Genomic DNA, 72,089 nt, shown 5'->3' with positions numbered 1-72,089 from the left:
CGAGAAAGTTTATGTGTTTTATAAAATATATGTTCTTGAAACGACTGACATACAGTCCATACTCAAAATATAATCATATAATAATAATAATAATAATCCGGGATTGAACGACTATAGACCTGTCGCTCTGACGTCTGTGGTCATGAAGTCCTTTGAACGCCTCGTGCTGAACCACCTAAAGAACATCACCGGACCTCTGCTAGATCCTCTTCAGTTTGCCTACCGGGCAAACAGGTCTGTGGAGGATGCAGTCAACATCGGACTGCACCACATCCTCGACCACCTTGACAACACAGGAACCTACGCAAGGATCCTGTTTGTGGACTACAGCTCTGCGTTCAATACCATCATCCCAGAACTCCTCATCCCCAAACTTCTCCAGCTTGGTGTGTCCCCCACGATCTGCCAGTGGACCCTCAGCTTCCTGACAGGACGGACACAACAGGTCAGACTGGGAAATATATCATCCACAACACGAACCACGAGCACTGGAGCCCCGCAGGGATGCGTCCTCTCTCCATTGCTCTTCTCTCTCTACACGAACGACTGCACCTCAACGCACCCAGCTGTCAAATTCATAAAGTTCGCAGACGACACCACGGTCATCGGTCTCATCAAAGACGGCGACGAGTCTGCGTACCGACAACAAGTGGAGCAGCTGGAGCTCTGGTGCAGCCGTCACAACCTGGAGCTGAACACGCTCAAGACAGTTGAGATGATCGTGGACTTCAGGAAACATCCATCACCACAGCTACCCCTCACACTATCCAACTGCCTGGTGTCAACCGTTGAGACCTTCAAGTTCCTGGGAATCACAGTCTCCCAGGACATGAAGTGGGAGGTCATCACCAACTCTATCCTGAAAAAGGCCCAACAGAGAATGTACTTCCTGAGGCTGCTAAAGAAGCATGGCCTGCCACAGGAGGTGCTGCAACATTTCTACACGGCTGTCATCGAATCCATCCTGTGTTCTTCCATCACCGTTTGGTTCGGGGCCGCCACAAAAATGGACAAAATCCGACTTCAACGGACAGTTAGGACGGCGGAAAAAATCATTGGCACCGCCCTACCCACTCTCGAGGACTTGCACACTGCAAGAATCCAAACTAGGGCGCGGAAAATTCTACTGGACCCTCCGCACCCTGCCCACCACCTTTTCCAGCTACTCCCCTCAGGCAGGCGCTACCGATCCATGCGCACCAAATCCAGCAGACATTTAAATAGCTTCTTCCCCAAAGCCATTAACTCTTTGAACTCTTTCAACAGTAGCCAAAATGGAACTGTATAGTGCCACTTAGCAGTTTTTTTGACAACGATACTAGTGCAGCGTGTTCTACCGGAAACAAATTCCTTGTGTGTTCCACATACTTGGCAATAAAGATGATTCTGATTCTGATTCTGATTCTGATTCTGATTCTGATTCTGATAATAATAATAATAATAATAATAACATCCATTACAAATAGTTGCACATTCTTTGTATATTAAGGCTCATGTAGTGCAAAAATGGCAATTGGTGTAAGATACACGTTTTCCCCTCTAGATTCGATAAGTAAACTACAAAACGTGTTTGGAATTTGGCCTCTGGAAAGACAACAAGCTTGTCTTTCCAGACACTGAATTGCTGGAAAGACTCGTGTATTTTTTTTCATGCATTTGAATTTATTCTCAGAATTCTGACTTCATTCTCAGAATTCTGACTTTGAAGTCAGAATTCTGAGATTAAAGTCATAATTCTGACTGTGACGTCACGGAAGAGGATTAGGGCCACTGAAGAAAAAAATATGGTTGGCAAAATTCTGACTTTATTCTCAGAATTCTGACTTTAAAGTCAGAATTCTTTTAGTTGTGCCTTTAAAATCAGAATTCTGACTTTATTCTCAGAATTCTGACTTTATTCTCAGAATTCTGACTTTATTCTCAGAATTCTGACTTTAAAGTCACAATTCTGGGATTAAAATCATAATTCTGACTTTGTGACGTTCGTGGAGCTATTCAGTTTTGGCCCCGTCAGCGTGTACAGTACGTAAATGTGGCTCGGAAGAAAGGACATACAATAATGTCGTAACCTATCGACTTTTTGCGTGGCCGAGGAGTGTCGGAAGACATGCTTTCTCTTTTGGAGGAGCAGAGGGTGAGTAAACAGTGCGTTCTGTTTGTTTCGTTTAATGGCAGTTGTGTCCATAGTTAACGTGCCCCGCGGAGCTGATAGCTCCGTTGCTAGTCTGAATACTGTATAATGAATGGATGCGGTTTGCCTTTGCGAATAAATAGAAATGAACCCTTTATGAATGCCAGTGGCCGGTTGGAGAATCACTGCAGTTAAAATCATTGTGAATTGAACACACTGTGAATTGAACACACTGTGATCATACATGTGTATACATCGTTTTAAGTACAAACTACGGCCCGCGGGCCACATACGCATGTGGCTTTTTAAACCGGCCCACCGAACTTGTCCAAATTATAGTAAAAACAGTGTCTGAAACTCATGACAAAAAGGTAGAGGACGAAAGGGCTGACAACTCAGAAAAGCTGACTGCCCCACTTTTCACAACATGAAACACAATAAGACCAGCAATCACAAAAAGAAAAAACAAACTCACAAAGTATTAACTTTTTTTTATATTAATTAAGGCTGTATCTACCACTAATGTTACCTTGTTTAATTTACGGTAAACGTACAAGGCGCAGCAGTAGTCATTTGTCACCATGGTCCACAATGCAATGTTTGCATTCCTTGCTACGAGCCACTAAGCCCCTTTCATAACTCTCACGTACACTTTACAGTCACGGTTTGATATAAATTTACGTTTTGTAGCGTCACGTATGTTGTTAGCTTCTTTTGAATCTTTCTTCTGGCCTGAGGTTCTGTGCATCTATTTTGGAAAATGAGATGCAAATGCACAACCTTAGAACGCTTGCGAAAGTCCGGAAGAAAGAAGCAGACTTCTGATTGGCTGCCGTGCCGAGTATGCAAATTTCAACTGCAGGTAGCCTATGTCTGTGTGCTTGGGAACGGTACACGTGTACTGTTTGCGCGTGAAGGCGAGGGCGTCCGTGGAGAGTTTGTAGAGGCGCGGTCAGGACAATACATCCATGATTTTGCGGAATTTAACACAAGTAGGTATTATTGAGCTTGAATAGTTCGTTGTGTAATAATATGTTTTGAATGTTGAAAGTGATTCCATTTTTCAATAAATGTTGATTTCTTAACTTTGCCCCTTCGATTGAAATGTATTAAAAACAGACGCAATCTTGATAAATCACAGTGCATATGTTATTTTAATCTATTTCCATTTCATCCTCCCAGTATCTGCGAAATAGTCTGTAAATGCCATATCTTGCATATTCCTTGAGACAAATTTATTAATTGATCAGGGATATTTTTCACATTTGAAAGACAGTTAATAAATTGGGTTGTAGTGTTCTTACTGTGCTATGAGGTTTGAACACACTATGTTTAAAGGACACCCGGCACCATTTTTTTCGTTTCCTCCTGACATCAGAAAAAAGTTTTATAGCATCTATAATACCAAAAACACGCAGGCTGATATTTTTAGTCAAATGAAAAACACCAATAAAAATGACTTCAAAATGAATCCGGAAATGGCCAGTTTCAGAAGGTCCCACCCCCTTGTTCGTGACGTCAAGCCAAGATGTCTTGCCTCGCTCGAGAATCAAAACAATGTCTTCAGATTTGGAGAAGATGCTTTCTTGTTACTCATCCAGTTATGAATATGATTCAAATAGTTCTGAAGAGGAAAGTATAAATGTTTGCAATTGATTCAAGGAGTCCTCCCATTTCAATTCGAGCCGTCAATGACAGCAATGTAGCACCCAGAAAATGCAGAAGATGGCACCCAAGCTCCGTTGGAAATGGGCTGATTTGTGTCAACTAGTATCAAATAGTAGTCTTGGTGCAACACACAACGATTCACCATCGCATTATTCATGTGTTTTCCTTCTAATTTTGCCATCAACACGGATCAACACGAAGTTTTCAGACCAAACAAAGTACCGCAAAATGCATTGTGTGTCGCTTTCTCGGTCAGGGGCGGTCCAAACATGACGTCACATGGGGATCGTCATCAACTCGAAAAGAAGACTTCATGAATATTCAGCGCAAGTCTTAAAACGTAAACTATAGCTATATGCGGTGGAATCTTATTAAAATACGCTCAGTCGAAGTCATTTGAAGTGATTTTACAAATTATGGACATAACTTGTCCGGAGGCGTCGGTTGTCCTTTAATGCTTTAGGTTTAGTATTTCCGGCCCAAACACACTCCATCAAAATGCTCCTGGCCCGGCCCCTCTGTCAAATTTTAGAACCCATTGCAGCCCGCGAGTCAAAAAGTTTGCCCACCCCTGATTTTGGCAGACACACGCATCAACGAAGTCAAAAGTTGATGAACTGCTGTCTGAATAGGGACTTTATTTTGATACTAGTGCAGCGTGTTCTACCGGAAACAAATTTCTTGTGTGTCCTACATACTTGGCAATAAAGATGATTCTGATTCTGATTCTGATTCTGATTCTGATAGTTGCATGTTGTAAGGCAGGGGTGTCAAAGTCATTTTTTGCCGCAGGCCACATTGTAGTTATGGTTTCCTCTCGAGGGCCGTTATGAATTTGGGGAACCCATTAGAATGTTTAAATCCCTTCAAATATTAAATATTGAGCACATAGTAAATTAATGAATAACTCATTTTCAAATCTGAAGTCAAGAATAATGACTTTTATTGTGGTTGACATCCAAAAATATGAAATTTTGGCCTAGATTTTAGCAATCATCATGGAATTTAACAAGTTTAATTTGCTTTCGCGGGCCGAAAATAATAATGTGGCGGGCTGGATTTGGCCCCCGGGCCTTGACATTGACACCTGTGTTGTAAGGCAGGGGTGCTCACACTTTTTCAGCATTAGAGCTACTTATAAAGACTACCAAGTCAAAATGATCTACCCACGACAAAAATCCAAAACATAATTATTTTCAAATGTTTTAAGGATTCTTTGTATGTACAATGTATGTTGATGTACCTTGCATAACTTGCATAAGAATGGAGACGAAGTGTACTCGTGCCCGTTTTTAATCAGAATCAGAATCAGAATCATCTTTATTGCCAAGTATGTAGAACACACAAGGAATTTGTTTCCGGTAGAACACGCTGCACTAGTATCGTTGTCAAAAAAACTGCTAAGTGGCACTATACAGTTCCATTTTGGCTACTGTTGAAAGAGTTCAAAGAGTTAATGGCTTGGGGGAAGAAGCTGTTTAAATGTCTGCTGGATTTGGTGCGCATGGTTCGGTAGCGCCTGCCTGAGGGGAGTAGCTGGAAAAGGTGGTGGGCAGGGTGCGGATGGTCCAGTCTTGTTTGGTAGTGAGCGTAGATTAGCGAGGTGGATCGATGGGAGCGGCGTTCGAAATCCACGCTGCCGAAGCTTGACGAGAACGCCGGCTCGCTTCCCCCTCCTACGGCGGCGTCTCAAAGCTCCGTACAGAGCTGCTACGCCGCTCGCGAGCAGCCCCGAAAAACCTTGTAGATTTTGGTGTGTCGGTGAAAATAGTCCAAGAGTGGATTCCCCAATGCTCAGTAACTCTTCCCTCGTGTAACTGAGTCGCGTAGGATCGCAAAAAACAAATGAAAATGACAAAACCAGGAACAATACTAGGGAGCGTGTCACCGAGGCTGCCATCCGCGGCGCCATCTTGGATCTAAGATCAAAGGAGATGTGCAGAGTTGTCCTAACTACAGAGGGATAAAGTTGATGAGCCATACAATGAAACTCTGGGAAAGAGTCGTTGAAGCGAGACTAAGAGCAGAAGTGAACATTTGTGAGCAGCAGTATGGCTTCATGTCAAAAAAGAGTACGACTGATGCAGTGTTTGCTTCTACAGGGAGAAGAGATAAAGAAGGTGGAGGATGGCTGGAGCGGCTGGAGAAAAATGTCAGGTCTATTTCTAGTAGAGATGAAGATGTTGAGGTTTTCTTTGGTAGTGACCAGGTTGGATAGGATCAGGAATGAGTACATTAGAGCATGGGCCTCCAAACTATGCAGTCCATTTTTAATTGGCCCGCAAGAAATTTTATAAACAGAATGGAATATGGCCCGCACTTCTAAGTTTTTACACCAGGGGAGCTACTGTTGATCAAGGCAGTTGCTCCACCAAAAAGCCACAGAAGAAATTTACACGTTACTAAACATATTTCAGACACGGTGGGAGAGTGAATATTTCATCAAAGAATTCAAGGGGAAGTGTGTCTGTTTGATCTGCACTGAAACTGTCACGGTGACATAGTACAAACTTAAATGGTTACTTTCTATTTATTCACGAATGTAAACCGGGTGCATCCATTCATTATACAGTATTCAGACTATACGTCTGTGTAAGCTCTCAGTCGTACAGGAGTGGTCCATCGATGAGAAGGTTTCTTCAGCCGTCATCTGTACAAAAGTGAAGGTTTCGGACGTTTCGCCTCCTATCCAAGAGGCTTCGTCAGCGAACTAAAGTCTGACTGGTCGTATCGGCCCCATTTATATATCCCTAATGTCCAGACCTGGTGGCGCCGGACACAGCTATGATAGGTCCCTACTCTCAGGTTGGGGGGGGCGCGGGACCCCCCCCTGTGGCCCCACTGATTGTTCCTACATTCCTGACTAACGATTGGCCTATTACACCCACTCCCCCCGGTATCACCTCATCAGCATAACGACCCTCATCAGCATTGCGAAAGTTGCCTAACCTGTTTTGCCTGAGCAGGCTATTGTATGAACGATCCAAATTGAACCTCACACCACCAGACCGGTTTAATGAAGGATTTTGTTGTTTTATAAGAATCGCCTCTTTTACCCCCCTTTCAAACCATCTATGTTCTTTCGCTAAGATTTTAACCTCATTGTCGTCAAATGAGTGGTTGCTAGCTTTTAGGTGCAAATGTACTGCCGATTGAGGCCCACTAGTATTATCCCTGCGATGTTGATAAAGTCTTTTTTTGAGAATTTGTTGAGTCTCCCCAATGTACTGCTCTTTACAATTTTCATTCTTACAATGTATGGAATAAACTACATTACTTTGTTTTTCATTTGGTAGCCTATCTTTTGGATGCACTAATTTTTGCCTTAACGTGTTTATCGGTTTGAAATAAGTAGGAATTTTATGTTGCCAAAGGACTCTTTGTAATTTTTCAGAAACTCCTGCAATGTACGGTACTGCTACTCCTCTCCTTTTAGAATCTTGAGAATTATTGGTTTCGTTCGCTATTCTTTCTTTCTGACATTTGTTGAATGACCACTGAGGGTACCCACAGTTAGTGAGTGCTCTCCTGATATGTTTTGACTCCTTTTCTCTACCTTCAGTGCTAGTTGGTATTAGTTTAGCCCTATGCTGGAGGGTTCTGATAACTCCTAGTTTATGTTGTAAAGGGTGGTTAGAGTCAAAAAGTAAGTATTGGTCAGTGTGCGTAGCCTTCCTAAAGACTTCTGTTTTTAGCGCTCTGTCCTCTTTTATAATTACTTTACAATCCAAGAAGGCTAGTTGGTTCTCTTGAATGTCCTCACGAGTAAATTTAATGTTGAAGTCTACAGAGTTGAGATGATCTGTGAAGGATTGAATTTCTTGTTTCTTAATTATGACAAAAGTATCGTCCACATATCTAAACCAGTGTCTAGGTTTTGTCCCTGGGAAGGATGTGAGGGCCTGTTTCTCCATCTCTTCCATGTACTCCTAAAACTATACCTACAATAGATTATATCACAGCTACTGAATCGGCTATTAAAAATAACAAACTTTCGTATGCAGAGGCAGATGATCTACGCATTAAAATATCAGCTCGTCTCAGTAGTGCCAAACTTCCTCCGTCCAACATAACATTAGAAGAGAGAAAGGCGTTAACTACTCTACAAAAAGACAAAAATATTACTATTTTGCCAGCAGACAAGGGCAGATGCACAGTGCTGCTCAACACATTGGATTATGAAGACAAAATAAATAGGTTAATCAGTGATTCTAACACGTATGAGCAACTAAAAAGGGACCCTTCCAATAGATACAAGAAAGAAATGATTGACTGTCTCCAAAAGCTAGAGAAAGGAAAACATATAGACAAACAGATGTATTTTAGATTATACCCGGTAGAGGCCACGCCATGTATCTATGGCCTGCCAAAAATACATAAAGAAGGGTTCCCCCTCCGACCCATTGTTTGTAGCATTGACTCCTCTACATACAATGTAGCCAAATATTTAAAAATAGTAATATTTTTGTCTTTTTGTAGAGTAGTTAACGCCTTTCTCTCTTCTAATGTTATGTTGGACGGAGGAAGTTTGGCACTACTGAGAAGAGCTGATATTTTAATGCGTAGATCATCTGCCTCTGCATACGAAAGTTTGTTATTTTTAATAGCCGATTCAGTAGCTGTGATATAATCTATTGTAGGTATAGTTTTAGGAGTACATGGAAGAGATGGAGAAACAGGCCCTCACATCCTTCCCAGGGACAAAACCTAGACACTGGTTTAGATATGTGGACGATACTTTTGTCATAATTAAGAAACAAGAAATTCAATCCTTCACAGATCATCTCAACTCTGTAGACTTCAACATTAAATTTACTCGTGAGGACATTCAAGAGAACCAACTAGCCTTCTTGGATTGTAAAGTAATTATAAAAGAGGACAGAGCGCTAAAAACAGAAGTCTTTAGGAAGGCTACGCACACTGACCAATACTTACTTTTTGACTCTAACCACCCTTTACAACATAAACTAGGAGTTATCAGAACCCTCCAGCATAGGGCTAAACTAATACCAACTAGCACTGAAGGTAGAGAAAAGGAGTCAAAACATATCAGGAGAGCACTCACTAACTGTGGGTACCCTCAGTGGTCATTCAACAAATGTCAGAAAGAAAGAATAGCGAACGAAACCAATAATTCTCAAGATTCTAAAAGGAGAGGAGTAGCAGTACCGTACATTGCAGGAGTTTCTGAAAAATTACAAAGAGTCCTTTGGCAACATAAAATTCCTACTTATTTCAAACCGATAAACACGTTAAGGCAAAAATTAGTGCATCCAAAAGATAGGCTACCAAATGAAAAACAAAGTAATGTAGTTTATTCCATACATTGTAAGAATGAAAATTGTAAAGAGCAGTACATTGGGGAGACTCAACAAATTCTCAAAAAAATACTTTATCAACATCGCAGGGATAATACTAGTGGGCCTCAATCGGCAGTACATTTGCACCTAAAAGCTAGCAACCACTCATTTGACGACAATGAGGTTAAAATCTTAGCGAAAGAACATAGATGGTTTGAAAGGGGGGTAAAAGAGGCGATTCTTATAAAACAACAAAATCCTTCATTAAACCGGTCTGGTGGTGTGAGGTTCAATTTGGATCGTTCATACAATAGCCTGCTCAGGCAAAACAGGTTAGGCAACTTTCGCAATGCTGATGAGGTGATACCGGGGGGAGTGGGTGTAATAGGCCAATCGTTAGTCAGGAATGTAGGAACAATCAGTGGGGCCACAGGGGGGGGTCCCGCGCCCCCCCCAACCTGAGAGTAGGGACCTATCATAGCTGTGTCCGGCGCCACCAGGTCTGGACATTAGGGATATATAAATGGGGCCGATACGACCAGTCAGACTTTAGTTCGCTGACGAAGCCTCTTGGATAGGAGGCGAAACGTCCGAAACCTTCACTTTTGTACAGATGACGGCTGAAGAAACCTTCTCATCGATGGACCACTCCTGTACGACTGAGAGCTTACACAGACGTATTGCTGCCAACTTTGGGAGAGACATCCTTCTGCTGGTACGTAACTTAGAAAAGGCCACCTTTAAATTAGCTGATTTAAAGAACCACCTCAGATTCAATCTTAGATGTAGACAGAGCCGGTTAATTCCTAAATGCTTGAAGCAAGCACCCCTGGAACCCGGATACTTAGCCGATAAAATGCAACAAAATTATACTAGGAAAATTCTAAATTTGCGAATTAGGAGACTTAACATAGAGATAAAAAACAAACAGTCAGAAATAGAAACTTATTATCAGCGATTACAAACTAATCTTACCCACAAAATCTATCAGGAAGTGTGTGAATTTACTAAATTCGGTTATATGAGGCACCACAGCAAAACCAAAGAGAGACAAAAGGGTAAATTTCAAAAATTACTTTTACTGAAACAATCTCAGCTACTGGTAAACACGCGTAAAATTAGGTATGAACAGTTTGCAAGGGAGAATTGGATCAAAAATTTGTCAGACAGAGATCTCTCAGAGACAGAAAAGGCGGTACTTACCAAAGGTTTAAATTTCTCAGTGACTCCTAAAACTATACCTACAATAGATTATATCACAGCTACTGAATCGGCTATTAAAAATAACAAACTTTCGTATGCAGAGGCAGATGATCTACGCATTAAAATATCAGCTCTTCTCAGTAGTGCCAAACTTCCTCCGTCCAACATAACATTAGAAGAGAGAAAGGCGTTAACTACTCTACAAAAAGACAAAAATATTACTATTTTGCCAGCAGACAAGGGCAGATGCACAGTGCTCCTCAACACATTGGATTATGAAGACAAAATAAATAGGTTAATCAGTGATTCTAACACGTATGAGCAACTAAAAAGGGACCCTTCCAATAGATACAAGAAAGAAATGATTGACTGTCTCCAAAAGCTAGAGAAAGGAAAACATATAGACAAACAGATGTATTTTAGATTATACCCGGGAGAGGCCACGCCATGTATCTATGGCCTGCCAAAAATACATAAAGAAGGGTTCCCCCTCCGACCCATTGTTTGTAGCATTGACTCCTCTACATACAATGTAGCCAAATATTTAAAAACTATTTTAGCTCCGTTGGTTGGTAACACAGAATACCACGTAGAGAACACCACAGGGTTTGTAGAGAGGATCAAAGACCTCATATTGGAACCTGAGGAAACTTTGGCATCATACGATGTGACTTCTCTCTTTACATCTGTCCCAACCCCAGCAGCAGTCTCAGTGGTGAGGACGAGGCTGCTGGCGGATGTTTCTCTGCATGAAAGAACCAAACTGAAACCGGATCACATCTGCCAATTATTAGAAATCTGCCTTAATACTACGTATTTTCAATTTCGGGAAAAATTTTATAAACAAATCCATGGTTGTGCTATGGGCTCACCAGTTTCACCCATAGTGGCTAATCTTTACATGGAAGAGATGGAGAAACAGGCCCTCACATCCTTCCCAGGGACAAAACCTAGACACTGGTTTAGATATGTGGACGATACTTTTGTCATAATTAAGAAACAAGAAATTCAATCCTTCACAGATCATCTCAACTCTGTAGACTTCAACATTAAATTTACTCGTGAGGACATTCAAGAGAACCAACTAGCCTTCTTGGATTGTAAAGTAATTATAAAAGAGGACAGAGCGCTAAAAACAGAAGTCTTTAGGAAGGCTACGCACACTGACCAATACTTACTTTTTGACTCTAACCACCCTTTACAACATAAACTAGGAGTTATCAGAACCCTCCAGCATAGGGCTAAACTAATACCAACTAGCACTGAAGGTAGAGAAAAGGAGTCAAAACATATCAGGAGAGCACTCACTAACTGTGGGTACCCTCAGTGGTCATTCAACAAATGTCAGAAAGAAAGAATAGCGAACGAAACCAATAATTCTCAAGATTCTAAAAGGAGAGGAGTAGCAGTACCGTACATTGCAGGAGTTTCTGAAAAATTACAAAGAGTCCTTTGGCAACATAAAATTCCTACTTATTTCAAACCGATAAACACGTTAAGGCAAAAATTAGTGCATCCAAAAGATAGGCTACCAAATGAAAAACAAAGTAATGTAGTTTATTCCATACATTGTAAGAATGAAAATTGTAAAGAGCAGTACATTGGGGAGACTCAACAAATTCTCAAAAAAATACTTTATCAACATCGCAGGGATAATACTAGTGGGCCTCAATCGGCAGTACATTTGCACCTAAAAGCTAGCAACCACTCATTTGACGACAATGAGGTTAAAATCTTAGCGAAAGAACATAGATGGTTTGAAAGGGGGGTAAAAGAGGCGATTCTTATAAAACAACAAAATCCTTCATTAAACCGGTCTGGTGGTGTGAGGTTCGATACGACCAGTCAGACTTTAGTTCGCTGACGAAGCCTCTTGGATAGGAGGCGAAACGTCCGAAACCTTCACTTTTGTACAGATGACGCAACGGAGCTATCAGCTTCGCGGAGCACGTTAACTATGGACACAACGGCCATTAAACGAAACAAACAGAACGCACTGTTTACTCACCCTCTGCTCCTCCAAAAGAGAAAGGATGTCTTCCGACACTCCTCGGCCACGCAAAAAGTCGATAGGTGACGACATTACTGTATGTCCTTTCTTCCGAGCCACATTTACGTACTGTACACGCTGACGGGGCCAAAACTGAATAGCTCCACGACCGTCACAAAGTCAGAATTCTGACTTTAATCTCAGAATTTAAAGTCAGAATTCTCAGAATAAAGTCAGCATTTTGCCAACCATATTTATTTTCTTCAGTGGCCCTAATCCTCTTCAGTACATTTGAGTCTAAGGACAGAAACAATGCAAAGTATTAAGTATCTAATAATCAGTGGCGGTCCGTGCATTTCACACCTAGGCCTTCAGTGAAGTCCTGCTTAGTCCGATTTGAACAAATACCCCTCGTAATACCATAATTTATGACACAACGGCTGGAGATATCATTTACAAAAGCACACGCACGCAGTACTGGGCGTGGCATCACCTTAATTGTCTCCAACACAGGCTATTTTATGGAGCAATTACACATCAATAAATCTGCATCAGCAAGTAGAACTTGTCACTATACGTGATACTGCAAACACTTAAAAATAAAAGGAAATTTAAAATCATTTGTCCACAAAGTTTTATGGAGTCCACCAAGAATATGCAATCTTTAACAAGATTTTACGCTAAATTACAAAATGTCAGTTTAATATAAGAACAACAACAAGACGTTCACAAAACGAACAATTATTTGAAAATAAAAGTAAACAAATCTTTTTCATTTGTTCTTGAGAATAGGCTTACCTACATGCGACAGCGAGTTGTCCTCTCCTTCAGCCATTGTGGGTTAAAAAAGCGAGTAGATATACTTGGTTTTTCTGCTAAAGTTTCCGGGTCGTATCTGCTGTCAGCTTGGTTGATTTGCATAGCGCTGCCTCCGCTGAGGGCTGAGGTAAAGTGAGTATCCAATCACAGAACGCGTACGTCATGTTCAACGCGAGGCCCTCTAGCTGGCCTTACTGTGCCAACTCGTGATCTGATTGGCTATCGCAACTGTATATCAACTACATGTGCCCGTTCATGTACAGCGCACAGACGCCCTCACTGTTGATTCTGAAGGCGTCGGTCAGATTTCATACAGCCTGGCGACACAAACTAGCTGAATTCTGATTGGATTAAAAACTCTGACCTAAAACTACAACACTGAAAGGAGCATAACCAAATGGATATAATATAACATCAAGAAAACAGTATGTAGAATAAAAAAAAAACGGATATATATAATGTGTCCTTGAGCTGGTGGCAAGTAAGAAAGCTGAAGATACAATATGCTTGTGGAGGGAATTTGAAGAATTGAGATGATTTTGTATGTGGGAGGTGACAGGAGATTCAAGGAGAACAACAATGGGGCAATATGGTCTATGTACAAAAAACGGAATACCGGTACAGTGAGACCTCAATTTACAAACTTAATTGGTTCCCAGACAGAGTGTGTAAGGCGAAAAGTGTGTATCTCAAAAAAACATCACATAGGAAACCATTAAAATGGGAATAATCCGTTCCCGGGTTTCCATAAAATATACTTTTCAACTAAATAAGCCTTAAAACTACACACAACCTTCCTTATCTTATGTATAATAAATGTGCTATTGTATTGTAATGAAATAAATACACTGCACTGTATAATAAAGTCACTTTATTTACATTTGTGATGGTCATTGATGGCTCTTAATTGACACTTGTTGCTTTCTGACTTGTAAGGTCTTACGAAACTGAGGCATCACATTATCATTCATCATGTTGATGATTCGGGCGGCCCGGTAGTCGAGTGGTTAGCACACCGGCTGCACAGACCCGGACCCGCGTGGGTTTTCTCCGGGTCCTCCGGTTTCCTCCCACACTCCAAAAACATGCATGGCAGGCAGATTGACCACTCCAAATTGTCCCTAGGTGTGAGAGTGACTGTTGTATGTCTTTGTGTGCCCTGCGATTGGCTGGCAACCAATTCAGGGTGTCCCCCGCCTCGTGCCCGAAGGCAGCTGAGATAGGCTCCAGCAACCCCCGCGACCCTAATGAGGAATAAGCGGTACGGAAAATGAGATGAGAGATGAGATGTTGATGATTCTTATAGCCTGTTCTGAATGGAACTGTTCAATAAAAGCCTGCACATCAACTGTTGAGTGGCCTGCTTCTGCTTGTCCTCTTGAAGGCAAATCAAATTATCTGTGTTGATGACCTCATTATGGTCAGCAACAAGCTCCTCATGTCACCTGCATTCACTTCGAGTCCCGTAGGTGCTGGCAGAGATTTTATGACGACAAACGGCGCGAGTCCGAAGATTCCACGGACGCGGAATGAAACGCGACAAAAGAAGGCGGGCGGGGCGAATAAAATGGCACACTCGCATCTAACAATCACCTCGTGCAAAGCAAACTTTTGGAGCACAAGCAAACTTTTGGAGCACAAGACATAGCGATGTACTTTCGTCGTAATCATGCCACTGGTGAGGTGACAGTGACTCGTTGAAATGAAATGAAATTGCAGTGTCGCAAGCGGCAGCCACGCCCGAGCTACCAACACGCATGTGACAATTTACCGTGACTATTGACACGCTGTTCCGGTGTGTGTGAAAACACTAGCTCTGATTGGCTTACCATGACACATGACTCTACCCTTTAGCCAATCTCAATCACTTCTATCGCATCTTGACAGGTGGGTGTGTTACGTCACACGCGTGTATGATTTTGAAGTGCGTTTTTCAACCCTTTCATGTCTTTCAAGTCCTTGATCTCCTTGATGTGCGTATCACCCTGACGCATAGCACACGCTTGCAAATTGTATAAAAAGAGCTGTCGCGGGGCAGAGAGATGGGGCGAACCACGGGGCAGACTCATCTCGGACTCACGCCGGGCGTCGGACGGATATCACGGCACGACTTGCTCGACTCCACGCCGCGATCAAGCTCTGCGCGTCACCTGCCTGGGAGATCTGACAACGAACCTACTTACAAATAAAGAGAACCATCAAACTCTTTAGGTGCGTTCAAGTGTAGCAACACAAAAACGTTGGCAAGTGTTTGTCACCGCTCATTCAGTTAGACAGTGCATTCCAAACAGCCTAGAGTCATAAGAAGTTGTGCGCTATTCTCGAACCTGAACGCACCCCAAGTCTTGGATGACAAATAAACAGAGCAGAGTAGACGTATACGGCTGGTAGTTTCTTTCATTTATTCATAGTAACGCACCACATTTGAACTGCGGCTGAACACGAGCCTGTGGTGTTTATTTTCCGGTCCCATAATAGTAAAATTATCAGCAAAAAGCTCCAAGTAGGCGATCGACGTGTGCATTCAATGAGAAAGGGTATGGAAAGTAGCGCCGGCTGGAGCGCGGTGCGGTCGTATGCTTCCGCCGAAGATCACTTTCGCCAGATCCGATGGTCGTGTGCTTGATGAACCGGCCTTGGTGGGTGTGTATTATGAAAATAGTGCTTAATTTTCATAAATTTGACGTTCGTATGATGAAAAGTTCGTACTATAAGGCGTTCGTAAGTTGAGGTCTCACTGTACTTGAAATGCAACTGCCCTATTATTTTTATGTTTAAAATGCTTTTTATCTGGTCAAATGACTTTGTTTCAGTAGCCATCCTTGGCAAGGAATAGCCAAAATAAGAAGGAACATGGGTCAATACATTGGCAGGACACAAATGGCAATTTGTAATAACACCAACATTGACATTTAAACATATTAACTGAAAACATGAAAAAATATTTACAACTGAAGTGAACTGAGCTGAAAAAAAAATATATATATATATATGATAAGAGGTTTTTCATCTGTAAACCCACATCTATGCAGGACTCAAATTATTCAGTAATTTATAGAATATTTTCAGAATCTTACAAACTATTCTACAATGAATTTGGGAGCAAGTGAAAATCTTTAGAACTGGAGTAATTTGTTCTGATCTATTCGTTCTTTATCAGAACCCGAGCTGCAGTGTTGTGAATGAGCTGCAGCTGTTTGATGCTCATTTGAGGGAGTCCAGGAAGAAGATTATTACTATAATCACGTCTACTGGAGATAAAAGCATGCACATGTTTCTTTTAGTATGCTTGGAACATGAAAACCCTTTGTGCCTTCTGAGAAGTGGGCCCTTGGAGAAACCCCCTGATCGTTTGTATGTCCCAGCCAATCGCTGAGCTCTACAGTGAGTTCATCTAAAAAATATGATACAATGATACAATGATTCAAAGGGTTTGAAGCCTCCTGTTGAGATATTTAAGAATGAAAAACATCTGATATTCACGATGCTTCCTTGGACCTAAAATATGGTTTGAGCAGATGAAAATTTGCATCGGACGTGTAAGCTCTCAGTCATACAGGAGTGGTCCATTGATGAAAAGGTTTCTTCAGCCGTCATCTGTACTTCTTTGAAGGTGTCGGATATGTTGCTTGTTATCCAAGAGGCTTCGTCAGCTAACTAAAATGTTGCTGGTAGCTGTGGCCCTATAGATATATATCCCTACTATCCAGAGGTGGCAGTGCCAGACCTCTTCTACGATAGATCCCTGCTTTAAGGTTGACGCGAGCAGAGGACTATTTCCTGAGGCTACACTGATTACTTCTATTGTCCTGACTGATTATAGTCTACGACTGGCCTGGTTGCCCCATTTGCTCTGGTTTCACCTCATCAGCATAACTAAGCCTATGTGGAAACAATCTCAGAAGTCTGTTGTACGCACGATCCAAATTAAACCTCAAATCACCGTGTTGATTTATTGAAGGATTTTGCTGTTTTAGAAAAATTGCTTCGTTTACTCCCCTTTCAAACCATCTATTTTCATTCGCTAAGATTTTAACTTCATGGTTGTCAAATGAGTGGTTGCTAGCTTTTAGGTGCATATATACTGCAGATTGAGGCTAACTAGCATTATCTCTTCGATGTTGATAAAATATTTTTGGAGAATCTCCCCAATCTATCGCTCTTTACTATCTTCATTTTTACAATGTATTGAGTAAACTACATTACTTTGTTTTTCATTTGGCAGCCTATCTTTTGGATTGTTACATCAGACAGGTTAAATCGAAACGTAAACAGTACAAATGCAAATGCCCAGCTAATATTCAGATTATAATGTTATAAGCTAAATATTTACACAGCATATTTATACAAACATTTACGGCATATTATTGGCTCACAATAAATGTATAGCATTCAATTAACTTGCCATCTGTGTTTTGAAATGTGAGAGGATAATGGAGTACCCAGAGAAAACCCACACGGCGAGAACATACAAACTCCACTTATTTTTTAATTAATAGCATAAATACCTCTTCAATGCCCAATAACGTAATGAAATTGATAAGCAGCATATTTTCGAAATTAGAGCAAATCATTTTATATTTTTCAAACAGTTGCTTTCATGAGCTTGTACACAAAAGTGAATGAACAGCAAAATGTGTTAATCCCTCGACAAGGAATTACTGCACACACAATTTTTTTGGGGTGGGTGTGGGGGGTTACAACAGGGGGCTCCCATTGCAGATTGTCTTTAAGCAGCAGCCTGAGCACTGATCCAAATCAGTCACCTACGCTGTTGCTCACGTGTGCATGCAACCTCATTCATTGCTTTACAATGACCACCTCCTCCATCCCAAATCCTACTCCAGCTCGTGAGTGCAGTCATTTCTAGTGCAGAGAAATGTCCCTGGTGACACTGACGCAGGCGCTTTCCTCCATTTGGTGTCTCACCAGTCCACCTCCCAACACCATCTTTTACCTCTTCCTTCCTGTTCCCCCAGTTTTCGATTCCCTCTTCCTGCCTGTTTCTCCTCCACTCATATTGTTGGTTCTGCCTATTACTCTCCCTCTCTCTCCCTCCCTCTCTCTCTCTCTCTCTCTCTCTCTCTCTCTCTCTCTCTCTCTCTCTCTCTCTCTCTCTCTCTCTCTCTCTCTCTCTCTCTCTCTCTCTCTCTCTCTCTCTCTCTCTCTCTCTCTCTATCTCTCTGCTCTGGCACTGCAGTGCTGATTGTGATTGCACACACACATACACATACACACACACGCACGCACACACGTGCCCCCACACAGAGCGTTACTGAGAGGCGAGGACTGCACCAGCATGCGGCAACCGCGCCTGAGCTGCTCGTGAGCATCAGAAAGGCGAACGGAGGCGAGAATGTTGTGCGCTGTCTCACGTCAGCATGCATCATTGCAGCGGTGTCAATGATGCATTTCAAGAGCAGATAGCTTATGTTATTCGGGCTCCTCTGCACTGCCTCTGCATCCTGTTCGCCCTGCTCCTCCCACTCTAACTCTTTCTCCTCCTCATTCTCCTCCCGTCTACTGCTTCACTAGACAGGACTATAGATTGACCGGTACAAGCGAATGCTGGATGATCAGGTTTGCGCCGGCTGAAAGATTTCTCTGTAGCAATGCTACACTTACATCTTCACCGATTAATGGATTTTAACTGACACGTGAGGCAAGAAGATAACTCGCCACCTGCCGGATATCTTGGATGTGTGTGTCACTCCTAGCCATTGGCTCATCTCCTTGTTTTTGCTAGGTGTTTTTGCCTTTCCTGGCTAGCAGGCACTGCAGCATCAGGACCGCAAGACCAATGAAGTAGTAGGGCATGTGGACCCAAGGCAATCCAAACGAAGGGGTTGAGTGCTTCCATTGCAACCACTGCTGATGTGCTTATCTTGATTGGTGTCCGGGCCCCTGCAGAGGCGAGTAGAGCAGGGTGGCTCGTGCGTCGAAGAAGCAAGCAGGACGTCCTGTGGGAAAGGGGCGGCTCAAGCATTGGCCTCCTGATGGTGGCTATTTTTGTCTCCGCTAGCTGAGTGACTGGGACAGCAGGTAGAAGAGAAGATGCTTATGGCCCGAGACACGGCGCGAGATGAGGCTCAAAAGCTACACAGGAAGTGGCTGAAGCACCAGGCCTTTATGGCAGAACTGGCCCGTAACAAGGAATGGCTGGCCAAGATAGAACAGGTGAGTCGATTTGATCAGGGCATGATGCAGGATGGAGAGGTCATGAAGAGCAGGTAAGTCAGACAGAGGTGGGAGTGGGGTGCCACGTTGACAAGATGGCATTTGTGAGTTGTTGTTTGTAGCTAGTAGAAATCGCGAGAGGTGTCATAACTCATTGAGGACATCTTGAATAACGTTCTCAAGGTTATGAATGTTGACAGTGCTTTTCACATTCATAGGTGACATGATCGCTTTGGCCTCTCTTCGCAACAATGTAAAAGAACACAATTGCTTCAGTCTTCCATTTAGCTTGCGGTTGATTGTTGATTCACTCAAAGACGTTCTCAGAAACCGGAATGAGTGCAGAGAATGTGCATTTATTCAATGGCCTCTCTTATTCGATAGTCAACACGAAAGGAAGGTTTAATTTCAGACAAAAATCCAACTTTGCTATTGTGCTATGCTATCTACATATCCTTGGCCTCTGTGAAGCTAAATTGGGTTTACGGCATGTAAATTAACCCCCATTAGTATTCCACATATTCCGCGTTGCAGGTATGTTACACTTTTATTCAGGAATAACATTCACAGTGAAACATGTTCCAGTTTGAGAGTACAGGTAATGATGATTATAACTTCATTGTGTGTTTTGTCAATGCAAACTTTTCGGGATCTTTCTTCAATACAATTAAAATGAGAACATTATTTCTGTCAAAAATCAGATAGGATATATTGTATTCTTTGAATGTTTCAGTTAAATCAATATAAACTGAAGTACAAATACAATTTTGTGATATAAAAATGTTCTTTAGAGACTGATTTACTGTTGTCTTCATGATTAAATATGCACAACATAGCTGTTTAACTATGTATATCAATGGTCTTTGAAGACAAGTTCTGTAGTGTATTAAATTCACCATTTGTCCTGTCTACTGTTAATGTAAATTGTAATTTGAGTTTATGGTAAACTCCCTCAACATATGTTTTCAAAACAAGGATCGCGGACTGCATTTACACCACATAATTTTATGTATGCCACTAAAATTATAAAATTGTATAGTTGCCTTATAATAAGGCTTTACTAGACGTATTGTCAATACTCTTTAAATTAAAACATGTCCAATTTAAACTGGTACTTTCATCCTTTTTAAATGGGGCATGCTGGTTGCACACATGGTGAAAGCACTTCAGTGCTGTAAAGCGGGCACCTGGAGACCAAACCTCCACCTCTGATTGTTCTTGTTACTGTGCTGCCAGGTGTGATGGTTTAAGAAATATAATAAAAAGATTAAGAGGGTTTGATGCCTGCTGTGAACAAATTGAGGATTGTTATACATTCTATTATACCAGCTGTTTGCTTATGGGCCAGTGTTAGATATGCTCTGAGTAGCTATAAGCTTCAGATCAAATTTCTGCCACTGAATTGTCACAACACCTGATGCTTCTCCAAGACAGACCTTCTGCTGGGATGCCCATCCAAGCTCAGCTGAGACCAGTCTGTCGATTTGGCAAATGTGCATCGAGCCTTGCAGTCGTCCAAAAATCAGGATCAACCTTACGGCATTGGTTGACAGAGTTTAAAGACTGTAAGATGCTAAAAGTATACTTCAGTCAATCCATGACCTACTCTGATGGGAATCATAGTGTCCTGCTAAATTTGCATACAACAGCACACAATTTTAAATACTAGTTCAAATGAGGCAACGTTATTATAACATCATCAGGAGTGTGCACTTGGAGGACTGAATATTGCAATGCCAATGTGGCAATGTTGTACATGCATTTGTACGTGTCATGGGTTTAATCGGCCTTCAATTACAAATTTAAGCAACTAAAAAAATAAGGAATAAGCAGTAGATATTTCAGTATTTTCCAAGTTATGAATCGCTCCATAGTTTAGGTTGCATAATAAAGAAGAAAAAAGCAGAAGTCACGCTGGAATATAAATCGCATTTTGCGGGATAATGTATTTGATCAACTCAAAGACGAAGAAGACATCTTGAAAGGCAATTTCAAGTAAAAATAAAACCAAGAACAACTAATTGTTCGATATGCTAACGCTATCTGACACATAAACAAAGAACTGGGATTGTAACTGCTATTGTCAGGATCGTATTAAAGGTTATTCAGATAACTACAGCAAGTTTACCACACCATCAGTGTCAATCCAAATCACTAAATCTAATTCATGCATCCATTTTCCAGACCGCTGTATCCTCAATTAGCGTCGTGGTGGCTGCTTGAGCCTATCACAGCTGTCTTTGTGCACTATGCGGGGGCGCACTGAAACGAACAACCATGTGCACGCACAGTCACATCTCGGGACAATTTAAAGTGTTCAATCAGCCTGTTTTTGGAATGTGGGAAGAAACTGGAGGACCCAGAGAAACCCCAAGCGCTCCCGGGGAGAACACGCAAACTCCACACAGGGATGCCGGAATGGGACTCGAACTCGCGACCTCTGCACTGTGAAGCCGGCGTACTACCGGGCCGCCCACTAATTTTAATGAAATCTTTATTTTGTGTGTCGGTTTTCAGCAACTCAGTCAACTCCCAAGCTACAACATGTGGCACTTCCTCGTGCACGTCGCTTACGTCAGACTCAATGTCAATTTATCAGCACAGACCACCCTCTTGCGGTTAAATGTGAAAATAATGTGATATAATGTACAAATGTGCAGTCATTTCCCACATAAATCGCAGAGTATAAGTCACATAACTGGCCAAACTATGACAAAAAAACTGTCCAGAAAAGACTCTGTTTGTATACTTCTCAAATTATACAGCCATGTGATTGTTTTTTCGTACAATGTGTTGAATGTCATATCATCTCTGTATTGCACGTTGGTTGTCCATGCCAACATATCTCAACAAGATTACATCAACCTGCAATTCCCAGCCTTAGCACACAGTTCGACGAACTTGACTGGAATTGAAATAATTCAGTGTCATAAATTAAGTCATTCAGAATCAGAATCAGAATCATCTTTATTGCCAAGTATGTAGGACACACAAGGAATTTGTTTCCGGTAGAACACGCTGCACTAGTATCGTTGTCACTGACATTCACAAATTTATTCGAGAATTGAAAATATGACGTAGAGCGCTGTTCCCAAACTTGTTCGGGCTTTGTCTTTTCATGCATGGGTGCAGATAAAGCGTTGGCCATGGCAATGTTTTTTCTTTTCCACATGGGGCAGCGTTTCCCTTTTTTCAAATTAAGTTAGCGCTTTGTTTCAGCTTCAGCTGATGGTAAAGCGTTAAATAAAACAATATGTCGGTATTGCATTGTATTTTGTACAGCATCCCTCATTTCAAGCTCATATAACTCCAGACACATATAATTTCGGAAGTAACATTTTTTTTTCTGATGAAAGAAGATAGTCTAAGGTTTCCTACACTGTGTCATGCAGTCCTAAAACTCCATACTCCGTGGGTCCTGGAATTCAAGCGACAATGACAAAAACCCTGGCACTGGAGCGGACAAATTTTTGCACAAGTCTCGCAGTGAATGAGTTAAGATTATTTTATACGGATTTCTTAAAGGTGTTACTTTACAGACTGAAGTTGTCTACAGAAGTGCGAGTGGAAAAAATAAGAATATGGCCTGTGTGTGCGTGGGTGTGTGTGTGTGTGTGTGTGTGTGTGTGTGTGTGTGTGTGTGTGTGTGTGTGTGTGTGTGTGTGTGTGTGTGTGTGTGTGTGTGTGTGTGTGTGTGTGTGTGTGTGTGTGTGTGTGTTTGTTTGTATGACCAGTCTTGTGAGGACCACTAACATTTTATACCATACGTAGTGAGGACATTTTGTTGTTGGCCGGTCCTCACATGTTTTTCATTCTAAAGGCTTCTAGAGGGTCTATATATGCATCTGTTAACGTTTCAGACAGGTCCTCACATATTCACCCAAAATGATTTGTTTGATGTGTATTTTCACTTCACTTGGATACACACACTTTTTACTCACTGTGTGTGTTTATGTTTGTGTATGTGTGGTTAATGAGAGGAAAAAAAAGTCATACCACAAAAAAGTAAAACGATATTGCAACCAAATTTAATACAGGGGTGAGGACTTTGAATATACCCATTCAGAAACCTCACTCCTGCTGTTATTTCAGTTTCAAGTCCACTTTTTATTTCTTTGTTTTTTAAAGATGTTGAAGTGGGAAAATGGGGTGACATTTAGTGTTCAAATGTTATACTAGTTCTCTAAACTTATCAGCTTCGGTGGTCCTTACTCCTTATCTGGAGTTATCCAGACCTCACAAAACCATTGAAACAGGAATGTATTTGTGCGTGTGTGTGTGTATTTTTGCGTGTACCAATTCATCGAGAAGAACATTTGTGAGATAATGTTTGATGACGGACACAAGTTCATTCAAAAGTTGGCTGTGAGCGAGCCCCCGAGTTCTTTTTACGCCAAACTAGATGGATGGTTTATGTTGTGGGCTGCATCATGCTTAAAGCAAAAAGAGTCGTTCTCAAAACTGTTCTCGTGGAGATTAATTATTGAGGAGATCCATCAATCTATCCATCTATTTTCGACACTCAATGCATGTTAGGAACAATGAGGCCTGGATCCCAGCAGATTCTGAGGGTGTGAGGGAGTGTAAATCGTCAGTTAGTTGATTGTCGATACCAGGGCGCATGCAGATAAAAAGTCAAATACAATTGTACACGAATTGCCAATTTATAAGACAACCGACGCCTACCGACAAGTTGTGTCCAAAATTTGTAAAATCACTTCCACTGAGCTTATTTTACAAATATTCCACAGCATATAGCTATATTTTACTTTTTAAGACTCGCACTGAATATTCAGGAAGTCTTGTTTTTGAGTTGGTGACGATACCTACCGTGACGTCACGGTAGGTATCGTCACTGACCGAGAAAGCAACATACAATGCATTTTGGGTACTTTGTTTGGTCTGAAAACTTCGTGATGATCCGTGTTGATGGCGAAATTAGAAGGAAAACACATAAATAACGTGATGGTGAATCGTTGTGTGTTGCACCAAAACTACTATTTGATACTAGCTTACACAAATTCCCAGCAGACAAATCCGCCCATTTCCAATGGAGCTTAGGCGCCATCATGTGCATTTTCTGGGACCCTATATTGCAGTCCAGACACCTCAAAATGACACAGAAGGACTTCTTTAATCTATTTCAAACATGTATGCTTTCCTCTTCACAATTATTTGCATCTTCTCCAAATCTGAAGCCATTGCTTTGATTCTCGAGCCATGCAAGACGTCTTGGCGTGACGTCACAAACAAGGGGGCGGGACCTCCTGAACCTGGCCATTTCCGGTTTCATTTTGAAGTCGTTTTTTGGACACTTTAAGTCATTTTTATTGGTGTTTTTAATTTGACTAAAAATATCAGCCTGCGTGTTTTGGGTATTTTAGATGTATAAAACGCTTTTCTGATGTCAGTTTGGAAACAAAAAAATGTGTTGGTTGTCCTTTAAGTTTCTTAATTAACCTATCACGTATATTTTTGGGAAAATTCGCAGATCGATGCAAACTACACCAAAAGGCTAAAGAAAAATAACGCTCAACTGGCACCAAAAATGATGAGCGCTACTCCATGCTCCTAATTCAGTCATTCATTTTCTGATCCGCTTAATCCTCACTACGGTGGTGGTGGGGTGAAAGAGCCTATCCCAGCCATGATCCGGCAATCGGCGGGCGACACCCTGAGCCGGTTGTCAGCCAATCGCAGGGCACACAGAGACGAACAACCACTTGCCCCTTAACTCAAACGTAGGGACAATTAAGAGAATTCAATCAGTCCCCCATGCATGTCTGGATTATGGGAGGAAACCGGAACACCCAGAGAAAATCAAGGCAGGCCCGGGGAGAACCAGCAAATTCCACACAGGGAAGCTGGAGCAAGGACCGCACTGCACTGTAAGGTCGACTCGCGAACCACTGGACACCATGCCGCCCTTATGCTCCTAATATGTTTGGTAAATTGTTTGAAATGTCATTCGGAAAATAATTATTGGGAGATCAACACTTTGAGTGACAGAGGTTACTCCACTGGACAGCTTACCGTGTTATCAGTTAGTTCACACGTCAAACAAAACATGTTCTCCAGGGGCTTAACCACAATCGAAGAAAGCTTTGGGAAGCTCCGCTATAGTAAAAATGTTTTCTTTTTGGTTTGTTTTTGAATGGCCATTGATTTAGCAAATTACTGAATGTGAGATCACCACTTCAGAATGATGGTGTATGTCATGTGACGTATGTCTACATGTCCTAGGATACTGCAATATAGTATAACCCCTTGTTGTCATTGACACCTTTTGTTGTTGTTAAGATGCTCTATATATATATTTTTTACGTGCGTAGTGTAACAGGTCCTGGTGAGGATATTTGGTGGACATTTGATAAAGTAAAGATCGATTGATCAGTTTAGATTTTGGAAACTGAGCTTTTAAAGTGATGATTGAGTGTCGCCTTTCTCTGGTTTTGCTTTGTATTTTCACAGTACTTGCTTGGGCGACTGATTATCCCAATGGTATCAAACTATTTTTTTTTTCCCACGGGCCACATTGTCGTTACAATTTCCTCTCGAGGGCCGCAAGGAATTTAGGGAAGCCAGTAGAATGTTTCATTCCCTCCAGATATTACATACACAAAAAAATTGATGAATGACTAGCTTTCAAATTTGATGTAAAAATAATGACTGTTATTGTGGTTTGCATGGGACAATTAGGAAATTTGGTTCAGACTTTAAGAACCATCATGGAATTTCACAGGTTTGATTTGCTTTCACGGGCGGCATAATGGGATGTGGTGGGTCAGATTTTGTTGTCCCGATTGGTGATTGTGAGCACAAATGTTTGTTCGTCAATGTCTGCCCTGTGATTGAATTGGCTGGCAAGCAGTTCGAGGTGTCGACTGCCCAAAGATGGGATGGGCTTCAGAACACCTGCAACCTTTGAGAGCATAGGGGGATCGGAAATTGGATGGATGGATGGTTAAATGGATAGATATATGGATGGATATATGGATGGATGGATGGATGTTTGGACATGGAAACAATGCTATTCCTTTTCAATGCATAAAGTTGAAGCAATATTTGGGGAAGAAAACATTCCTGTGCACTTGTAAAGAAGTTTTATTTCATTAATTGTAAAATTGATATTTGAATGTCACTCAGTAGAACACACAATGCAACGCCAAGATCCCAACAAAAATGCAAAAACAATTGTGACGCATAACATTTAGGTTTGTTTTTTCTCGTTTGGTGAGGTGGTCATCTTGGCTGTTTCCATCACCCACTGCTGATTAAGTCTCAATTGTTTAAATGACGATGAGCTCACCCACAACATCTTGTTCTAAAATATGGATGGTTATTTAAGGCAACATCGAATCACAATTCCAGCCACTGGAAATGTGATACTATTGGCAATATGAAGTGGTTATTGGTCATTCTGAATGATACCACGGTCATCGGTCTCATCAAAGACGGCGACGAGTCTGCGTACCGACAACAAGTGGAGCAGCTGGAGCTCTGGTGCAGCCGTCATAACCTGGAGCTGAACACGCTCAAGACAGTTGAGATGATGGTGGACTTCAGGAAACATCCATCACCACAGCTACCCCTCACACTATCCAACTGCCTGGTGTCAACCGTTGAGACCTTCAAGTTCCTGGGAATCACAGTCTCCCAGGACATGAAGTGGGAGGTCAACACCAACTCTATCCTGAAAAAGGCCCAACAGAGAATGTACTTCCTGAGGCTGCTAAAGAAGCATGGCCTGCCACAGGAGGTGCTGCAACATTTCTACACGGCTGTCATCGAATCCATCCTGTGTTCTTCCATCACCGTTTGGTTCGGGGCCGCCACAAAAATGGACAAAATCCGACTTCAACGGACAGTTAGGACGGCGGAAAAAATCATTGGCACCGCCCTACCCACTCTCGAGGACTTGCACACTGCAAGAATCCAAACTAGGGCGCGGAAAATCCTACTGGACCCTCCGCACCCTGCCCACCACCTTTTCCAGCTACTCCCCTCAGGCAGGCGCTACCGATCCATGCGCACCAAATCCAGCAGACATTTAAACAGCTTCTTCCCCCAAGCCATTAACTCTTTGAACTCTTTCAACAGTAGCCAAAATGGAACTGTATAGTGCCACTTAGCAGTTTTTTTTGACAACGATACTAGTGCAGCGTGTTCTACCGGAAACAAATTCCTTGTGTGTCCTACATACTTGGCAATAAAGATGATTCTGATTCTGATTCTGATAAGGTTGCACCAAGCTGTTTCAAACCAGACAGTGCTAGTTAAAAAGCATAAGATTGTTTTGAAAAGGCCAAGGATGTTCTCATAGTAATTACAAGATTGACGTATTTGTCTGTCATTGTGCATGTCAGTAATCTATATTTCTTGTGTTAACGTACACTGCACTCTAGTCATCCTGTATGTCTCATTTTTACAAATTAGTATTAAAAAAAACAAAGCAGAAAATCTTTAACTTGCAATGGTGCGTGACCTACGTCACCGGAAGTGTTTCGCGCTCAGCAGTCTGCAATTGCAGCTTGTGATCAGAGCTGTTGCACTATAACTTTCATTGTTATCATTATTATTTTTCAGAGTTTGCTTTATGTACAATTTACCGGGTAAAGAATAGGAATTTAGAAGGCTGAGGGTAGCACTTTAAAACAGTACGTTTGCTACCATTGTTAAACAGGTTGCAAAAGGGTGTCGCATGCCTCCATGTCAGATTCATCATGATGTGCATGCATTAGCGTGGCCAGGGGTCAATCGGAAAATATTAGTTCACCGAAAAGTCGATTTTCAATTCAAACAGTGTGGGTACCTCTGGCTTAAAGTGTTCCATTAAAGGACAACCGACACCATTTTTTTTGTTTCCTAACTGACATCAGAAAAACGTTTTATAGCATCTAAAATACCCAAAACACGAAGCTGATATTTTAGCCAAATGCAAAACACCAATAAAACTGACTTAAAGTGTCCCAAAACTACTTCAAAATGTGTGTGACGTCATCAACTCAAAAACAAGACTTCCTGAGTATTCAGCGCAAGTCTTAAAATGTAAAATATAGCTATATGAGGTGGAATCTTGAAGTAAAAAAAACCACAAGCAAAAAAAAACTAAAAAACAAATAATGTGACACAACACGAACAACACAGACAGTGATTTATTCATGAGCACTTTCTGCACTCTCTTTGTTGCATGAAGCAGTTCTCGATGAAAGAGGACAGGAGCAAAGAATCCTTTTGACATCATGGTGGAATGTGCATGTTTGCTGCCAGCTAAATGTTGAAAGCAAACATGACGCTGTAGCATCCATTACTGAAAAAACATTGTCTCACATCTCCTGCACCACGTAAATCCGCTTCAATTCCAAGCCGCGATAGTTTCACATACAGACAGATGCAGATAGAAATTACACTCTCAGAAATTGAACTTTTCAGATTGACCACAACCAGTCCAAATTGTTCATCCTACAGTCAATTGGATGAGTTTGCAGGTGTCATGATCTGGTTGGCGACCAACGGGTGGCGCTGTCGGCCCCGCCTGCACCTGTATAGGTGCTGCTCGTCCTGATCAGTGGCGGATTGCCACGTTCGGATTGGCGACCAACGGGTAGCGCTGTCAGCCCTTCTTGCTGCCTCGCAAGTGCTGGTCGTTCCCAATAAGTGACACTTTTTTGGGATCCACATCTGCCACCACCACCTTGCAAACCGTGACAGCAGGTTGATAATCCCAAAATAATTTATCGACTGGAGGCAGTGGTTTGAATCTTAACAGCCACACATGTCAACTTCTGTATATAGTACCATAATAATTTCATAAAAAACAAACAAACCTTGGCAAAGATGAGCTGTCGTTCTCATTTAAACCTTCATGATCGTAACAAAAGTGTTAACCAATGTTCTATTGGCACATTCTTCCCATCACACCTTTAGACCAGGCTGAATCATTTCACGTGAAAAAATACAAAAATACAAAAAATACAAAATACACAAGAGGCAGATGAAAGAGCCAAACACAGAGACAGGTCCGCCCCACTAGCTGAACAGAGGTTTTGCCAGGTACACTTTGGTTGGCATCATCTATGACATCTGTGACCAAAGACATTAGAAACTTCCTGGAAATGTTTGTTGTTGATTCTCAATTTTACAAACTCATACATATTTGATGGTGGAGGGAAAATATGAAAAGAAATAAGACGCGGATGGAATCATGAACAAAGTATCATCATCATTTCTCCACTGTGAGACTAATAAAGGCATATCCAATCCAATCCAATCCAAAGTATCATCAGTATCAGCACTTAATGTTCGCCATGTCAATATTAGGGCTCACTAACCTTTTTTGAAATTGAGAGCAACATCTTGGCTACTGATAAGCGAAAAGGGCTCCCTGTTGGATACATACTTTTGAAATAACACTGGTGTATGTTTTGATTCATACTTCAAGATATTGGTTGATGTGAAGACACTACTCCTGTGAATGATTTCTCACAATAATTCGTGAATAAATAAATAAATAAATAAATAAATAAATAAATATTATCATACGTTACATTTTCTATGAACGCCTATTCACATTTTCAAATAATCACTTGTACAACATTCAGAGAAAATTGAGTCTCCCATCACTTGTGAGCTATTTTTTTTGGGAAACATGCCCGCAGGCTTCTCATGTGGTTCTGGAAAGCTACCTTGTGCCTGTGGGCAACCACGATGGTGACATGTGTGTACTGTACGCTATTGTAGGAACACATTTCCTACTACAAAACCTTGTGAACCCACTGAGGCTGATGAAAATTATCTTGTTCTTCTGTCCGGTTTTATGTTCACAAGAGGTTTTACAGATGAGTGAAACCAAAAATTTGTATTTGGGTAAAAATATAGTGACCAGTCAAGTCATTCTTTTAGACAAGGCGATATCTAGAATGAAATTCATCCATCCACCTATTTTCTGATTCGCTTTATCCTCACAAAAGCATGCAGGAGCATATCATAGCTGTCTTTGGCCAGTTGGCGGAGGACACCCTGAACCGGTTGCCAGCCAAATCGCTGGGCACACAGAGATGAACAACCATTCACGCACACACTCATGCCAAAGGCCAATTTATAGTGTTCAGAGAGAGAGAGACAGAGAGAGAGAGAGGGAGATAGAGAGAGAGAGAGAGAGAGAGAGAGAGAGAGAGAGAGAGAGAGAGAGAGATACTGTATAGTATGACACGGTTTCTCTTTTCCTTCTTTCCTTGGTGTAATTTTGTCAACAGAAGACGAGGTCTCACCTTACTCTCGTATTACTGCTGCATCAGCATAACAGGAAAGTCTGCAGAATTTAGAACTGTATCATAATTCCATGAGGATACAATTTCAACATTGTACCTGTACTCTATTAGCCATGACTGTGTTGAAAAAAAAATCAAGCACCCACAGCCTGATTACCACTCCGGTGATTTTCCTGCTTCTTTTCCTCATTTCCTCTCTTCTCATCTGCTTTTCCCCGGCCATCACCTCCCTCTCTGATTTTTTCTCTCCTCTTGCCTCTGTGTGTCAGTAAAGCCATGAGAGGAGGGAGACGGCTTTCTGTTGGCTCTGCATTATGAGAGGGAGAAATGAGGCTGAGGGACGCTAGAGAGACTGCGCACAAGCAGCAGTTGAACAGTGAGGCTGTGCCAAGAGAAGGAATGCAGCATTGCATTATGAAATCCACTGAGGAGATCGTCCAGAGAAAAATAATATGGATATTTTTTTTTGAGGTGTAGAAAATGAAACTATGACTACATTTCTTTTATTAATCCATGAAAAGACATTAGAACCTTTCTATTATAATTTACATTGACAGAAAAAGTGAACATATGCTAAATCACATAAAAAACGAATCTCATGAAGAATCTTGTCTTAAATTAAATTCATGTCATCAATTAAATTGCTTTCCAATTAAGTTCCGTATCTGCAGCGCATAATTTACTGTACTCTTCGAGCCACACCTCCTGCATCCAGGTTGCACTGTGGATTCCTCCATCATGTCGTACAGAATGTCTAAATTCACGCATGCTACATCAGTGTGGCTGTATCGCAATCCACAGACAACGTTGATTTTAACCTGTAAAATGCGACCACATTTTTTTTTAATTGGAGGGACATCAGATGTTCACGCATCGCTGGCAACAATTAATAGATCTAATCAGTATTTCCTATTCGTAACTCCATAAGTTGTATTAGAAAAAAAGACCAAGCTGACTGGGGGCAAAAGAAAACATTAAAAACATTGACCATAATGCATCCACTCGGACATAATCCCTCACAAAACAGCGACAGAAATGGCTCAGGTACAGCACAGAAAGAAGTGTATTTGACTTGCCATGCACTATTTGTAGGTCAGCCCGAGGCCAAACTTTCCTCTATTCCCTGCCTCCTTGCGAGCAGGGGTTGTTGCCTTGGCATGGAGCTATTTCATTCCAAGTTATTTTAGGCTACAGACGTGAAAGTATCTACTGCCTATTTCCTTTTAGTTATTTATTTTGACCCCAGTCCAAGCAATGAGGCACAATGTACAGATCAAGGTACAATTCTGAGGTTCATGAGCTCCCATGCCAACGATAACCAGAATTTGAGGATCTTTGCACTTCAAAATTGTGGAAAAATACACCTTCACTTTTCTTATTTTCTGCAACATCGTCATCTATAATGGGAAATGAATTATGTAAAGATGGATTAGCCCAATTCACATCAAATCCAGACAAATTTTAGCTTTCTCTCAGGGGAAGAAGGTGGCTTTTAAAGCAAGCTTTTAATGCCAATTAAGAAGATAAACTTACCTGAGGAGTAAATCAAAAATAATTTCGACTAGGATTTCCTTCTTCTGATCAATTAAATGTCAGGGTTGCATGAGGTACACATGCAATCAATGATAACTACTTTATAAAAATGTGGGAAAATGGAGAAAAGAAGAAATAACATTTCCCAATCTGTTCTTTTGCCATACAATTTGTTGTTGTTCAATCTACTGTTGACTTCTTTGTGGTATATATAGGTGACAATCGTGCCTGTGGTGGTCGGAGCACTCGGGGCAGTGACGGCCAAACTCGACGAGTGGTTGCAACAGATCATCGGATATCTCGGTCCAGAGATGCGCAGTGCTGGGAACAGCACGGATACTGCGCAGAACCCTCAAGCTTCCTGGCCTCTGGTAGAGGACCCAAGCTAAAAAAAATGGGGGACAGACACCACCCATGGGGGGTGAGACGAGGAGAAGAATATATATATATATATATATATATATATATTTAAAACAAATGTCATTGAATCAATCCTGTGTTCTTCCATCACAGTTTGGTTTGGGGAACGCCACAAAAAGGCGGAAAAAAAAATTGCCACTGCCCGACCCACTCTTGACGACTTCCACACTGCAAGAACCAAGACAAGGGCACAGAAAATCCTACTGGACCATCCACACCCTACCCACCACCTTTTCCAGCTACTCCCCTCAGGCTACCGATCCTTACGCACCAAATCCAGCTGACACTTAAAGAGCTTCTTCCCTCGAGCCCAGTGGTTCTAAATCTTGCCGGAGACACCGAACCCCACCGGTTTCATATGCTCATTCACCGAACCCTTTTTTCAATGACTGCGCCCACGAACTGCAGATGAGACTGAGGGGTGGACCTCGGCGGTGGAGGACTACCACACCCCTGAGACCGACTCACCAAACGCCAAGGGTTCGATTAAACCCATTTTAAGAACCACTGCTCTAGCTATTAACCATATAAACAGTAACCCAAATCTAACCGTACAGGGGCTCTTTGCAATTTTGCACAATCCATTGTCCCTTGAACCACTGTTCCTGATCTATAAAATCTCCAACACCAGACACTTTGAGGATCTCAAGGACATATGCCTAATTGCACACTTGTACTACAAATTAAGTAACTCATCATTTTAAAATGGTTCACTGATTTTCTGTACCAACTGTAGAACTGTTATCGTATTTTATTTTACCACTGACCACTTTAGCTCTGCTTGATACTTTTCACATTGTCTTGCAATTATTCTTGAGAGGTACCACTTATATTAAGGAATGCCCCTCCATATTTATTTGTCATGTCTTTTTTTCAAAGATTAAACGGGTGCAGCTTGTTCTACTAGGGACTAATTCCTTGTATGTTCTACATACTTGACCAATAAAGATGTTGATATTTAAATTTTACTCTTACCGCTTCATTTGAGATGTCCTCCAATTCTGGAATGACCCACCTTCCAATATTTGATTGCCAGTGTAGTGGAAAATGAACAGATTCAGATGCGCTGTATTTTGAATGACAAGATGCTCTCTATACATCGAAAATGCTTCACTGTCTTTTTCCAGCTGTAGTGTTCTTCATCGTCTCTGTATCTTGTACTGAACGAGGTGGCTGCTCATCTCATAAGAACTATCCCTTGCAGCTATGGCTAACATTAACCCATTTTTTTCCTAGCGGTACCATGGAGTGTACAAGAGAGAAGCAGAGTCAGTCAGCCAAGAAATGGCAATCTCCCACATAATGCATATTTTACACGAAATATGGCTAGCACTCTTAGCACTGAGAGGAAGATTTGTATCAATCTGTGCCGTCTTGCAGTCTCACCGCTATCAGTTTAACAATTGTTTCTGTTTTCTTATCATAGGAGGGCCAAGGACTGATCCAGGAGAAACCAGAGCTACGCGCGGTTGTGCAGCAGAAGCTTGAAGAGATCAGGGAGTGCTGGTCTGACTTGGAGACCACAACCAAAGCCAAGGCTCGCCAGCTCTTTGAAAACAATAAGCCAGAGCCGGCAGGGAAAAGCTACTCAGACCTTGACAACCAGCTGTCCCACTTGGAGCAACAGCCCCCTCAACTTGAGCAGGCACATCATCTGCCCACATTCAATGAGCAGCTCCAAAAATTCCAGGCAAGAACAGTAAAAAAAGTTACATTATTTTTACTGATGCCTACAACTTTGGGATAGTTACGCATTCAGCAGACAAAAGGCGAAAAACAAATATACCCTCTCCTTTAGAGCTAGTGAGCTCTATCTTATCAAATGTGGCAATTATCAGAAGCCTACTCAACTCAAGTCAACATGTTTACTGAACAAAACTCAGTGGTTTTGTTTCGACCTTGTGGTTCAGGTAACCTTTGCTTTGAAATTAGCAGATAGCTTTGAAATTAGCAGATAGTTGTCCAGTCTATCCCAATTGTAACAGAACACAGCGATTGCCCGACAACCAGTTCAGGGTGTACACCTTTGACTGCCCAAAGACAGCCGGGATAGGCTCCAGCGACCTTTGAGCGGTTTTGAAAATGAATGAATGGGTGGACATTGAATAACTTTACTTTAACCTTGCTATGATTAAAATGCTACTGTATCTTTTTGGCATAGACTATGGAGTCTAAATTTGGAGATATCTACAAGGATGTGGAGGAATTGGGGACCTTGCAGGGGGTATGCCTTCACCAGCGAGGTCTGATGGCGGGTGACAAAGAGGGTGGTGAGCATTCAGGCATGGTGGAGAGTCGCATCGTTCGCCTCATTGAGCCCCTGAAGGAGCGACGCCGCATCCTGCTGGCTTCCAAAGAGATGCACCAAGTTGCTCAAGACCTGGAAGACGAGATGGTTAGCACTTATTCTTTTTTTCTTTAAATATGGCCGACCATTCCATGACCTAAGGTTGATGATTTCACAGCTTTGGATTCAAGAGAGGCTTCCCCTGGCATCGTGTAAGGAATATGGGAATAATCTCCAGAGTGTGCAGCACCATGTAAAAAAGAACCAGGTGAGGATCACAAAACTTTGAAACAAACTCTTCTTAACTTATTTCGCATTGGTCTTTTAGACTCTCCAGGGGGACCTGACAGGCCGCAGGGCACGTGTTGAGGAGGTTCTGGACAGGGCGGGAATTATCGCATCGCTACGCACCCCCGAAGTGGAATTTGTGCGTGAAGGAGCCGGTCATGTGCGGCAACTGTGGGAGGTGTTGCAGTTGGAGTTAGAAAGGAGATCCATGATGCTGGATGCTGCACTGCAGGCTCAACAATATTACAGTGATGCAACCAAAGTGGAATCGTGGTTATCAGGTCAAAAACTCCAGCAGGCCAATGACACAAAAGGCACGGTATGGCAAACGCTGGCAATCAGTTTAATTGTCACACCGCCACACCGACACAGATCCACTTCTGATTATTTGCAGGATGAGGCAAGTACCTTGCAACTGCTGAAGAGTCATCTGGCTCTGGAGCAAACTGTGGAAACATATGCAGAGACTGTAGGCATGTTGTCCCAGCAATGCCAGCAGCTGCTCGAGCTCGGACACCCAGAAAGGTGTGACATGACTCCTCATTTCACTTTCTGTGCACCAATCCGTAATTTCAGAAACATTTATTTATTTTATTTGTTTGTTTTGCCATGAATAGTTTTGCAGTACAATATTTACATCAGATTTAGATTTAAGATTAAGAACACTGTAATACGTGAGACATTAACTGTTACTCTGCCAAATATGGCATATTATGTTTTTGTGATGTATCGGTATGTCTGATCTGTTATTGTGATTTTTTTCCACAGTGAGCTAATCACCAAGCAGCAGTCCCACATAGACAGACTGTATGTTTCTTTGAAAGACATGGTGGAGCACAGAAAGATCAAGCTGGAACAGCAGTACTGGCTTTATCAACTCAATAAAGATGTAGAAGAATTAGAGAAATGGATCACGGATCGTGAGACTGTGGCAAGTTCAACAGATCTTGGCCAAGATTTGGAGCATGTGACGGTGAGAATGGCGATGTAGCAAGGTCTTTCTTTTTCAGTGGATTGCTCAGTGTTATAACATGTCACGTATGTGTGGCTCCACTCGTGTGGATTTTCATCCTTGTCAACCTCTCTGTGACTAAGAGAAATTAAATTAGTAACATTTCAAGTAACATTTTGCTGAACTTAATTGACTGATAATAAGAAGAATCATCTGTTGCTTTGCTTTTGTGTTTTTCATTGTCTTATTCTATGTCATGCACCAATTTTCGAGTTAACATCAAATCAGTGTGATAATTTGTTCCCGATGGCCAAAACATTTGTGATACTGCGATTCATTCAAATCAAATCTAAAAATCACAATGACGGCAAAAAAAATATATATCTTATAATTGTTTTCAATTCCAAAGTTAGCTTTTTGTGATTATGAATACGCCAGAATGGTATATGGGAACATTTTATTGCATAAAACTGATAATAATAATAATAATAATAATAATAATAATAATAATAATAATAATAATAATAATAATAATAATAATAATAATAATTAATACATTTTATTTCAAGCGCCTTTCAAAGCTCTCAAGGACACTTTACAATCACAGACAAGTATAGATACAATAATACAATAAATAAAATACAATTATAAATAGAGTACAATACATAAAATACAATTATAAATAGAAACAAGACACAGAGCTACACAGAAAATTCCATTTTAAATAGGTGGGTTTTGAGATGGGATTTGAAAGTGGGAAGAGAATCGATGCTACGAATGTTGGGAGGAACTGAGTTCCAGAGTTTTGGGGCAGACCAGCTGAAAGGTCTTTCCCCCATCATGCTGAGACGGGCAGGGGGTGGGGGGGGGGCACACAGGGGTGGAGGCAGGAAGAGGATCTGAGGAAACGATAAGGAACCAGCATTTAGCTGCGTGAGAAGTTGGATCGATGTGGCAACAGTTCTTACTGAATGTTGTTATGCATGTGGTTCAAGGTCAAATTAAATTTTTGAATCTAACACCTTCCAAAAATTATTTATTGTATTTTAATGTTGAGGTTGGGAGTGGCTGAGTGCCACTATGTCCGCAGGAATATTTATTTTATGATTAGGATACACAGTAATATACAAAATAAGTTCATCTATAGCTCTTTTTTTAAGAATCTGAGCTTTACAATAATTGCATGACTTCAAACTATAGTTCTAATAACTGTCATCAGACTGTCTCAATACTACTTACTCTGTATAAACTGGGATCATGGATCACATGAGTGGCAGTAAACAGCGCCGCATGGAATTATTTCAATATATTTTCTCAGATCCTCCAAGAAAAGTTCATCAAATTTGCCTCAGAAACAAATAACATTGGCCAGCAGCGGATGGAGCAGGTGAATAAAATGGTGAATGAAATGATCGACTGTGGCCATTCGGATGCAGCCACCATCGCTGAGTGGAAGGATGGCTTGAACGAGTCCTGGGCCGACCTCCTGGAGTTGATGGAGACCCGCAGACAGATGCTGGTGACATCCAACCAGCTCCACAAGTTTTTCACAGACTGCAAAGAGGTGTGTTCCAAGTTAATTACTGCCTGTCTTTATGCGGTGTGTTCGTCTGGTTTATATTTTCAAAATGCGCTTGTGATGACGGCTCGGTCTGGCATTGTAGATTTTGGCTCAGATCGCAGGGAAGACGAAACAGCTGCCAGAAGTGAGGGCATGCCAAGCCAACATCACCAATCCAGCCACCCTACAGAGACTCATGCACTCTTTTGAGCATGCCCTTCAACTGTTAGTTACACAGGCAAGTGTTATTTTCTCTTCTGTAACTTGATTTATGAATGTGTGGTTGGTGTTCTTTGGATTCATTCAATTACCATATTTTCGATATGATAAGGCATTTTGGAGTACAATTCGCACCTTCAATTAATGGCCGATTTTTAAACAGTTTTCATATATATGGCACACTGCATTATAAGTAGCACAGAATAGTAGCTACAATATTTGTTTTAATAAATATATTCCTCCATTACATGGTGCGCTGCTAGAGGGAATACAATACAATACGATACAATAATACAATAATACAATAATACAGTAATACAGTAATACAATAATACAATAATACAATAATACAATAATACAATGTAGCCACAAGGGGGCACAAGCCAGTGTCTTATTGTGCTGGTCCCAAGCCCAGATAAATACAGAGGGTTGTGTCAGGAAGGGCATCCGAAACAAATATGCGAATCAAATCTATGAATCCCATACCGGATCGGTCGAGGCCCGGGTTAACAACGGCCGCCATTGGTGCTGTTGACTTTCAGGGTGCCAGTGGAAAATGGACTACTGTTAGTCGAAGAAGGAGAGGAGGGAGGTGTGCCCGGAGGAAAGAAGAGAAATGGAACGCCAAGAGTATAGAACTAAGAGTAGGAACTTTGAATGTAGGAACAATGACAGGTAAAGGTCGAGAGCTGGTTGACATGATGCAGAGAAGGAAGGTAGACATACTGTGTGTCCAGGAGACCAGGTGGAAAGGGAGCAAGGCTAGAAGCTTAGGGTCAGGGTTTAAGTTGTTATATCATGGTGAAGACAGAAAGAGAAATGGAGTTGGGGTTATCTTAAAAGAGGAGTTTGTTAGGAATGTCATAGAAGTAAAAAGAGTATCAGATAGAATGATGAGTCTGAAGCTAGAAATTGAAGGTGTGATGTTCAATGGTGTTTGTGGGTATGCCCCACAAGTAGGATGTGAGCTGGCGGAGAAGGAGGAATTTTGGTTGGACTTTGATGAAGTCATACAGAACATCCCGAGGAGTGAGAAGGTTGTAATTGGTGGAGACTTCAATGGACATGTTGGTGCAGGAAACAAAGATGATGAGGAGGTGATGGGTAGGTTTGGACTCCAGATGAGGAACGCTGAAGGACAGATGGTGGTTGACTTTGCTAAGAGAATGCAAATGGCTATTGTGAATACTCAGAAGAGACAGGAACATAGGGTGACCTATAAGAGTGGAGACAGAAGTACACAGGTAGACTACATTTTGTGTCAACGGCCCCATCTAAAGGAAATCAGTGTCTGCAAAGTAGTGGTTGGTGAGAGTGTAGCCTGACAGCATAGGTTGGTGGTGTGTAGGATGACGCTGGCCGTGAGGAAGATGAATAAACCAAAGGCTGAAGTGAGGACAAAATGGTGGAAGTTGAAAAAGGAAGAGTGTTGCATAACATTTAGGAAGGAGTAAGACAAGCACTGGGTGCGCAAGAGGTCCTTCCAGATGACTGGCAAACTACAGCGAACATAATCAGAGACACAGGTCGGAAAGTACTTGGTGTATCGAATGGGAGAAATGTAGATAAGGAGAATTGGTGGTAGAATGGGGAGGTGCAGGATTGTATACAGAGAAAGAGGTTAGCAAAGAAGAAGTGGGACAAGAGTAGACAGCAGTACAAGGAGATGGAGCGCACGGTTAAAGTAAAGGTGGCTAAGGCCAAACAAGAGGCCTATGATGACTTGTATGCTCGGCTGGACAGCAAGGAAGGCGAGACTGATCTTTACAGGCTGGCGAGACAGAGAGGCAAAGATGGTAAGGCCCTGCAGCAGGTTCGGGTGATTAAGGATAGAGATGGCAATGTATTAACCGGTGCCAGTAGTGTGATTGCAAGATGGAAAGAGTACTTTGAAGAATTGATGAAAGAGGAAAATGAGAGTAGAAGACGTGACTGTTGTGGACCAAGACGTAGCAAACATTAGCAAGGATGAAGTGAGGAAGGGGCTGAAGAGGATGAAGGGGGGAAAGACACTCGGGCCTGATGAGTTACCAATCGAGATATGGAAGTGTCTCGGAGAGGCGGCGGTGGTGTTCCTGACTGGGTTATTCAACAAGATCTTAGATGGTGAACAGATGCCTGAAGAATGGAGACGAAGTGTACTCGTGCCCATTTTTAAGAACAAAGAAGATGTGCAGAGTTGTACTAATTACAGAGGAATAAAGTTGATGAGCCATACAATGAAACTCTGGGAAAGAGTAGTTGAATCAAGACTAAGAGCAGAAGTGAACATTTGTGAGCAGCAGTATGGCTTCATGCCAAAAAAGAGTACCACATATGCAATGTTTGCTTTAAGAATGCTGATAGAGAAGTACAGAGAAGGTCAGAAGGAATTGCATGATGTCTTTCTAGATCTGGAAAAAGCGTATGACAGGGTGCCCAGAGAAGAGCTGTGGCATTGCATGAAGAAGTCTGGAGTGACAGAAAAGTATGTCTCCTTGGACCATGATTTTTGCAGATGATATTGTGATCTGTAGCGAGAACAGGGAACAGGTGGCGGAGAAACTAGAGCTGTGGAGATATGCCCTGGAAAGGAGAGGAATGAAGATCAGTCGCAGCAAGACGGAATATATGTGTGTGAATGAGAGGGATCCAAGTGCAAGAGTGATGCTACAGGGAGAAGAGATAAAGAAGGTGGATGATTTTAAGTACTTGGTGTCAACTGTCCAGAGCAATGGAGTGTGTGGAAAAGAGGTGAAGAAGCGTTTCCAGGCAGGCTGGAGCGGCTGGAGAAAAATGTCAGGTGTGATGTGTGATAGAAGGGTTTCAGCTAGGATGAAAGGAAAAGTGTATAAAACCGTGGTGAGACCAGCCATGATGTTTGGACTGGAGACAGTGCCACTGAAGAAAAGACAGGAAGCAGAGCTGGAGGTAGCAGAGTTGATGTTGAGGTTTTCTTTGGGAGTGACCAGGTTGGATAGGATCAGGAATGAGTACATTAGAGGGACAACTCATATTAGAGGCTTTGGAGAGAAAGTCAGAGAGGCCAGACTGAGATGGTTTGGACTTGTCCAGAGGATAGAGAGTGACTATATCGGGAGAAGGATGCTGAGTCTTGAACTGCCAGGCAGGAGACCGAGAGGAAGACCGAAGAGGGGGTTTATGGATGTGGTCAAAGAGGACATGAAGGTAGCTGGTGTGAGAGAAGAGGATGCACAAAACCGGGATAGATGGAGGACATTGACTCGCTGTGGCGGCCCCTGAGGAGAAAAGCCGAAAGGAAAAGAAGAATAACAATACAATAATACAATAATACAATAATACAATAATACAATAATACAATAATGCGATACAACACAACACAGCCATGAGAGTTGGTTACAAATACAGCGATACTTCGGCCTACAAACGCTTGAGCTCACAAAATTTTCGCCTTACAGACTTTAATTTCACGAGAATATAATCTTGGCAGACAAACTGGTTTTTGGCGGACGAACTAAACCACACAGCGCCACGGTGGCTGGCAGACTAGTTTTCGGCGGATGAACACCAAACCACACCGGCGAAGAGGGGCCACAGTGGCTGGCGGACTAGTTTTCGTCACTAATTTTCTTTGAGTGCAGCCGTGGTTTGTTATCGAGTGGAGTACATTTGCTATTATGGGACCGAAAAAGACCCCACCACAGGCTAATGTTAAGCCGAAGAAGACACAAAAGAAAATTATGGTAGAGCGGAAGAAGGAGATCATTGAAAAATACGAACGAGGTGTTGCAATCGTGTGACTTAGCGTCCCAGTATACTAAGTCGACCACTGCTACGTGTGGCTCAGAGTGTGTCTGTGTTGTCTAAGCAACAGTCTCAGGCAATAGAAGAGTTTGAAAAACGTCTGTTGATTTGGATTAACGAAAAACAGCTAATGGGGGACCGTGTGAATGAGTGTATTAACGCAGAGAAAGCACGGCAACTTCACTCGGATATCATCAAGAGGCAACTACATCAATGACCATAACAAAGGTAAATAAAACGACTTTATTATTCAGTACTGTTTATTACATTAATTACAATACAGTAGCACAAGTATTATACATAAAATAAGGTCTATTTTGTGTAGTTTTAAGGCTTATTTAGTAGAAAACTATGTTTTATGGGGACCTGGGAACGGATCATTCTCATTTTTAATGGTTTGTTATGGGAAATACATGTTTGGCAGATGAATTTTTCACCTTACACACACTTTCTGGGAACCAATTATGTTCGTAAGCTGAGCTATCACTGTACGTATAAATACAAATGGCATGACCAATTAATAAATGAAAGACAATAGTTATGAAGACAATTGATTCTACAAAAGCACACAAACCTAATAGGCTCACATAAGCAGTCCAAGATGGCGCCCGAGGAGGCACCCGTCAGCAAGTGCTCTGATGAGCCTTGCTTTTTTTGTTGTTTTTGTCTTGTCTTTGTGTTTTCTTTTGTCACTTTGTGTTGTTGTGCGTCGTGTGGAACGGATACGGATTGTTTTTCAGCATTTTTGACCACAACATTCATCAAGGAGGAGACTGTGCTGAGCGGTTGCGCCTTTTCGGCAGCATGGATATGCCAGTACAGTTTTTGAATGGGAGGAATGTCGGTCCCATTCGACTGTCATCGCTGGACAGCTCTGGGGCCATTGTGCTTTTTTGCGTCTGTAATGGGCAGCATCTTCACAGCCCCGCTTTGTTCTGTGGAAGGTCGGTGCTGTTGGACAGTCTGCGGCTGGATGGATAAATGGCTTGAGGAGCCCGCGATAAGAAGGAAGGAGCATCAGCGCAGAGCGCCGATGCGTGTATGGAACTGTCGCGGGATGGAATTGAAGCTGATTTATGTGGGACAGGAGATATGAGAATCTCTTTTCGTCAATGGGTGCTACAGCTGCATTCTTTCAACATTTAGCTTGTAGTCGACGTGCACATTCCACCATGATGTCCCTGATCCACTGGTGAAGAGACGCTTTGATCCTCTCCTCTTTCATCTGGAACTGCTTTATGTAACTAAGAGGGTACAGAAAGTGCTTAAGAATGAATGTCTCTCTGTGTCTTTGTGTTGTCATGTTATTTGTTATTTTATTTTTTTATTCTTTTGACTTCAAGACGGCGCCGCGAGAGTGGCTGCCTTTCCAGCAGCTCCTGTGTTTTGCTGTTCTACTTTCATTTCTTTCATAACTTTGCTGCTGTGAAATGTAAATTTCTCCACTGCGAGACTAATAAAGGCAAATCCAATCCACAGGGGCCTAAATCTCCTTACAAGTCGTTCTTGTCCCCTTCCTGTGTTTCAGTAGTAACCTATGCTTTTGGTATTGTCTGCGCAGAACTAACAAAATACTCGTTTGTTGGAGTGGGTGTGGGCGAAGGCACACGTCAATTAGTGTCGAGGAGAACCCTTTTATGTCACAATTGGCTCCTGCTAATAATCTCCACTAAATGGCATAGCAGCAACGACAGAGAAACAACTCAATAGAGAATATTAAGCCAGTTAGACACTTTTTTTAAGGCGCATCGAATTTTAGGGCGCACCGTCGACGTGAATGTGTTTCTGTGTGCCTTATAGTGCACAAAAATCATATCATATAATACATTCATACAGAAGGTTTGGGAGGGATCTACACCTCTCAACGCTTCTTTGCCAGTATTAATTATTGATTAACAGTGATTTAGCTACGAGGAAGTCATGGCATCTTATTTTGGTTCAGGTACGACAGCTACAGGAGAACGCTGCACAGCTGCGTACTATTTATGCTGGGGAGAAGGCTGAGGCCATAATGGTAAAAGAGCACGAAGTGATGGAAGCTTGGAAGGAACTGTTGAGCTCATGTGAGGCCAGTCGTGTCCAGGTTACCTCAGTGACAGACAAGGTGCAATTCTTCTCAGTGGTGCGCGAAAATCTCATGTGGATGGAAGGCATAATGGGCCAGATTGGATGGGATGAACCACGGTAAGATTTGTCTACTGTTCTTGTGAACATGTTTGTATTTGAGCAGGTGTGCCCAATGTTTTTTGACCAAAGATTTCTTTTCAATCTCCCGCAATCCAGCCATTACTGCACATACGTACTGTCAGAGATGTTCGATCGGACACTGTGGACAAAGACTCGAACCCAGAAAGATTGTATTTTTACTGATGGCAGGAGACGCAGCCATTCATGACAGACGCTTGAATTCTACAGCCCTCTGCCAAGCTATTTTTGAGAGTATATGCAAATTAAAGTGATACATTAGCAGTGTCTGAAACTCATGACAAAAAGTTAGTGGAAACCCGGGCAGACCACTCTGAAAAGTGTCCTGCCCCATTTTTCACTACTTCAAACACAATAAGACGACTAATCGCAAAAAAAAACCTGCAAGAAAAAAAAAACATTGTTGCGAGGTATAAAGGATTTTTTTTTAATTACGGAAGTACCTACCACAAATGCTCCCTTGCTTACTTCATGGTAAATATCCCTTGCTGAAGATTTTGCTCCAGTTGTCGTCATGATGCACAATGCAGTGTTTGCGTTGCGTTGTCTGCTCAAAACCACATTGACTCCTCTTTCTAAGCGGCTTTCAAAACTCTCAAGTACACCTTTCAGTCTGGGTGTAGTCCGAAGCACGAAACATGCTTCTGATTGGCTGCCGGTGCCGAGTATGCAAGTGACATTTTATTCAAAGCATGATACAGGATTCTGATTGGCTGCCGGTGGCGAGTATGCAAATTGTCATTTTGTCATTTGCAAATTGTCATTTGCATACTCTGCTTTCGTGCTTCGGCTTTCGTGCTTTGGGCTACACGATGACTGAAAAGTGTACTTGAAAATCCGCTTAGAAAGAGGAGTCCATGGGGCTTGTAGCGGTTTGCTTGTGGCATTTGCTTTATTGAGTGAAACAAATGGCCACCCGGGCCGAGACGTTTTGAAAAGTTGTATGCCCGACATAAAGGTTGTACGCCCCGGAACACCGGGCAGATGCTATTTCAAACACTGACATTAGTAAAACATAGTTATCTTGATTAGAATACCACACCTCTTGAGTTCTAAGCACAAACACCCACATGTCTTTTCCATGAACTGATAATATGTAACCAGGCTAATGAGCTCTTCCTGTGAAGGAGTTTCAAGTTGTATATTATTCGTGTGATAAAGGACTTTCCCAAGTCCTAAATTGTGTCCAAGACCATATCTCCTAGATGAAGATGACAGTTTACAAGCTGTGTCTGTTGACCTCATATTGACCCCAGGTTGTCTGTGCTTTAATTGTGTATTCGAGTCACACATGTTGACTAAGCATGAAACTTTTAAATATGATAACTTATCATTCTCTATCACGTACCCAAGCACAAGTGTACATAAATATGCACACATGCATGCCATGAGCATGAACGAAACTGAAAATTAAAGATCACGCCGCACCACAGGTTAAAGGTGACCTATTTAATTAACATTTTTAAATACTTTGTTTGTTCAACTGAAAATGATAGTATGCTTAGAGTAACAGGTGCATTAACACAAATATATATCAGATTAATAACACTGACATATCTACATATGAGGCACCCCTGTAATAGATTGATAAGTGAGCCTAGTGTGACCTTGCCCAGTTACAATGACAACTGCCTTCAATTTTCAGCGTCATGTAATCAAAGCTTTTGAGAGTGATTCAAGTTTTAGACTGATTTGAAAGTTGCTAAATGTTCATTCATTCATTCATTCATTCATTCATTCATTCAGTTTTGAATGACTGAGCATTTAGCAAAATAATTCTATTGGTGTAAATATCAATTAAAACATTTGTTTTTATAAATAGATGACCAGCCTCAATACCAAAACCGATTTTGTGCTTTAACACTACTATGTAATGCAGCTGAAGTTCGAGTATGTGTTGTTTTTTTGTCATCTGTAATTGGAAACCTTTCTTGTTTCAGAGATTTGACTGCATTGGAGGTCATGATGAAACAACACCACGAATTGAAAGCCAAAATAGACGGCCGCAGCAAAACTATCCAGCAGTGTGCAGATCTCGGCAAGATCCTTATAGCTGCCGGCAACCCAGCATCAGAGGAGGTCATGCACATAAGGATAACCACACATAAAAACATATTTTTTTCTCAAACTAAATGGATCTTGACGGTTTTTTTGGTGGGTTTGTGGCTGTAGATTAAAGAGAAGTTGGAAGCCCTTTTGGACAAGCAGAAGGATCTTGGCGAGAAATGGGACAAACACCAGGAACGATTGCAGCGCAGTGAGTGGCTTACTTTGACATCTTTAAAAAATAAGAAGACTAAACTTATCGTTCTCAATGTCACACAGGCCTAAAATAGCACCATACTATGAGACGACACACAAATGCAAATTAACCGCACCACATTCATCATAATGTGAGGTTATGTTGAACGGGTTTTATGTTTAACGGGTTAATGAGAGTGTGTCTTCTTCAGAGCATGAGCGATTCCAGTTTGCCCAGGAGACGGTGAGGGCTGAAGCCTGGCTGAAGGCCAAGGAGCCTCCAATCACCTCGAAGCAGCCAGAAGGGGGGCAGACCCAGGCCCAAACCGACGAGGTTGAGCAGCTCATCCTTCGCCACGAAGCCTTTCGCAAGGCTGCTGTCACCTGGAAAGAGCGATTTAGCTCCCTCCGCCAACTTTCCGCAGTAAGCTTGACTGTAGCTAAAAGTTGAACGAGTAATAATGAATGAATGAATGAATGAATGAATGAATGAATGAATGAATGACAAACAGACGAACGAACAAGCGAGCGAGCAAACAAACAAACAAACTAACAAACAAATAAATAGAAAACGGTGGTTGCTCGTCACGCATTGATTTATGCTAGTAGTCCCAAAATGTGATATGTCATATACCAAATGTGTACCTTGTGGTACACATTTGGTATATATTATAGTATGTTGCGTTCTCTGTTAAGCAACACAAAATAGTCACGCCAATATAAGTACGGTTCAGTTAGATTAAACTGACCGCTGACCCTGAATAGTCATTCATTCATCTTCCGGATCACTTTATCCTCACGAGGGTCGTGAGGGATGTTGGAGCCTATCCCAGCCGTCTTCGAGACTAGGCAGGGGACAGCTTGAATGGGTTGCAAGCAACTCGCGGGGCACACGGAGACAAACAACCATCGGCGCTCACACTCACACCTAGGGATAGTTTAAAGTGTTTACTCAGCTTGCTCTGCTTGTTTTTGGAATGTGAGAGGAAGCCGGAGGACCTGAAGAAAACCCACACGAAAGACCCATTTGCTCATGCAAACTCCACACAGGGAGCTGTATTTGAACTCACGACCTCTGCACTGTAAAGTCGACTCGACTACCTGTCCCTGAAAAGATTCATATTAAAATTTCATAATGCTACTCTGTCTTACAATAACACTGAATATACTAGGAAAAATAATAATAATAATAATAATAATAATTATTATTATTATTATTATTATAATAACTGAAAAGTTGCCTGCCCAGCCATAAAGTTGCCTGCCCCATTTTTCACAACTTGAAACACAATAAGACGACTAATCGTAAAAAAAAAACATTGTTGCAAAGTATTAAGGATTTTTTTTAATTAAGGATGTACCTACCACAAATGCTCAATGCTTAATTTATGGTAAATCTCCCTTGCTGTTAATTTTGCTCCAGTTGTCGTTTGTCCAGACACTGTTTGGCATGTTGCACAATACAATGTTTGCTTTGCGTCGTCTGCTATAAGCCACGTGAACTCCTCTTTCAACGATGCTCTCAATGTACGTTTACGTTTTGTTGCGTCATAAATTTTGTTCGCTTCTTTTGATTCTTTCTTCTGGGGCTATGACGCTCGGGAAAGTCCGGAAGCACGGAGTTATTCAATGCAGGCTTCTGATTGGCTGACGAGTATGCAAATTGCTAAAATAAAATCTTTAGTTTTTTTTTTATTTTTATTTTTTCTTGAAAAAGTTGGCGGCGACCCGGGAGAAGTTTTGAAAGTTGTACGCCCGACGTAAAAGTTGCACGCCCCGGGCGTCCGGGCAGACATTATTTCAGACACTCAAATAACCATAATAATAAAAAAGAATTTGGATGTTCTCCCCATGCTTGAGTGGGTTTCCTCCGGGTACTCCAGTTTCTTCCCACATTCCAAGAACATGCATGGCTGGCGAATTGAAACACTTGTCCGTTTCTGTGTGTCCTGCAATTGGCTGGCAACCAATTGAGGGTGTCCCCCGCCTCATGCTCAAAGACAGCTGGAATAGGCTCCAACCTCCCATGCGACCCTAGTGAGGAATAAGCACGATGAGTGAATGAAAAAAAATGGCTTAAATATTGGTACTGATGGTAATATTTGAAGAACATATTATAGACGGTACTTGTATTTGCATCATTATGGCCTTAAGATCTGTCTCATGAACTGTCTTGCTCATTGCACCACTTCTATGTTTCCTGTTATTATATCTACGTAGAATGGCTGACCAAAACACAAATGAGCAAAATTTCTTGTTGTTTCGACAACTACAGGGCAAGCATGCTTCTTCTATTTTAGCTTTTCCTCTGTCTATATGTGCTGAGAATTACGTGAACTTCTTTTTCAGGCAGAGAAGAAAAAAGAGGAAGACAAAAAGATACCGCTTGCCAGTCGAAGGATGTTCCCGCTGTCTTGTCTGACTCGAACCGGTACCTCATTCGCTTCAACTCCATCTTTCATGAGGCAGATGGTACATGCCCAAATAGAGCCCACGCCCTTACAGACAAACGTGGAACCAGCTGCCCCTGCTGCAAACCAGAGATTGTCCTCATCGCTCGCCAGCTACAACCCAGTCATAAATGGATCGGGCTATCATGGGCTGGAGTCTCAATGTAGTGGACCGTTGGTGAACCCTTCGTATCTTGGAATGAACCACCAGGCCATTGGAGGTGGGAGTGACTCTGCTTTTTCAGTGCTGACTTCCCACTGTGGAGGACAGGACACTTCTACATACCGTGGAATGAAAACTCAAACTACGGATAGTGCTGAGAGTTCTGGTTACTTTAGACTGCCTGCGGGTTGCGTGGTTGGCTATGCGACGCAAAACCATCCAGGCAGTGGCAGGTTAGGAAGTTCGGGTAACCTAGCTCAGGAGCAAAGCAGTGGCCCAATGGGAAGCACTGGATTTTTCCAGCAGCAGAATATGGGAAGTTCTGGATATTTGACTCAACAACATATGGGAAGTTGCGGTTACTTCACACAACCTCAAAATATGGGTAGTTTGGGATACTTGGGACAGCAGCCCAATTTAGGGAGTTCAGGATATTTGGCCCCACAACCAAATTTGGGGAGTTCAGGATATCTGGCTCAGAATTACCATGGCAGCGGAGGAATGGGTAGCTCGAGCTATCTTGCACAAAACCATTACAGCAGTGGAAGTCTTGGCAGTTCGGGTTACCTGGCGCCTCGTGGTGGCATCATGGACCCAAAAATGGCTTATGCATGGCAACACTTGAAAGCGGACTTTATGCAACCCGGGATCAATCACATCCACAAGGCAGTAAACCCGCTCCTCGAGGCCACTCGAGTTCAAAGGGAACAGTATGGCGATATCCCAATGGCAGACAAGATGGTCCCAGAATCAGGACTGGACCTACTCCATGGCCGTCTCCAGAGGGATCCCCGTGGCAGCCGCTCAGACCCTCAGATGGACCACCTGAGACGAGAGAGGGAGTACAAACTGGGCAGACAAACCTCCAGTGAGCAGGAGATCCAAGCCAGACTGAATGAGCTTCCGATGATTGTGCGTCAGGAGAGGTATCGAAAACGCTTGGAGAGGCACTCATCCAGTGAACAGGAAGGGAGTGGCAAGCAGAGGCTGCAACAGCAAGACTCAAGTGACCTGGAGGGTTCTGTTAAAGATGGCTCTGACAAACGCTCACTGTAAGTGAAATGGTGGACTCTGTCTGTTTTTACGGACAGCTTATTTGGCATTTGCCAGTGTGTCTTTATTTTTATGCAAGCGCAAGACTCACTGTGTGTGTTTGCCCATTTGCACTTGCACCAAACTAGCCATTCAAGTGCAATTAAGAGTATTTCCGAGGACATATGCTGTGATAGCACAAAAGCGGACTAAACTTACACATGAAATGTCGAGATGCTAGTATTTGACGAGCAAGCCACATTTAAGGGAAGGAATACTATAGAGCCTCACTGATTGCTCTTGAATGATACAGGATATAAGCATTCTCATAGTGGCCCATCCTTTCCTTCAACAGTTCTGTCGGTCTGCACTAAAATGTGAAATTACCAACACTGCGTCTAACCTTCCCTAGGTGTGAGTGTGAGAGTTACTGTAGTGTGTCTTTGTGTGCTCTGTGATTGGCTGGAAACCAATTTAAGGTGTCCCCCGCTTAGTGCCCAAAGATGGCTGGCATAGGCTTCAGAACCCCCTGCGACCCTAATGAGGAATAAGCGGTACGAATAATATATGGATGGGTCCAAGCTGCCTCCATACACCAAATGCCACCTGGACGTACACTAACACTGAGCAAGCGTGTACACAGCAATGGCAGCCTCGTAAAAACATCGGCTTGTTCATTGTCGTTTTTGAAAAGTTGCATGTTTAAATGATCACAATATTAGAAAAAAAAGCTATTTGGTGTTATACATAATATTGAGGAAAAAAATGCTCAGACTAGAGTTACTGTTCATTTTGTCACAAAAGCCAAGCCTGCATGCGTTTTCAGCAGGTACTTTGGTTTCCTCTCACATTTCATCATGGACAGTAGATTAATTGAAAACTTGAAATTGTATCTCGGTGCGATTGTGAGTGTGACTGGTTGTTCGTCTATGTGTGCCCAGCGATCAGTTGGCAACATCTTCAGGGTTTCCCCTTCTCCTGCCCGAAGACAGTTGGGATACGCTCCAGCATGCCCTTTTGAGGATAAAGCGAATCAGAAAAGAGTGGATGGAGGCATTTCATGCTAGATGTTACCTTTGTTGTCTAAAATAATAGCCATCTCATAGTTTTTATCATTTTTCAGTGGAGAACGGTTGCGTTTACAGGCCGAGTTTTGACTGGTTTGCTTTCACTGTGTTCACTTTTCATCGGTGACTCATGCTGTCACCCCTTCCTGCAGTGAAAAAAGATCTACTATGGCAGAGATTGTAGAACAAGTACAGGAAAGAGAAGCAGCACATGTAAGTTATCACATAATGTAGTGTGATAGAATGGCACAAGTTACATCATGCTTGTCTATCGTTTTATTAAATCTGTATTATCAGGCCAGAGGAGAGCCGTATCGACCTCCAAGTAGTCTCTCGGCTCCGGTGACACGTTTTGACGGTCGTCCTCGTGCTCGAGATCGACCCAAACCAAGGAGGAGGCCCCGTCCGAAAGAACCAGAGGAAACGCGCCGTTCTCGATCAGCTCCAGCTACCGGCGCGCCGACGACACCCCAGCCACCTTCGCACACAGCGCACAATGAAGGATTCTTGTATCGTAAAAAGGCAACCAGCTCTGATCTTGAAGCTCAGCAGAGGAGCCCCACCAGGTATAAAGCTGCTATGACTCGTACAGACTTATGGATATTGGTATTTGCGTGAGTGTGTGTGTGTGTGTGTGTGCGTGTGTGTGTGTGTGTGTGTGCGTGTGCGTGTGCGTGCGTGTGTGTGTGTGTGTGTGTGTGTGTGTGTGTCTGCGTGTGTGTGTGCATGCGTGTGTGCGTGTATGTGCGTGTGCGTGCGTGTGTGTCCGTGTGTGTGTGTGTGTGTGTGCGCATGTGTGTGTGTGTGTGCGTGTGTGTGTGTGTGTGTGTGTGTGTGTGTGTGTGTGTGTGTGTGTGTGTGTGTGTGTGTGTGTGTGTGTGTGTGTGTGTGTGTGTGTGTGTGTGTGTGTGTGTGTGTGTGTGTGTGTGTGTGTGTGTGTGTGTGTGTGTGTGTGTGTGTGTGTGTGTGAGCAATGCATGTCAACCCTAGGCCTTCAGTAATGCCACATATGAATGAGCTGCTAGGGTGGTGTGATTTACTACACATCCACCAGAGCAGGGGTGCTCATTACGTCGATCACGATCGACTGGTCGATCGCAGCATGACAGTAAAAAAAAAACATTTGACAGCCTATCAAACGTCCCGTCACTTGATTGACATACAGGGCAACCATTCAGAACTGAATTTTTACCTTTACGTCGCCGTGCATGCGTAAACAACGGTGCTAAACGCAACAAAATTTACAAGCTAGTCAGCGAATTACCTCAGATTTTAAGCCCTTGCTAAAACATATGGTGATCAAAATGAGTGAGATAGCGGGACCAAGTAAGGGGGCAAAACATATTACTTTCATACGGAATGGGAAAATGTGGAGCGTCATTTTCGGACTGTTCATAGAAAATACGACATTGACTTCCCGCCGAAAAGCCAGCTGAGAAAGAGAACGGTGGACGAACTAAAATCCCAGTTGTCCGGAGAGCAGTCATTTTTCACTCAACATACTTAAAAAGCGAAAGCCACCACCGAAGCATCGCCATCGTTAAAAACAATAAGTCCTTCCAAGACGGAGAGATGGTAAAAGAAGCATTCGTTGAAGCAGCTGACTCCTTGTTCAGAGACTTTAAAAATAAGGCAGAGATATTATCTTCAATCAAAGCTCTGTAGCTGTCAAGACATACAGTTACACAGTGCTGTGAAGCCATGGCTGAGAATTTAACCCAGCAAATGTGACATCGGAATTTGTGAGTGTTCTCACTGCTAAAGTCCAGGGCTCATGGACAGTCCTGGAACTTAATCACACAGGAAAAGTACCCCAACATGAGGAAATGTGCTACCTCCTTGACTGCATTATTCGGCTCTTATTTATGTGAGTCAGCCTTTTCCTACATAAAGATCATTAAGTCCAAATACCGTTCTACCATGAATGATGAACATTTGGAAATGTGCTTGAGGCTGTCTGTCAGCAGCTACTGTCCGGACTATGCATCCCTGGCTGATTCAATTCAGTGCAAGTCATCAAAGTAAACTCAGGTAAATACAAAAAAATGTTAATAGTTATTTATTATGTTTTGTATATGTAGTTATTATGTGTGTTGTGCAATATTGTCTTATTCAATTATGCAAGGTACATCAACATACATTGTACATACAAAGAATCCTTAAAACAATCCTTAAAAAAAAAAAATATGTTTTGCATTTTTGTCATGGGTAGATCATTTTGACTTGGTAGTCTTTATAAGTAGCTCGTATGCTGAAAAAGTGTGAGCACCCCTGCACTAGAGGGTGCAGTTAGCCAGAAAATAACGTGGCTTGAAGAACATTGCAAAATATTGTCAACTGTTGTGATTTTTACTATGAACGTGTGGATTCATGATAACCCAATAAGTTTGCAATATTATTTGCTATATTTGCTAGCTCTGAAGCAGTCCAACCTTTCTGAATGATGTCCATCTATTCTTGAAAAGTCCGTCTTGAAAATGGCTTTAACAGTATATCGGCAACCAAATCCATTTCTTCTCCTCCTTCAGTCATTGTGGGTTGGCAAAACCACTATTAAATCAACGCAACAGTATTTTTGCTTATGCAGTTTTCTACAGATGCAGTGTACTAGCTCTAGTCAGTATGCTCTTATCACTAGCGGCTAGTGATACTATGATTGGCAAGTGACTAGCCATTCATGTGACGAGCCAATCATAGTTTGCAAAAACTTTGACGTTTCCAGTGCCTGCAAGCAGGCCTTGGGTTGCCAACTTGAAATCTGATAGTTTAAAGCAATGGTTTAATTGTCATTTATTTTTATGTTCCAGGGGCCGCAGAACTGATTGTGAAGGGCTTCGGGTAGATTTTTTACCCTGTTAACAAATGATGGTTGAAATGTGGTTGGTTAAATGCTTAAATCCAAAACACACTTCTAGAGGCAGCACAACGAGAAAAGCAATGAAAGGAAACTGAAAGACAAATTTGAATTATTTAATAAGAATTTGTGGACAAAATATAATTAACGTTTGTCTGTGATTGAGATATTTTTAGGCCAGCGGAGAAGGCCTTGGAGGCCCTGAGGTTCCACCGTTTCAGATGTCAAAAGTGTTTGTGGGGCCCAGTGTTGTGTTTTTATGGAAACCGGGTCGAAATGGCTCTTTGAGTATGAAAGGTAGAAAGTGAACTGAACAAATGAACGAGCACAGAGCATTGAGCTAAGTGGCAGTCAGGGACATGCTGCCAACAAAAAAAGCGGCCCGGGAGCATAAAACAATGAGGGCCATAACAAATAATCACTGATTGTGGTGTACACTGCATCCCTGTACTGGACAGTGTACAGTACAGGGATGCAGGGTTCAATCATTCATATGATGTCGTGAGTGAGTTGTGTGAATTTGTAGCTCTTTGCCAGAAAAAGATTGTTGTTTTCTGAAATGTATTTGCCTCTCACCTGTTTTTCTGCAGCAAATCCTGGGTTAATGTCTACTGCGTTCTGAAAGAGGGCAAGATGACCTTTTACAAGGACGCCAGAAACCATAATACAACATATAATGGAGAGCCTTCTGTTGACCTTTCCAACTGCTCTTTTGATCCTTCGTTGGGATACAAGAAAAAGAAGAATGTTTTCATTGTTCAGTAAGATCATTTTCAAAATTAAGATTGTTTTTCTTCATGTATGACATTCTGTTGGTAGATCGTTGATGTGAAATAGAAAAAAACACATGATCCATCTGTAAATAGTGGAGATGTTAGCTCTAAAGCTTTGCCAATCATGAGAAAACTGATTGCCACTGTTTTTCTTTTCTTTCAGAATCAACAATGGAAATAATTTATTAGTATTTCATGCAAAAGATGAGGTAAGAACATTTTGCAAGTCGTGTCAAAATAGAGTTGCATGGGAAGGCAAACGTTTGGATGATTATCTTTAAGAATATATCACACCACCTTGGGGGTCAACAAAATATGTTTTAATAGTATTGTAGATGTTTTAGTCAAACTAGAATCATGAACAACTATCAGTAAAAACAAAAATCATCCTCTTCTCTCACACCAGCTACCTTCATGTCCTCTTTGACCACATCCATAAACATCCTCTTCGGTTTTCCTCTCGGTCTCCTGCCTGGCAGTTCAAGGCTCAGCATCCTTTTCCTGATATAGTCACTCTCTCTCCTCTGGACATGTCCAAACCATCTCCGTCTGGCCTTTCTGACTTTCTCTCCAAAGCCTCTAATATGAGTTGACCCTCTAATGTACTCATTTCAGATCCTATCCAACCTGGTCACTCCCAAAGAAAACCTCAACATCTTCAGGTCTGCTACCTCCAGCTCTGCTTCCTGTCTTTTCTTCAGTGGCACTGTCTCCAGTCCAAACATCATAATGGCTGGTCTCACCACGGTTTTATACACTTTTCCTTTCATCCTAGCTGAAACCCTTCTATCACACATCACACCTGACATTTTTCTCCAGCCGCTCAAGCCTGCCTGGACACGCTTCTTCACCTGTTTTCCACACTCTCCATTGCTCTGGACAGTTGACCCCAAGTACCTAAAATCCCCCACCTTCTTTATCTCTTCCCCCTGTAGCATCAGTATCAGAATCAGAATCATCTTTATTGCCAAGTATGTAGAACACACAAGGAATTTGTTTCCGGTAGAACACGCTGCACTAGTATCGTCGTCAAAAAAACTGCTAAGTGGCACTATACAGTTCCATTTTGGCTACTGTTGAAGAGTTCAAAGAGTTAATGGCTTGGGGGAATAAGCTGTTTAAATGTCTGCTGGATTTGGTGCGCATGGATCGGTAGCGCCTGCCTGAGGGGAGTAGCTGGAAAAGGTGGTGGACAGGGTGTGGAGGGTCCAGTATGATTTTCCGCGCCCTTGTTTGGATTCTTGCAGTGTGCAAGTCCTCGAGAGTGGGTAGGGCGGTGCCAATGATTTTTTCCGCCGTCCTAACTGTCCGTTCACTCTTGCACTTGGATCCCACTCATTCACACACATATATTGTGTTTCTGCAACTGATATTCATTCCTCTCCTTTCCAGGGCATATCTCCACATCTCTCGTTAATGTCATCTGCAAACATCATGGTCCAAGGAGATTCTTGTCTAACATCGTCTGTCAGCCTGTCCATCACCATAGCAAATGAGAAGGGGCTTAGAGCTGACCCCTGGTGGAGTCCGACCTCCACCTTGAATTCCTCCGTCACACCGACAGCACACCTCACAACTGTCTTACAATCATGATACCCTTTCATCCTCTTCAGTGCCCTCCTCACTTCATCCTTGCTAATGTTTGCTACGTCTTGGTCCACAATAGTCACGTCGTCTACTCTTTGTTCCTTCTCATTTTCCTCATTCATCATTTCTTCAAAGTACTCTTTCCATCTTGCCATCACACAATTGGCACCTGTTAATACATTGCCATCTCTATCTTAATCACCCGAACCTGCTGCAGGTCCTTACCATCTTTGTCTCTCTGTCTCGCCAGCCTGTAAAGATCAGTCTCGCCTTCCTTGTTGTCCAGCCGAGCATCATAGTCGTCATAGGCCTCTTGTTTGGCCTTTGCCACCTTTACTTTCATCGCATCTCCTTGTACTGCTGTCTACTCTCGTCCGTCCTCTCAGTCTCCCACTTCTTCTTTGCTAACCTCTTTCTCTGTATACACTCCTGCACCTCCCAATTTCACCACCAAGTCTCCTTATCTACCTTTCTTCCACTCGATACACCAAGTACTTTCCGACCTGTGTCTCTGATTATGTTCGCTGTAGTTTTCCAGTCATCTGGAAGGACATCTTGCCCACCCAGTGCTTGTCTTACCTCCTTCCTAAATGTCATGCAGCACTCTTCCTTTTTCAACGTCCACCATTTAAAACAAAAATGAATCATAATTTATTTTCATTTTCTTTTAAAAACATTGTTTCTCCAAATCTCTAAATCAAATCTGTGGTAGACTCAAGCGATATTTGTTCATTTCATTTAAAGGACAACCAACATCAATTTTGTTTCCTAACTGACATCAGAAAAACGTTTTATAGCATCTAAAATACCCAAACACACAGGCTGATATTTTTAGTCAAATGCAAAACACAAATAAAAATGACTTAAAGTTGCCCAAAACTGCCACTTGTGAGGTCAAAACTGGGTAGATCCGGAAAGTCCCGCCCCATTGTTCCAGAATCGAAACAATGGCTTCAGAGTGTTCAGATTCGGAGAAGATGCTTTCTTGTTACTCATCCAGTTATGAATATGATTCTGAAGAGGAAAGATTAAATGTTTGCGATCGATTAAAGAAGTCCTTCAGTATCAATTCGAGCCGTTGGCAAGCGTTGAAACCGGTGTAGGAGATCTGGACTCCAATGTAGCAGCCCAGAAAATGCATTAGCTAGCTGGCTAGATTTCTATCTATTTGAGTTACTTCCGGGTTCAGTGAACGATGGCGCATGTGGCCTGTGACTGTAAAGTGACCTTGAAAGTTTTGAAAGACGCTTAGAAATGAAATGTATTATTATTATTATTATTATTATTATTATTGTTATTATTATAAGATGGCGCTCAAGCGGCGTTTCTTCCAGTATATGGAGCCGTTATAAGAGCTGACCTTCGGTTAAAGCTGCCCGTGATTGGTTAAAATCCGGGGTAGAAGACAGAGGGGTGGGTTTTACGCACACCCACACAAAAGGAGGGTTAGAGAAAGCAAGCACACTTTGAGCAGCACAGGAACATCAGAGATGCTGAGATAAGATAGAGCTCGACAGCGCTACAGAGTAACAAATAACACGGTGGAAATGGCTGGTTTGTCCGCTGGGAATTTGTGTAAACTTACACCTTCTTTATGCGTGTTACCGCAATTGGCTGCCACACAACCACAATTGGCTGCCACACAATGATTCACCACGTCTTGATGTGACACCACGAACAAGGGGGCGGGACCTTCTGAAACTGGCCACTTCCAGTTTCAAATTGAAGTAGTTTTTAGACACTTTTAGTCATTTTTAATGGTGTTTGCATTTGACTAAAAATATCATACTGCGTGTTTTGTGTATTTTAGATGCTATAACACGGTTTTGTGATGTCAGTTAGGAAACTGCCAACTCAACATCTGATTGGTTAAAGCAACAGTTTGATCGACACATGAAATGCGACAGGACCCACAGAACTGATTGTGGAGGCGTCCAGGAAGATTTCAAACCCTGGTAACAGATGATGGCTGAAATGTGATTGCTTCAATGCTTGAAAAACACACCCCTGGAAGCAGCCTAACAGGGGGAAAGTAATGAAAGAAAATGGACAGACAATTTTGAATTATTTTATCAAAGTTCATGGACAATATACAATTCACATCAGTCCGTGATTCAGATATTTTTGGGCCATCAGAGAAGGCTTTGCAGGCCTTGATAGTCCGCCACTGCCAATAATGATGACCTGATAAACATGATAAACTGTCTATTGTCGTAAACACTATCCCCACAGTGCGGACCAGTCCCAGTCCGTGGGTCATTTGATACATAGCAACAGAGAAGAATAAATCATTTAGATTATTTCCGTTTTATTCAATATGGAATCAGAAATTTTGAAAAAACGACTGGATTATCTGTCACATCCGTGTTTTGTGTGTGACTCGACGCAGGTCAAGACCTGTTTCTCAAGTCACTCGATTTGTTACCGTGAAAAAGAATGCTTTGAGGTAGTAAAATGAGTAAAAAAAACTAACGTTTCTGGGAATAGAAGGTAAGGCCAGAGAGCAAAAGAGGGGTCTAAGACTGTAAAGAAAACAAAGGCTCCATTAAAAGACAGTATCAGGAGTCCTACTGAAAATACGGATTTAACTCAACAGGAGATTCCCATACGACGGTGAGTCGTATTTTTCACACTTTGTATTTCCGCTGTATCTCATTTTGAAGACACATTTAAACGTTACCATTAGTGAACAGACAGTCTTGCGGACAGACAGGAAATTCCTTCTGTCATCATTCCTGTTAATTATTATGTTTAGAAAATACCAGTTTTCATGCAGGTCATATCATTGTATTTTGTTGTATTTATTCACCTTAAAGGACAACCGACGCCTCACTTCAAATGACTTCTACTGAGCGTATTTTACGAAGATTCCACGGCATATAGCTATATTTTACGTTTTAAGACTCGCGCTGAATATTCAAGAAGTCTTGTTTTCGAGTTGATGACGATGCCTGACATGACGTCACGTCTGGAACGCCCCTAACCGAGAAAGTGACACACAATGCATTTTGGGTACTTTGTTTGGTCTAAAAACTTCGTGTTGATCCATGTTGATGGCGAAATTAGAAATAAAACACATAAATAATGTGATGGTGAATCGCTGTGTGATGCACCAATACTACTATTTGATTCTAGTTGACACAAATTCCCAGCAAACAAATCAGCCCATTTCCAACGGAGTTTGGGCGCCATCTTTTGCATTTTATGGGACGCTACATTGCAGTCCCGACGCCTCAAAACGACACGGAAGGACTTTTTTAATCGATTGCAAACATTTATGTTTTCCTCTTCAGCATTATTTAAATCAGATTTATAACTGGATGAGTAACAAAAAAAGTATCTTCTCCGAATATGAAGTCGTTGTTTTTATTCTAGTGCAAGGCAAAGACGTCCTGGCGTGACATCACGACCAAGGGGGCGGGATCTTCATTTGAAGTAGTTTTGGGACACTTTAACTCATTTTTATTGGTGTTTTGCATATGACTAAAAATATCAGCCTGCGTGTTTTGGGTATTTTAGATGCTATAAAACGTTTTTCTGATGTCAGTTCAGAAACAAAAAAATTATGTCGGTTGTGCTTTAAAGGCCGTTCTCTTAAAATATTGCCTGACATGGGACAAAAAAGGTCATTGACCACTATTGTAGATAATGGTTCACCTCTCATCTCACTTTCTCTGCAGGAGGATCTGAAGGCTTGGACTTCTAACATCACCACCTGTATATCTGAGCATGAGGCCATGGCCAAGTGGGACAAGCCTGGCACATCTGGCATGGACCATGACCGTTCAGAAAGGAAGGAGAGGTCAGAAGGCGATGCAGACGCCAGGTCGGAGAGATCGGAGCTCGTTGGCGAAGACAGATCTGAGAAGGAGAGGTCAGAGAAGGGGGATGGCTCAGACAAGTTAGACACATCAGAAATTGCTGACAAGCTGGAGGGTGGAGCTGGGGGCTCCAGCACATCTGGAAAAAGCAAATGAAGAGCCTGCTTAGGTTTTGGCTTGAGTCACTGACAATGGGTGGTTGTATGAATGGGAGCATGGTTGCAGAGCCCCAATCACAGAGCCGTAACACAATGATGTTATCGACCATGGACAAGACTATTGTAATTTATATCTCAGCCAACCTCACCACGTCACCTAATTCAGTGCTTCTGTGTTTGTATTAGGCCACCTGCTGGTGGGGCTGAGGCCTGGGGGGCGTTGTCATTGTTAAATCTCTAGGTTTCATCTTTCGATATATTTCGGTAACTGATGATACCCTGTCGATCTCTCCATCTGTCCGTCCGTCTCGACGCACCTGAAAAAAATGGGTGAATGAAGTGTTCACAATAATGAAAATCTTTTTAAAGCAATATACTTTTTTAAGTTATTCTCTCTTGTAATGAGAGAAAAAAATCAAATGAAACATGAAGTAGTGGCAAAGGTCATGATTCGATCTGATTTCTCATTCATACATGGTTACCCTGGTCTTGCACCTTAGATACTTAAAGGACAACCGACATCTCCGGACAAGTTGTGTCCATAATCTGTAAAATGTTTTCAAATGACTTCTTCTGAGAGTATTTTACAAAGATTCCCCCGCATATAGCTATATTTTACATTTTAAGACTCGCACTGAGTATTCCGGAAGTCTTGTTTTTGAGTTGGTGACAGTCCTCACCCTCCGTCACTGAAGGAACGCCCCTGACCAAAAAAGGACACATTGTAGCAGTCCTTCTATCACGTCAATGCATTTTGCTGTACTTTGGTCTGAAAACTAGGGCCAAAAAGAGGCAGAAGAGGGCGACAAAGCTCCATGTAAGGTCCTGTAATCAGTCTGTGGAAACAGGCTGATTAATTCCTTACACGGCTTTGTCGCCATTTTCTGCCTTTTTTTAGCTGCGACATTTCCCCTGCCCTGATGCCTCAAAATGACACGCAATAAACTCTTTAATCGATTGCAAGCACATATGCTTTCTTCTTCAGAACTATTTGAATCATATTCATAACTGGATGAGTAACAAGAAACCATATTCTCCAAATCTGAAGCCATTGTTTTGATTCTCGAGCAAGGCAAGATTTCTTGCCGTGACACCACGAACATGGGGGCGGGACCTTCTGAAACTTGCCACTTCCGGTTTCATATTGAAGTGCTTTTTAGACACTTTAAGTCATTTTTATTGGTGTTTTGCATTTGATTAAAAATATCATACTGCATCTTTTGGGTATTTTAGTTGCTATAAAACGTTTTTCTGATGTCAGTTAAGAAATAAAAAAGTGATGTCGGTTGTCCTTTAAAACATATACAAATTTGAAGACATGTAATGTCACTTCATGGTAATCATAAGTCATGATATTATAACGGAATGCTGGTGTTAGCCACCAAGCTTTTATGGGTCGTGCAATACAAATTATTTTTTGATCCATGTGCACCCCCCTCAAAAAAAAGTTCGGGGGGTCTTGATGACACGATTTGACATCATGCCTTTGTACCCAAAATCTGAACACTGCATGAAATCTAATAGTCTCTTAGTGCGCTTGTTTGACCTTTGTTATGTTCTTGAAATTGTTTGGGGAAATTGCAATAATTTAGTGTGAGGAATTCATATTGCAAACATGGTTCACAAAAGTAGGATTGTCTTCCATCCACAGTAATGACTACACTTTGATCTGCTTACTGAATGATGGGAAACAGCCTCCGGACTCCCGCTCCCCACTATTTTTTGGGGGGCTACCCATATCCTTATCATTTATTTCCCTACATAATTTAACATTGTGTCTGGAGAAAAAAAATGGAGAGAGACACTCTGTACGCTGTCAATTTTCCAAGAGTGAGTTCAAATGCAAATCTGTTCAAAGTCATGAATTGTATATACCTATCTTTGTGTGTATATCAATAAACCCTGTGCGCTAATAAAACAGTACACTCAAGTGAAATGGATAAAAAGTAAAACATTTATATTAATCCACTTAAGTCAAATACAAATGTTACATTTAATGGAAATATGCAAATTAGATGTCACAAATGAATTACACAGAGTATATTAAGTACACCAATATCTAGTTGTTTGAGCCCCTTTTACCAGGGAAAAGCAGCAGGAAATGTTTCAAATACGGTTGTATTTTTATATTCCGATAATTCTTATCTTGGCCCACAGCCCAAATAAGACCATCTAGAGCTGATTGAGTTGTTAGCGTGTTTGTGAGCAATGTGTTCAATGTGTCTATTATCAACATGTGTATGCTCAAGAAATTATTGGTGGCGAGCACAGAGATTATCAGAAAAAAATAATCTAAATGTGAACAAAATGGCCATTTATGACGTGCATACCGTCTTGGATAGAAGTGTGCATTCATCTGCAGTTACAGCTGGAGGCATTCTGTAAATGTCAAGTTGACGTTTCCCATTTTCTCCTTGTTACACCTTCAAAAAATACATATACAGTATATACATAGTGAGTGACTGAGTGAGTGAGTGAGTGAGTGAGTGAGTGAGTGAGTGAGTGAGTGAGTGAGTGAGTGAGTGAGTGAGTGAGTGAGTGAGTGAGTGAGTGAGTGAGTGTGAGTGTGAGAGTGAGAGTGAGAGATTGTGAGAGTGAGGAGAGAGTGTGAGAGAGAGGATAGAGGAAAGAGAAATATATAGAGAGAGATTCAAATAGTCTTCCTTTCTTTGTGAACACCAAATGATACTTTCCAATTCAGAAGTATTGGGTTACGCACATGAGGAATGTAGTGACAGCAACCACCCTGTCCTGATGCACCCTTCAAATTATTCAAACAAGAATAGTTGCGCTACGATATTTTACTTTGTGAATGCTATTTTCCTTTCACCGGTTCAACATAAGTGCCATGTTGTGAAAGAGCACTAAAGAAGACTGGTGATTCTTGAATTGAACTGAAAGTAAAGCTGTCATTGTAATACGCGGTTTTATCATTCGTGTAGGCGCTCCAAAACTTTCATATGGACGTGGTCGCTGAGATCATTCTGACATGTTTGCTCTCCATCACTTTTATGAAGCACGCCGGGGACTTCTTTTTATGTTTGTTTTATTTTTCTTCCACCATGTTTTGAGCAACACAACTAAGAGACAGCACAAACTGTGACTGATGACTAAAAAATGCAAACATTGTTTCATTCATTGATGATCTTCAAGGGTGTATGTCTTTGTTACTTTGTTACATTCAAACCTGCTGCTAAGACATGAATAAACCTCTGAACTTGCTGATGATAACGAGACACTGAATTGATATGGCGACGTCTTGTACCCTATGATCTGCTGTTTTCCTCACACGACACATACAAACCTTTCTGACTCAAAAACTCAATTTAAATCAGGTTTTCAAAGAGTGGCACAGGGAGATTGCCGTCAGATTTTAAAAAAGAACACTTCATACTGTCCCTCTAAAATATATTCTGTTGTTGAGTTTTCTGCTCTCCCCAGACTCTGTTTCTTGTTCCACATCCGAACTTAAAACTGTCAACATTAAAAAAAATAGATAACTTTGGTTATCATAGTTGATTTTTCGACAGTTGCTGCCAGTTGCGCCAGAAACATTTCGGGACTGGTGTCACTAAAGCTATTCATTCATGTTGTATTCAAATACTTACAACAAGCGACCAATTGTCCCATTTCGTGAAAGCAGAACCATTAACGAGCATGTCTACAGAAAAAAAAAATCCTGCTGTATTTTCTTAGATTGGTGAACCAGAAGAATTTTAAGAGTTGTGGCAACCATGGCAACGCGATTTACCACAATCCCTCTGACATCACTCCTGGAATATTGCTGTACTGGCGTAACCTCCAAACTCACCTGTCTTGGTTCCATGGGATTTTTCCCATTTTCCCAAATTCAAGTGGTTGATCTTGGGAACTGTTTTCGGAAGATGTGGACAAAAACAACATGGATTTGATGATAGCGCTGTATAGAATAAAATTATAATTTTCGTGACGCCTCTCGAACTTTGCTGACGCACCACGTTTCGCTTCAGGAATTCATTTCTCGTCTTCTTATCAATTACTAGTTTGAACTTAAAAAAACGCTCCACTATTACACATTTCATTGCAGGACTTATTTATTTTTTTAATGGTAATGAGAAGGCCAAATCTCCAACAAGCGATAGGTTTAAATAAACACATTTTGAGTGAATGAGTCAAATGTATGAACTCAACAAAAAAAGCTTGTGCAACTTTCATTAGCACTATAGTGCCAGTAGGGAGGGCTGTTCGATAAAAATAAATGATCGGACGTGTATACATTATTGCACAAATCCTGCACAACTTGATGTATGCTTCAAGAATGTACATTCTAATTTGTTTATTGAATTGAATTACACCTAAATTATATCTGTCTGTGGAAATATGAAATATGGTGATGTATAAAAATCAGTCCATCCCTTCACTTTGCCATTGTCTTCTTTCCCCTCCGAAGGTTGATACAAACGGCGATGATGTAACAAATACATGTATACTTTCTTCGTGAGGCCTGTTCAGGAAATTTTGTAGATCTGTGCTCCTCGGTGGTTCCAAAGAAGGCTTTATTTCTTGTATATTATTGTTCAATTGTACTTCAAGCGATAGGTAAAGAAGAAATACGTATAATTAATATAGACGGCATGCATAATTAATATACTGAATGAAATATTACATTTTGATATTTGATGTGTGACAAAAACGCCATTTATATATTCTGTCCTATAAAACATGTTCTAGTCATTGACTGTCATATAATATACACAGCAAACTCCTACTTTTTCTGTCAGTGTTAAAAAACCCAATGAAATTATCCAAAATGTTTGAATTTATAAAATGTATAAGTTTTTAAATTTTAAAAACACATTTTAAACATGTCTTTTATACGTACAGTACAACAGCAATTGGAGGTGGGTTTAGCAGGGATGAGAATGACAAATGAGAAAAAAAAATCTGAAAAAAAGGCGGCTCGGGTGCTCCTGGCGACACGGCGGTTCACCGTGCAAAGCGTGGCGGCCGAACCCCTCGGCGGAGCGGCATCGAACATCGAGCCGACCGTAGTAGCCGGAATGGTCACACGGAAGCGACACGAAAAATCCCTCTGTTTTTTCCACCAGCAGTTTGGCCCCAAGGCTTGACGCTGCGTAACCCCCTGCACCTACGAGGCTCCGGGAATCTCCAGCGCCGGCACCCAATCGCAGCCGTGGGCGCCGGTAACGAAAGCGAGCTGCTTTTCATCGCCGACTCCTCGTCAGGTAGACGTTTTCTTGTGAAAAGCGGGGCACAAGTAAGCCTGCTGACGCCCACAGCCGCGGACAAGACGGCAGGTGGATGCGGGCCTCCCCTCTGCTCAGCTAACGGCTCTCCCGTAGCCAACTTTGGCTCCAGGTCGGTGACTGTGTTTCCACGGACAGAAATTCGAGTGGGACTTTATCGTAGCCTCGATTACAGTTCCGATAATCGGCGCGGATTTTTTATGCTCTCATGTACTGTTTGTGAACATTGCTAACCGTCGTTTGATTGACGCCATCTCTTTCACCACTTTTCTGTGTGAGGCTGGAGGGCTCTGAGCGTTAACGCGTGTAAATTTTTATTCGGTAGACATCAACATTAAATTTACTCGTGAGGACATTAAAGGGAACCAACTAGCCTTCTTGGATTGTAAAGTAATTATAAAAGAGGACAGAGAGCTAAAAACATAAGTCTTTAGGAAGGCTACGCACACTGACCAATACTTACTTTTTGATTCTTACCACCCTTTACAACACAAACTAGGAGTTATCTGTTGAGATCTTCAGCGCTTTCGCGATGCATTTGGGAGAATAAAAAGTCAAGATGGTCCTCTTGTTTAGATCATACAAGTAGGATATTTATTTGCACAGAGAGCAGCCGCTGCGCTCATCGTCGTACGAGAAGTAAATATCCTACTTGTATGATCTAAACAAGAGGACTATCTCAACTCTATATTCTCCCAAATGCATCGCGAAAGCGCTGAAGATCTTAACAGGTTATGGGCCCAGGAGACGTTTGGGAGATAAAGTGAAGCCAGAAGTGTATCCAGTCTTGAAAGAGCGGTGAGCAAACGAGGCTATCGCTAACCGGCTAAACAGTGGTCAAGATGGATCAAGGAAGGGCAAGCAGGCATCTTCAACTGGCATTCGACGGAGATGAAGATAAGTACGAGATATGGGAAAGCGAGACAGCGACAAGTTCCGATATGGCTGCGGATGCAGAGAAAAATGCCGATGCGTATGCCGAATTGATAAATATGCTTGATGACAGGAGCCTCTCACTAATAATGAGAGATGCACCTGATGATGAAGAAAGTCGTTGAAGATATTGAGAGAATATTATGCCGGGAAAGGAACACCATGGATAATAAATCTGTACACCATGCTCACGTCGCTTCAAAAGAGAAACGATGAAAGTGTTACAGACTATAACATCAAAGCCGATAGCGCCATCACAGATTTTTTTCCATTCATCCTCCTCACGGATACGGACCAAATGGTAAGCGCTCCGCAGATCTAGTTTTGAAAAAATGGTGGCGGACTGAAGGGGCGCGAAGGCCGAATCCATGAGGGGGAGAGGGTATTTGTTACGGATGGTGATGTCGTTCAGGCCCCGGTAGTCAACGCATGGGCGCAGGGATCCGTCCTTCTTATCGATAAAGAAAAACCCTGCGCCCAGCGGAGAACGCGACGGGCGAATGAGTCCCGCCGCTAGAGAGGAGTCAATGTAAGTGCTCAGGGCTTCCCGTTCCGGTTGTGAAATGTGGTAAAGTCTGGAGTCCGGTAATGGAGCCCCTAGCTGCAAGTCAATAGCACAGTCATACGGTCGGTGGGGCGGCAGGGATTGGGCGTTGTCTTTGCTGAACACCTCCGGCAGGTCGTGGTAGCACGGTGGCACGCCCTTGAGGCAGATAGCCTAAGGACGGGCCACCGCGGGAGGGGTTTCGCCCTGCCGTTGCCGACCGCAGGCAGTTGGCGTAGCAGTAGGGGCTCCAGCCCTGAATGGTGGGGCCCTCCCACGAATTGGACGGGTCATGGGCCTTGAGCCAAGGGAGACCCAAAACCAATGGCGCGTTCCGGGAGGGCATAACAAAAAATTGGCGGTGCTCCACATGGTTGCCCGCCACTCGGAGCTTAAGTGGGGCCGTGAGGTGGGTGACCCGGGCTAACAGTCGGCCATCCAGGTCGACGATCTCCTTAGGGGGAAGGAGATCGATGAGTTGGCAGCCCAATAAATCGGCCAATTGGGGGTCGATGATGCACCGTCGGCCCCCCGAGTCAACTAGCGCCCGCACTGTATGGGAGCTGGAGGGGCCAAATAGTTCGCTTTCCAGCTCCAACCGCGTGACGGGTGTCGTGGACTTAGCCCCCAATGGTCGCCGTTTCAGTGGGGACTTACATGGGCCGTAGGTCCTTGGCTGGGGGCCTCGGGTGCGACGAGCCCTTGGGTTGGCGCGGTCGTCTCCCCCCCCTATCACCATAGGTGCGGGGAATCCCTCCTGGGGCTGCGCGCGGTCGCTGCCGGGTGTGGTCGACCAAGGTCGGCTTCGGGGTTCCTCGGGCCGTCGGTCGCTTAGCTCCTTTCGCCGCTCCCGGAGACGATGATCCAAGCCGATGACTATCTCGACGAGGTCGTCGAAGGTGGTGCCAGCGTCGCGGGTAGCCAACTCGTCCTTTAGGTCGGAATTCAAGCCGCGACGAAACACCCCCTTCAACACTCGGTCGCCGTAGCCGCTGCCAGCGGCCTGGATCCGGAAAGCGACGGAGTATTCTGCGGCCGAACGGGGGACGATTCTCCCTTCCGCCTCGACCTCCGTCACCGGATGGTGAAACACCCGGCGTATCTCGGCCACGAAGTCCTGATACGAGGCGCACAACTCCGGTCGGGACTCTCGTACAGCCAGCACCCATGTTTCGGCTTCTCCCGCGAGCAGGCTGGTGATGAAGGCTACCTTAGCCTCATCGCTAACGTAGGCGTCAGGATGTTGTTCAAACACGAGCGCACACTGCATGAGGAATTGAGCGCAGCGCCCGGTTTCGCCTACCGACGCTCGAGTGCAAAAAAGGCAGGACTCGAGCGACGGGGTTTGGCGAAGGGGAAGGACCCGAAATACACGACGTGACAGGCTTGGAAGGAGCAAGAGTCTTTACTGAAACATGCATCAAAAATAACAAACAGGGTAGAGTGGAGGATCTAAACAATGGCAGACCTGGTAACACGGTAGTGGTGACGGCAACATCCAAAAATACTCCGACGGAGAACGGTAGTGAGCGATAGGCAGATATAGACAGAAGGCACAATCAGTGAATGACAATCAGCTGTGGGAACCCAGGTGAATGATGATTGGAGGGGCCGTCTCCCGGGAGTGGCGGAGGAGGTGACAGGAGGGGCGGGGCGCGCCCAGGATGGCAACGAGATGTGACAGAGATAAATACAAAGCACAATTTGTAGCAAAGGGCTATAGCCAGGTGAAGGACATAGACTATGGAGAGACATTTTCACCAACAGCAAATCTAACAAGTATAAGAGTGGTGCTTCAAAAAGCAGCTCAGGAAAATTTACTCCTTCACCAGATGGACGTGAGAACAGCGTATTTACATGCACCTTTGGAATATGACATTTACATGAAACCACCGGAAGGTTATGAAGAAAAGGATGATGGTCGATTTTAGTAAATCAGATGGATGCGTAAAAATGTCACAGGAAAAATATGTTAACAAGATACTACAGCGTTTCAACATGTATGATTGTAAGGTTCGAAAAACACCTTGTGAGCAAAAGTTGAAATATTCCAAAAACGCAATGAAGATGAGTGATGTCAGAATTTATAGGGAAGCAGTGGGTAGCCTGATCTATCTGACTACATGTACCAGACCAGATTTGAGTTTTGGTGGTGTATTAACCACAACAGTTATGTCCAGGTTTTTTGGATGCCTAGACTTGCCGTACCTTGCATTTGTCATCTACTGCACGTGTGTAAATGGCCCCACTCTTCCCCATGCCGGCTGATGCAACAAGACGGTCAATATATCCATTACCAAGGAACCTAAAAGCTCGAAACCACTCATTTGACGACAGTGCGGTTAAAATTTTAGCTAAAGAAAATAGATGGTTTGAAAGAGGAGTTAAATAATCATTTTTTTGTAAAACAGCAAAACCCTTCACTAAATCACCATGGTGGTTTAAGGTTTAAATTAGACTGTGCTTACAACAGACTTCTTAGGTCAGAAGATGGGTGGATGGATGAAGGAATGGATGGATGCACAAAGACTCAAATATATTTTTTAAGCACTCGTACATTCAAATTTTAAACTATGTTCTGTCACCACAATTTTCCTGGGCGAAGTGGCTGACACAGAAAAAAAACCTAACAGAACAAAAGACAAACTCATAAATGGGGAAGAGAACTATTTAACTCTGTGTTCAGTTGTGGTTTTGTCCTTAAGTGATGTAGTGCCTTTTTTCTTGGACTATGGTTCTGGCAGAGAAAAACATTTGCATGTGATGGGGCACTTAAATGCAAGCCTACTGGATTTTCAGGATTTGACATGCAAAACACCAGTTGATTGCAGGTGCACTCCAGTCAAAACAACCAGCATCTTGTTGAGCTGTCAATATTCACTGAGATAGTTATTAAAACGGGTACTGCTTCCAGAATGCCTCGGTCTTTCCTCGTGAAAAAGAAATGTGCAGTTTTTCAACCCTTGCGATGGAAAAATTCTGAGCAGACAGAGTGGAGAGAAAATAAAGCAGATGGTAAGATTTTTATATCAATCTTCTTTTTTTCTCCAGAAATCAACTGGAGGCATTCGTCAATCATATCAGAATGTGTTCAGAAAATCATTGGAGATATAAAATACACAGCATTGTACTGGTTTCATAGATTAATTACATTATTCTTTACTTTCTCCCTCTCAGTGAGTCAGGAGACAACATGGTGGAATTTTGATTCTCACGAGTGGGCCACGGTGCCCAATCCACAACCTGCTATACAATGTGGTGCGGCAATTCCAATTAATTTGCCAATGCCTTTGTCAGAATCTAGAGGAAAATTTATTGACCACATGCATGACCAATCCATACAAATGCTTCAGGGGTCCATCTTCGACCCCATCACACCGGAACTCGTAGGCAAAGCAAAGGTAAGATCGTGATCTACTCAAGTAATTTAGTGAATCTCAACACGGTTGTCAGAGGAGCAAAAATAATAGAAAGTTACTGCCATTGATGAAGATGTATGTTCCATTATAACAGCCCCAAATCCACCATTTTTCTGGTGCTGGCAGCTTTTTGTGCTCAGTGTGCCATAAGATGTTCCCCCTTCAGCGCATATTGATTCGCCACATGAAGTGTCATAGTTTGATTAAGCGACATCCTTGTCACTTTTGTGGTAAAGGGTTTAATGACACTTTTGACCTAAAGAGGCATATGCGAACACACACAGGTGAGGAATGAGTATCTCTAATTTAATACATGCAAAATTGTTTCCATCACTACAGAGCATACAATTGTTTACTTATTTTCTAACGTTCTGAATGTTATGCCTTTGAATATTCTCATTCATCTAGGTCAATTTAGTTTGAGGTAATTGAATAAATTGCAACTGAATTGTTCAGATTACATCGAAAGTGTCTCAATATCACTGTTGATGGAGCGTGTTCCGATGAATGATAACATAAAGTGTAGTCTATTTAACAGTGGTGGACAAATTATGACCCGTGGGCCGGATTAGGCCCGTCAATCTTTTTAATCCAGCCCGCCAATAGTTGGTGCGCAAATGAGGTTCGATGTGAATGACTATATTCATTTCATCTTAATTTGTAATGACAGGCATTTCAACAGCACATAGCAGAGTTATTTCAATTTGCAGAGCACAGGGAGTGAAAGGGAGGGGAAGAGAGACTGAGGAAGAAATCTTATTGACCACTTGGGGACCGCTGTTAACTGGGAATTTCCCAAAAAATACATATGCATTAAATTTTTGTCCACTACATTAATTACTATATTTATTAAAAACAACAAAAGGTCAGGATTCCATACAGAAGCCCGCCGTAGCGCCAACTGAATAAACCACCTTTCTATACGACGGGAAAAGTATGTTGGCTATTTTGTGTAATTGGATCCAAAACAGTGACATGCAAGTGACTCGATTGCAGTGAGTTTTACTGGAATTGCAAATGTCTTTTATTTCATTAATTTACATTTATGTCATGTAGCGCGTGGTATCCAGATGAAGAACAGGAGTTACACGGAAGAGAAAGTGAGATATATCTGATTAAACAAAGCGGGTTACAAAGTATCAAACATTCAGAATATATTTTGGGTCAGAAAGACGCAAATTTACAAGACTATGAAAAACAAGTCAGTGATTCTTGTTCAGTCCGATTCTGGCAATATCTATGCTCAGAGTGAATTTCTTGCGACTCAAAGGAAACATTGAGTAAATGCACGTTTCCTGAAATGGTTTGACTATGATCGTGTTTGTCAAACAGGAGCGCTAATAAGAAAGGAGGCCAGCTCTATGGCGCTAACTATGAGCATGAGAAACGCACATACGACTTGATGAAACCTTCACACAGATTATGTTGTAGGCAAAATGTAAGGTTTCAAAATTCTGAATCGGTTACTTGAACCCTCAACTCTTCACAATGTTGAGGGGTTGGCAACCCTTGACAAAGAAGTTCAGCATTGCCTGATTGAGCAACTGTTTACTGGAAGTTTGAGTCTCAACCTTGCCCCCCTATCTGTATGACCTTCGACAAATTTCCATTCCCTCTCGGTCCCTCAGATCCTCATCCTCCCTCCTCGTCTGTGTGCCTTCTGCCCGTATCACCACGATGGGGTGCAGAGCTTTCAGCCGCTTTCAAAGTACTCTTTCCATCTTGCCATCACACTACTGGCACCTGTTAATACATTGCCATCTCTATCCTTAATCACCCGAACCTGCTGCAGGTCCTTACCATCTTTGTCTCTGTCTCGCCAGCCTGTACAGATCAGTCTCACCTTCCTTGCTGTCCAGCCGAGCATACAAATCATCATAGGCCTCTTGTTTGGCCTTTGCCACCTTTACTTTAACCGTGCGCTGCATCTCCTTATACTGCTGTCTACTCTCGTCCGTCCTCTCAGTGTCCCACTTCTTCTTTGCTAACTTCTTTCTCTGTATACACTCCTGC

The 72,089-nt window shown here is 42.3% G+C and overlaps 1 protein-coding gene and 1 long non-coding RNA gene across 2 annotated transcripts in view; both read left to right on the top strand.

Annotated features, from left to right (window-relative positions):
* The first annotated feature begins 18,362 nt into the window (after positions 1–18,362).
* On the top strand, positions 18,363–64,320 carry sptbn4a (spectrin, beta, non-erythrocytic 4a). The gene is made up of 19 exons (XM_089017195.1): positions 18,363–19,288; positions 33,938–34,201; positions 34,673–34,906; positions 34,977–35,066; positions 35,127–35,405; positions 35,481–35,611; positions 35,855–36,059; positions 37,357–37,602; positions 37,703–37,837; positions 43,526–43,767; positions 45,729–45,867; positions 45,961–46,045; positions 46,242–46,453; positions 48,379–49,694; positions 50,894–50,954; positions 51,039–51,307; positions 54,186–54,356; positions 54,532–54,577; positions 59,636–64,320. Exons 1-19 carry the CDS (start codon positions 19,166–19,168, stop codon positions 59,930–59,932), a joined length of 4,545 nt encoding a protein of 1,514 aa, XP_088873321.1. The 5' UTR covers positions 18,363–19,165; the 3' UTR covers positions 59,933–64,320.
* A 5,231-nt stretch (positions 64,321–69,551) lies between these two features.
* LOC148886119 (uncharacterized) overlaps positions 69,552–72,089 on the top strand; it is a 9,736-nt gene continuing 7,198 nt past the window's right edge. The window contains exons 1-2 of the long non-coding RNA XR_016117933.1: positions 69,552–69,672; positions 69,835–70,058. This is a non-coding gene — a long non-coding RNA (uncharacterized LOC148886119). The remainder of the gene's footprint in view (positions 69,673–69,834; positions 70,059–72,089) is intronic.

This window comes from Hippocampus bargibanti, linkage group LG16, assembly GCF_051943395.1.
Source record: "Hippocampus bargibanti isolate YZ-2025 linkage group LG16, ASM5194339v1, whole genome shotgun sequence".
Taxonomy (NCBI): Eukaryota; Metazoa; Chordata; class Actinopteri; order Syngnathiformes; family Syngnathidae; genus Hippocampus; species Hippocampus bargibanti.
This window is presented reverse-complemented; position numbering and strand designations above follow the sequence as displayed.

Bases quoted from the DNA above. Each gene is read 5' to 3' on its own strand.
- sptbn4a (XM_089017195.1), top strand. From the start codon at position 19,166: ATGCTTATGGCCCGAGACACGGCGCGAGATGAGGCTCAAAAGCTACAC. The intron at 35,612-35,854 runs GTGTGACATGAC...TTTTTTCCACAG, and splicing joins GAGCTCGGACACCCAGAAAG to TGAGCTAATCACCAAGCAGC. The intron at 49,695-50,893 runs GTAAGTGAAATG...CCCTTCCTGCAG, and splicing joins GGCTCTGACAAACGCTCACT to TGAAAAAAGATCTACTATGG.